Below are 72,089 nucleotides of genomic sequence, written 5' to 3' on the forward strand. Positions count from 1 at the left end.
ATTCAATGTGTTTTGACCTATCACCGCATTCGCACTTATCAACAAGCATTGGAATCACGTTGAATCGTGGTAAATAAAGGAAAAATAACATCCCGCACCTTGCCTTTTCCATAATTGGCAGTGGGAGGTTCAGTCTTTCGGCCCACACTCTCTGGAACTCCACCCCAGAGCCCTCCTGCCTCACTCCTTCTTTGCTTCCTACAAGCTCATCTAAAGACCTTTGTTTTCAACCATGCTTTTGGCCATATTCCCTCCCCTTGCCCTCTACCTCTCTGTAACCCCAAACCACAGTTTGTGTGCAAAACCCTCATTGTCCAGCGCCTTGCTGTCTGTCACTCAGGAGTGGAATGTAATAATTCTCACATCACATATTCTGTTCTTACTCATAATAATAATAATCCTTGTATTTGATATAGCACTGCTCATGTCTTCTAGACGTCTCACAGCACTTCACAGAATATGCTGTAGAATGAATTGACTACATTTTGTGGGCAAAGCGCGGCAGCCAATTGTGCACAGCAGTTTCCCACAAACAGTTGTGGATTGAAGTGACCAAATTATTATTTTTCTTTTTCTTGAGGGATTATTATCAGGTGTGTGGAGTAAGGAAACTTGCCCAGTGTTTCGCCCTGCTGGGAATCAAACCCAGGTCTCTTGCTTGTGAGGTGAGTGCTCTAACCATTGAGCTACGGACTCCTAAAAGACTCTACCCTGGTATAATTTTGATTCACACCTGGGCTGAAATTGTGTTCACAAAAAGAAGAAAATATTTATCTGGACTGCAGTGGAATTAGACAATGTTATATGCGCTGTGACACGATCATCCTAATTTTACTACGTTCTCAATGCAACAGGCATTAACGTTTTAATTCTGAATTCACAGACTTAACTGATTCGCCACAACAGTGCTGCATTGTTGGAGGTCATACACCCTAACAGGACTTTGGGCTCACAGTCTATGTTGATGCTCCAACAGAAAACTGGAGAAGACTTTCTTGCCAGAGATGTTAAACCAAGGTCCCCCTGTGTATTCAGGTGGATATTCAAAATCCCATGACAATATTCAAAAAGAGAAGGGAATTTCCCTTTGTATCCTGGCTACCGATTAATTGATCATGGACTTCATGGCTGTTTCTTGAATCACTCTGTACACAAATTCGCTAGCATGTTTACCTACAATTATTTAATCTTAAATGTGACAGAAGTTCTTTACAATATGTATTGTGACTGATACTTAAAATCAAACTGCTTCACAAGCAAAGGACCTGGGTTCAATTCCCGAGAAGGGTGAAACGTTAGGCAAGTTTCCTTACTCCACACACCTCTGTTTACCTAGCAGTGAGTAGGAACCCGGTTGTTTGTCAATTGACAGATCACTTTTCTTGGGGTAATAAGCCCCTAAAAAAAATATTACTTTGTTACTCAATCCACGAATGTTTGTGGGACTCTGCTGTACGCAATTGTCTGTCGCATTTTGCCCACAAAATATAGTCAATTAATTTTACAGTATATTCTGAGATGCAATTTGACACATCTCAAAGACGTGATAAGGCACTATATCAAATACAAAGAATATTATTATCAATACCCCTCCCCCCAAAAAATAATGCTGGCTATATACTGCAAGTGTAGTGTTGATTGGATGTGGTAACTGTGTCGAAATTCAATGCCAACTGTGCAGTATGAAACACTTCAAAGCAGTGTAGTGAAGTTTTTTAAATTTTAATTGAAAACTTCGAAAGTTCAGAGCGTATTTTTATGTACATACATGTTTATATGTGCGCTTTGTAAAGCCTTATATGTTGGGAAGATGTCTCAAAGTACTTTACAAAGCAGCAAATCCTTGTAAAGCAATTTGAAATGTTTCAACAAGATAGGCACTATATCAAATGTAACGATTAATATTAATTAAGGGACAAAGATTCTAGTCAATGGAAGCATTGACAGTGTGTTACGATTTGATGGTCCAAAAATCTGAAAATTGTAACATTGTAAAAACAGAATACATGTTCATGCACAGAGTTGAACTTAAAGTGTTGTGAATAAACAATGCAAACTTGACTGAATTATTTTGAAAATAGAGCTCAAACTATTGCCTCAATGTGGAATAATGTGAATTTACACAAATTAGATTTTTCTGCAAAATAACAGTTATTCTCTGGGATCACCTCAAGGAGGCAGTCTTACACTGCTTTGAGTTTGCACCAACTGCATTATCACTGCAGCCGTTCTGAACTTTAGAAACATATAATTTTTAAAACTTTCTGAGAAATGTACTAAACTGCTTTGATGTGTTTTACTGTTAGCACTGAATTTCAATGCAGTTTCTACATCCAATCAACACTACATGTGTAATATATATCCAGTATTTATTTTAGGGCAGAGGGCTATTGATTGGATTTTCATTCTAAAGCCACAAAATGACCTGCAGGAGGTGACTTTAGAATTTAATGAGCCTATCGGCTGCAGTTGAAAATGGGTTTGTAATCCTCGCATTGGATATGACTTCTTGCCATATGGATGTCACAAAGCAATTCACAAAATTAACTGTAAAGTGTAGTTTTTGAGCATTTTATAAATGCAGGGAACTTGCACATAGCAAAGTCTTACAAACAGTCATGAAGTGAATGACCAACTTTATCTGGAGGCTTGTGGAGCAAGACATCAGGTAAAACTACCTTTTTTTTTGAATAATTTCATGGCTGATATTAAAGATCCCATGGTCCTGGCCAACAAGCCGCCAAATAAAATCTCATGGCTGTTTGTGGGACATTGGTGTGGGTAAATTGACTGCTGCGTTCACCCGCTAAACACACAATCATTGCACTTTGCAGTATATCTTATAAAGTGCTTTGAAACTTCCTTCTGACAAGAAAGGTGCTATTATCAAATGTAAGGATTATTGTTATCCACAGTGCTCCTATTTGCTCAGTACAGAGCAGTGCTCGGTCTGGACAATTTGGTGCTCCCCAGTCACACCATTCTTCTGCAAGTGCTAAACGTCATAAGCAATTCACTGTATTGCGCTGAAGTGTTGTAGGCTCCTTTTAACACACAGTTAGGATTTAATTTAGCAAAAATAGCTGGAATACTTATTGTCTAATTCACAAAAGATATTTTTTTGATGACACTTCCTCTTTAAGGTTTGCTGTCAGTAGGGGGCGATATTGATCTACAGTTCAAGTCTTTTCTTGGCCTCATTTGGTTCAGTTTCAGTTCTTCCACTTGGTTGTTAAGTAGATTTGTTGCAATTAAAGTAATATTTAGAAGAAATCAAACCATAATGAGGTGTCTAAATCTATAATTTAACGAAAGTCTTCCCTAAAAGGCTACATTGTAATTTATCAAATGATACATCGCAAACATGAAACTTTATTTTCCATAGTTTTCAATTGGTTTCATAACATTTTTCAAGGTTATAAACCACATCTAACTACTTGACCAGGTTTCATTACTGAATGGTTATATTTTCAATTTTGCATGAACTTATTCAGCAAATAAAGTCAGAAGTAGAATACGATTGGAGCTATATACTAAAATGACATAGATATCTCTTTACAAGCAAATATAATAATAGTAATTTTTACATTTGATATAGTGCCTTATCACATCGTTGAGATATCTCAAAGCATTTACAGAATATATTGTAAAGTGGAGTGACTATGTATTTTGTGGGTGAAATACCAAGTGACTCAGTTATACTACAACTTCACCTGGATTCTGGTATTAACTGGCATCATCGCTCTGCCCACTGTCAAGCGCTCTGGGACAGATGCTGTCCTGCGTGAGGGGCACTTTATAAATAATAATATAATAATAATAATCCTTGCATTTGATATAGCGCTTTTCACGTCTTCCAGATGTCTCAAAGTGTTTCACAGAATAGACTGTAAAGTGAATTGACTGTATATTTGTGGGGGAAATGCAGCAGCCAATTGTGCACAACAGCGTCCCACAAACTGTCGTGGATTGAAATGACCAATTTATTATTAGGTTTTTTTGAAGGATTATTATCAGGCATGTGGAGTAAGGAAACTTGCCCAAGGTTTCACCCAGCTCAGAATCGAACCCAAGTCTCTTGCTTGCAAAGCGAATGCTCTAACCACTGAGCAAGTTGTTGTTGTTGTTAATCCCAATTCCATCTTTTGTACTGGTAAAGGTTTCAATTACCTCATGCATGAGAATCACTTGGGTGAGAACATTCGTGGTTGTGGCTGTTTTGGCAATGCTGCATTGCGATCTTTATGCAGAACTTATCTTCCTTTAAGTTACACTTTAGGATACAAACCAGTTTAAGCAGATCTTAGAAGACCGAAGAGCTCCTTGGTAATGTAAAATGAAGTTTTCCCTATCTGTCTGCTATTTTGCAACAGACTGGAAAACACTGCACAGTGTTCACACCACAGTGTGCACAAACGAGTTCATTGCTGATGGAACAATTTGATTCGCAATAAACACGATTAGAAACAGAATATTAGGTTTAAATGGTACACACGTCTGCTTCTGCTTGCAGTTAGCTGTGTGATGAGCATCGCCATTTATTAATCTGGAGCTCATTTTCTCTGTCAAAATCCCTTGAAATACGAGAGAGAGTGTGTGCAATGAGGCATCATGTCATAGACCCACTAAACTGATCGGAATTCTTACTAATGGGAGTTTGATTCATTTCACGAATTTGACATTTTGATCTTTCTGATCAAGTCACAAGAATCAATAATAATAGTAATAATAATAATAATAATAGTAATTGAATTATAGCGATTTCCTCCTGTGCCTTCATCTTGAGTCTGTGTTTGTTTTGCTTGTGTTTGTTTTTTTTGCTGGAGATGGTCGGGATGACTCTATTTTACTCTCCTGCCAAAAAGACAGGAAAAATGTGCCTTTGGTTTGCAGAAATGTGGACCTGGAAAGTAGCAAAAAGCTGTTGAACTTCCCGACCTATTCCTGCACGGATTCTCCACCCACACACCAGTGAGTCACTGTACCTGCAGGACAGACACACACACACACACACAGACACACACCGGGAGCTGTTGTGATCCAAGTGTCAGAGCCCTGAAAGATGTTCACAAAAGACGTCTCTGTCCCACTGGAGGGAAACCGACTCGTGTCGGATGCTTTATTGCAAAGTTGCGGCCGCTCTGCTGGGATTGCATCGTTAACGATGGAAGGAGAGGAAAGGAAAGGAAGGGAAGGGAAGGAGACACTCTGCAAAAGGAGTTAAGTGTTGGAGGGTGGAGCTCGCAGTCTCTCTCTCGCTCTCTCTCTCTCTCTGACGTTGGCAGATTACAACCATCTAAAGGGGGAAGGACTTCACAGCCGATTCACAAGTCAAGTCTCCCCGAGTGCAGCCCGTGACAGCCCAGAGCACTCAGAGCCAACGAGGAAGGCGAGCGTGGACTTGGGCTCTGGTGCCTGAACGCTGTTGCAGTTGATTGTTTTTTTTTCCCCCTTTTCTTTTATTAAAAGCGAAAGAGCCCCCAAGAGAAAAATGCATCCAAAGCCGAGATTTCCGAACACAGGCTTTTGATGCATAGATAGAGATCATCCTTTGCAGCCCAACTTGTACTCAGAAATACATATATATGTTTTTTTTAAAAAAAACAAGTCACTGCATGTTTTATTTTGCTTCGAGACGTCGCCAATGCAAATCCGGACCTGCTGAAAAAACTTGCAATCTTGATCAGATGCGACGTTTGATTTTGTTTCAGAGCAAAGTAGCAGGAACTTTACTTTCATCTGTCTGCGTTATTAATAAGGTGGGCATCAAACCGTGGGCTCTCTGCTGTGCAGGTGAGTAAGAAGGCTGGAGAGGGTATAAGATCAGGGAATGCAATTCTGTTTTCCAGACAGTGTGGAAGAGAATGTGTGTGGGTTTCAGTTTTCTTTTAACTACTGGTGTTTATTTTTGGATCGCAGGGCTGTCCCACTGGTGTTATACCTCTGCAGTCCAGCAAGCTGCACATCTGCCGTCTGTTGCCACATTAGTCAAGCTTTCATTTTAAAGCTGATTAATTTCCCAAAGCATTGCGTTTTTATCAGACCTGATTTTAAAAAAAAAACTTTTTTTTTAATCCTGCGAGATTGGGCATGTTATTCTAGAGCAAAGAGTTTTATTTAAAAAAACACAGATTATACGTTTGAAAGAAGTTGCATGGTTTTGAAAACAGTGTATCACCATCTTCTGTATAACTGTATATAACTGTATAACTGGGTTTCTTTATCCAACTCTTATTTAGTAATCTGAGTCCTCTTCAAGTCCCTTTAATTTTTAATGCAAAAACAATCGTAAAGCTCCTGCTGAAAAGAAACATAACCAACATCTCTGAAGGGGAAGATTAAACCAATACAGTATGTTTCATCCCAATGAACAATAAGTGAAATGCTGCGGTTCTCAGGGAGCGATGCAAAAGGATTCAGTTTAAGTATTAAATACTTGCAATCAACCTTATTTTGAAAAGTGTGTGTTTTGTGCGCGATGTTGACATACATTGTAGTTCCATGTTCAGTATGTTCCCCTTTACAACATCGTAAAACAAGTGTGAACAGTGCAGTTGGCAACGTGCCATGTGTGAGGTACTGCACCTTGTGCTCAGTGATGCAGCAAAGCGTATAGGCAAGATAGATTTTTAAAAGTGAACATGCCCAGGGTTGATATTTGTTTCTGAAGCACAGTCATGCGGTTCATTTTCAAGACACCGGTCATGTCCCAAATCTGGCGAGAATGTTTTGGCATTGTTGGTTGTGTGGGGAGGAAAGAGGTGGATTCAGGGTTGATACCAATTATCAACATTCAATGTTTGCAATTGGACACGGTGAGAGGGGTTGGAGAGGGTATAAGATCAATACAACGATCTGAGTCGTGTCCGAACCAGACTCAGGATCATACATGACCTGCTCATTATTTAACTAATGATGGATTAGAATGGCAAATTCATTCAGATAGTGATCTGATGCAAAGCTTTACCGTCCCCAAAGGCTCTGGCTGTTTCAATAGGAATTTTACAATTGTTTTTGCATGAAATGAATTTGAAGCGGCCTCTGGCTTAATCCCCTAAAGCCAGTGCAATTATCGTATTGAAAAGTCCGTATTGAAAGTCCGCATTCTTTGTTCATTCCAACCTTCGCCAGTGTTGGATAATGGAATACTGTGCAATACATCAGAATTGGCAACACAGTCTTTGCCTTTGCCTCTTGACAGCCTTTCATTCATCATGACAGCTGTACCATGGCTGATTCCAAAATATTCATTAGTCAAATCCATATATGAGCAATACCGATATATACCAATACACCAATACACATATATACTATATATTATATAATAATAATCCTTATTGCTCATATATGGATTTGGCTAATGAATATTTTGGGATCTTATTTTATGCCTTTCCTATAGTCATACAGACATACAATACGTACACATATATATGAATATCATTTTGGGAGCTCTCCAGCAAATTGGATCCCAATTCTGTTTAGATGGGGTCCATGTTACTCATTTATCAATCTTAATGAAGTAAGATGATTAAGACAGTTGGACCTTGGCCATTTGCTGCCTTCCCCCTCAACCACACTCTTATTGAACTTATATTTTGCCCATTTAGCTGTGGCTCAGCTGTATCTTCTCTGAAGATATATTTTCTCAAGTGGCCAAAGCTTACTCAGCCCCTGAGTTAACACCAAGCTCTCCGTGTCTTCTACTTAACTGGAGAAATCACCAACTAATCACAATCTGACTCTTTCAAAACAAAAGCCTTGCAAAGCAGATGAAAATGCACATATTTAAATAACATTTTCAGGCTCTTTCGATTTGGGGAAAAAGGGACTCATTGTGTAAAATGCCAAGAATCAGCATCATTTGGAATACCCTAACTTAATGGTGTTGCAGCTGTTGGTGTAGCACTAGGCCACACAGAATGACACAGGTTTTATTGCTAGGTCTATGGTAATTGCAGAAAGACTAGAAGTTGGGATGCTTTATCTGATTAGAGTAAGTTACACCTCCCAATCTCAGTCAGTCATCTCTGATGGGAAATGCTGGAGGTGATTGTTAGCTAAGGACAAGATTGAGCTCAGTCATAATTTCACTATCGTTAAATAACCCACTGTCTAGCCTAAACACATTCTTGAGATGAAACTTTAAGGCAAGGTCCCATCGGTCTGTTTAGATGGATGATAAAATCCCAATGATACTATCCAGAAAGAGAAGGGAGTTTCCTCTGGTGTCCTGACAAAAAGTCCTCCAGATGTAATTGATCATTCACTTCATGGCTGTTTGTAAAATATTACTGTGTGCAAAGTGTGTATCACATGCAGCCACAACTATATAATCACTTATGATCCATTGAAGGTTTGACATGAAAAGCTTCAATATTAAGTGCAAGGATTATTTATTTATGAAGAATGGTTACTTGAGTGAGCTATCAGAAGGTTCTTAGCAACTCTAGAAATACATCCCGACAAAGAGGCGTGAAATCAGCAAGCGTCTAAAATTACACATATTACTGAAAAATAGGGTGTGTTACTGTAACACGAGGAGCATCCTGTATTAATTTATGAATCTTTCAACTTGAGTGTAAAGCTAACTCCATGTTAAAACATTGGGTTATGATTGCAGTCGCCACCCAAACCACCTCCTCACCAAAGAAGAGCCATGCCATTACATCCTAGAAGCCAGTCGCTGGTGTGTGGCAAATGTTAAAGCGAAAGCAATGTTGTTAGCACCAATGTTAAATAAATCCTTAATATTCTTCAAAGCTATAAGCATATTAATGCTTCCATCAAAATACATTTTTTTCTGGATGAATTCAAATATTCTGCAGTATCAGAAAAGCAACAGGTTTTCAGTGGGTTTATCAGCCGGGTGAAATCAAAGACAAAAGTGAAAAAGAGAAGTCACTGGGGACACACAGCAGGTCAGGCAGCATCCAAGGAGAGAGAAAATGAGTTAAGATTTCAGGACTGAAACGTTAAGAAAACCTAAAATATGCACTAATTTGCCTGACCTGCTGCATGTCCCCAGTGACTTCTGTGTTTATACCAGATTTTCAGTATCTGCAGTACTTTGCCTTTAGTGAAAAAGAGAAGCATATCAATAAAAGAATGTTAAACTTATTGTTGAGCATTTATCTCAGTCATAGGTTAGCAAGATAACTAATTTAGGAAGGCGATGCCTGTTTAAGGAGTATTCCACTACCCACATGTGGTGCATATAATCTTGTTGATCATTTCACAATGCCCAAGTGTAAGGCAGAAATAAATGAGTATTGAATTTCTTTACAAATTTATGTAGTAAATACTAAAGTTCATACAAAACTGCTTGACTGTTTTCAAAGGCTGACGTTATGATTTAATGATTCAGTTTGAAGCCTGCAGTCTATGAAGACTCAATCGATTTGGGCAGGAATTGGGAAATAATCTTTTGTTCTTTTATCTATGGAGCTGGGTACTTAAACACAAGGTGATGTGGTTTGAGAACATGGAAACAAAATGATCCAGGTTCAGGCTAGATTCTAATGTTTAAATTGTGTGATAATTTTGAATAAAATTAAGTAAAGCTTGCTGACAAGGTATTACCTGGCTCAAATTGGTGCACTTTCACCTCTGAGTCAGACAGATGTGATTCTGGGGAGGACAAGTTTGCAGGGCTGTGGGGAGAGAGCGAGGGAGTGGGATTGAATTGGATAGCTCTTTTAAAAGAGCCGCCACAGAAACGATGGGACGAATGGCTCCTTCTGTGGTGTATAATTCTATGATTCTATGATTCAAGCCCCCTGGACTTCGAACTCCTAGTCTCAGCTAACTCTCCAATGCTGTGCTGGGTGAGCACTTCATTGTCAGAGTTGATCTGTAAGAGAAAGGAGAATAAAGAAAAGATTCTATGGCATTTAAATAAATAAATAATAATAATCCTTGCATTTGATATAAGATCTCATCATGGCGGCAAGGCATCACAAAGTGCTTCACAGGATTTTACTGTAAAGTATAGTGACTGTATTTCTAGGTGAATGCGGCAGCCAATTTATGGATCGCAATACGCAACAGATATGGAGTAAAGCTTGCTGAACATACCCAGTCTAGCTAGTTCAGTCTAGAGAAGTACGGACATATAGCTATGTATTATTTTTTAATGTGGTTGTTTTCTGGGAGACATTACATGTCAATTTTTCCAGTCTTTTTTGGAATGTTATATGTTGAAGAGAATAAAGCTGATTTATGCAAACGTAACCCATACAAATCGCATCTGGAAAATAATTTTGGAATGTGACTCTTATTGTAAGTATTGCTGCAGAAACTAGTTTCAAACCATTTTAACCAAACTTAAAGGACATTGTTCCAGCTTCAGGCTAAAATGGTAATTTGTGCAGCAAAAAACATTATTAATAATAATTTATAACTTTCAATACATTTAACAGCAACCATAGTTTAAATTTATTTGGATCAAAACAGAGAGCAACAATTCTAATTATTTGGGAGTTCATAAAAAATAAATTGCAATATTTATTTCCTGTATATAATTGCATAAAGATATCATATATTCTGTTTATTCTAGTGGCCAAATTACAGGAGAAAGAAATGATGATGAGGAAATCAGCTGCAAACTTATTCCTGATTGTTTCCAACTGACCTTGGCTAAAAATTATATGTGTGTGGAAATCAGCTGAGGACCGTCGAGGGATTAGCTGTGATGCCCCAAGTTCAAGTAGCCTACTGACGCTTTCTGTGTGAGCTCACACATGAATAATTGTGTATGGCAAAGTACCAGAGGCCTGTTAGTGGCCATAGTACCTTACCCCAGCAAGTGTCATTGGTTTGAAAAAACAGAAGGGAAGAAAATTGGCAAACATCTTTTTTTCTTTTATATTAACTTTGTCTCTGGAGATGGCATTGACAAAGTTCAATTGGATAATTGCACATGGAAAACACCAATAGTATCAATGCAATCTGAGCCTCCAATTTTAAGCCTCATTTTGCACATTATTATTTATAGAGGTGCCAATAAAACATAGTTGTCTTTAGCTTTAGCAGCTGAAGCTCCATCTACCCTTTATATGGGTACCAAAACAACCGTTGAGGAGAATGCTGGTCCCAAAGAAATGGTCTCATACAGTAATCTTGTGTGTGTGATGTTTTCTGAATTTAATCTGTTAACAGAATATTCTTTGGAATGTAATTAGATGGTTTCTAAATCAAGGGTACTGGTAGTTAGCATTAGAGAATTGCTTCAGGATGTGATTCTACAATATTAATGCTCTTTTTAAATATGTAATGTAAAACCAAGGTTTGATCCTTAGTCTGTAAGGAGTTAGCTGGAATCAACCAAAGTGGTAATAGAACCACCACAATTAGCCTCAGTGTTCTGGGTTGTTGAGAGGAAACTGTTCCTCATTATAATCCGATGGATTGTATAGAAATGCTTGTGTTTGGATGTTAGTGGGTGGGATCAGACTCACCTTCGTTCATGTCAAATAGCTGGCCGATATTTCTTGGAGGACATGTGCATAATGATCATTTGGATGAAGTAAAATATGAGGGGAATGCTTCTAGTAGAAGCACAAAAGGAGAATATTAGCCTGCATTGTTAATAATAATACTACTCATCCTTGCATTTGATATACCGCCTTATCACTTATTTGAGATGTCTCAAAGCGCTTCACAGAATATACTATAAAGTGAATTGACTGTATATTTGTGGGCGAAACACGGCAGCTAATTGTGCACAGCAGCGTCCCACAAACAGTTATGGATTGAGTGACAAAATTATCATTATTGATTTTTTGAAGGGATTATAACCCCCAGAAAAGCGATCCACCAATCGAGTAACAGGTTCCTACTTACTGCTAGGTAAACAGAGGCATGTGGAACAGCAAAAGTTGGCCAATGTTTGTGTTAGAAATGTAAATATAATGTCATAATCAAGAGTGATCAATATTTCCACAAAGAAATTAACGATCATGAATGAGTTTTGATATCCAGGAGTTTAGAGAGTTATCAATGTTGACCGTAGGGTGATAAACATCAAGTCAAGCTACTGTATTAGTTAATGATGCACTGTAGCTGACCTTAAACACTTGCCTTGAAAAGATATAGTTCGAAGATTTTCTTTATTTCGTAAAGGAAAAGGAAAATATTTACCATGGCTATATAAATCCACTGGAATGTTAGCTTTCAAATAAGTTTTCAGTAGGTGCCTTATTATTGACAATTCTGTAACCAAATAGTCATGCTTTGAATTAGTCATTGTTATTTAATTGCAGGAAACCATTCAATTCAAAATTGTAATATGTGTGGAATATGATGATTCCATTATATTTCAGTATCTTCTTTACCACAGAGTAATATTTATCTGGAACAGGAAAATGTGCAATGTGAAAAATCACTGTCTACATTTCACAGCAAATTAATATGCATTGTTTCTCCACTGGTCAGTTAGCCAGGCACAGATCACATTGAAATTTTTTAAATGCTTTCTATGCATGCTTTGACACACTGCAAACGTCTGATACCAGTGAGAATGATACAATAATATACTATCTTGTATAATGGTTTTGTGATCATCCTTGAAAATTGCTTGTACACCTACACAATTGCATGAGTCATTGAAGGAGGGTTAAAAATAAAAATTACTGGGGCAGAGAGGAGGAAGATGTAGTGAGAAGGAGGACAGGTTTGAATAATGGTGATACAGGGATGAATAATAATAATAATAATCCTTGCATTTGATATAGCGCCTTATCATGTCTCAAAGTGCTTCACAGAATATACTGTAAAGTGAATTGACTCTATATTTTGTGGATGAATATTCTGAACGTTTTGTTCAAATATATTCTGGAATTAATTGAGATTCTATCCCTTTATCTCTCTTTATGCAACAATAGGATGAACAATAGTAATTTACAGCACTGAAGGGATCATTCGGCCTATAGTACTTGTGTTAGCTCTCTGCAAGAGTTATTCATTGTTATCCTTCTGGTTTGTCTCCATAACATATATATATATATATTCTCCTGCTGCTAAATGTAGTGATTTTGATGATGTGTGCTTCAAACAGAAAAAAAATTCATAAGCGCATTTTGGGATTGGATAACAGTGGTTTACAAAGTGATTATTACTTCAACTCATTCATTAATGGATACTCCACACGACCAAATATTCATACTTTGAATTAGTCATTAGCTGACACACGAGAAATGTGTGTACTTCCATCGTTTTGGAAGACGGATTCCATAAGTCAGCAAGATCCGGATGGCATTGTAAGTGTCATGAGATGAAAGCTCAAACAGTTAATTAAACTATTGGCTGGTGTTAAAATTGTTACATCTTTAAATCTCCATCTTGGGTGCTTACATTTTTATATAATGCTGTATTGTGCTTTTCTTTTAAATTTATGGGAGGCAGATGTACCTGGTTTTAACCTGGATTGCTTATTGAATTAAAGTACATTTTATTTAATAGTATCTATGGATTTAATGTTGACAATGACACGTAAATTCAGATTAGTTTGATTGCATGATTTAATAAATAATTCTGGATGGCATAGTCAGCATTGGCACAGCAGTACACGGCATTGGATTGATGTAAGCTTGTGTTCACAGTTCTCAGTAGTGTTGTTCTCCCTATCTGCTGTGCTGAATGAGAGCCATCCATTCCCCACAAAGAAAGGAGTAAAATAATGAATGGAATATAATTTGCAATAAGAATAATAGTTATGTTTGGTATAGAGCATTGTGGCTATCGTTTTTGGTCAGCCAACAACGTACATTTTCTTCATTGAATATTTCTTGATTTATGCTATAGTTTTCAATCAAGAAAAACCTGGAAACAGACTGCTGATTGAATACGGATTTGACTAGACGAGTGCGAATATTCAGGGGACTGCTTCTTCACAGATCCGAGGGCCACTTGGATTGGCCAGCATTGGTATAGAGTCTTTCAATTCAGGAGGATATACCAAAGTGCTTCACAGGATATATAGCAAAGTGCAGTGATTGTGTTTACGTCTAAGAGGTGGTTTGGAAGGCTTGGAACAGGTTAAATGTTCACTTTCCTCGACACTGCAAAGCACAAAATAAGAGGATAAAGCAGGTGAGAAAATATCTTAAATCTGGGTGTCTTACATTTTTCACCATTTCACTATAATTTTTGTAATTACCACAGCACTCAGTCACATTAGAGATCTGCATGAAATCTGGTAACATTTCATGTCTTTTCACTTCATTCACGTGTGTGCTGCTCAACATTACTAAGGCAGATTAAACTTGTAATTCTTTGGATTGAGTGGAAACATAGGCTTTTGCTGCTTAACCTTCACCTACTAATGACGGACAGGATTAGAAAAACACTATTACATACGGACTGTTCAGTGAGATGAGATTCATTGCAGGAGACACATTCTGGAGGAAGAGTTATTAGGCAGTTTAAATTCTATAAATTTGTCAGAAACTCATAAAGGTGCTGATGAATTTATGGAATTTAATGCAGCTCAAGCAGTAACTGAGCACTGTCTGGTGCCAAGATTGAGTAATATGTTTCATCTCCACCCTGGCTGCTTATTCTTTTTATGATACTATTTATAATATTGTATGTTTTAAAAAAAAGTGATAAGATCATCACTACTAATTTACTGGACCAGATGCATTATGCCGCATTATGTATTGTAAGGGTATTTATGACAAGTATTGAGGGTTATCAATGACAAACAGAGGAGTGTTAGATTATTTCTATGTATAAGTGAACACAGCAGGAATTATTCTGTGAGAAGTGCTTCTGTGTATTTGGTTTGATTGGAAATCTGGAAGCTGCAGCATTCTGTTCAATTCAGCTTTTCACTGTAATTGTTGCTTTTATTTCCATGAATATTTTACAAAAATAGATATGTGCAAAAAATCAGTTCCTTGGCTTGGTACAGAATAAGAAACTCATCATTGTTGTATCAACTGGCATTTGAGAAAGAATTAGACCTGGAGCACTGGATCCCTGTTTTGATGGTCTATATATATTACATACATATAAAAAGGGCAGTGAGCATCTGGGAGTTGTTTCATCTGCATCTCACTGTACCTGACTGATCTTTCTATTTTCATACCTGATTGGAAAGACAAGTTATCTTACTCCACATGCCTCTGTTTAACTAGCAGTAAGTAGGAACCTGGTTGTTATTCGACTGGCGGATCGCTGTCTGGGGATAATAATCCATCCAAAATAATAGTAATTTGGTCACTCAATCCACAACTGTTTGTGGGACATTGCTTTGCGCAATTGGCTGTATTTCAACCACAAAATACACAATTACTACACTTTACAGTATATTCTGTGAAGCACTTTGAGATGTCTCGATGACACGATAAGGCACTATATCAATTGCAAGGATTATTATTATAAGACGCTTTATCAAATACAAAAATTACTAATATCTTATGAAAAGATAAAAGTATCTGAGGTTTTATAAATTTCAGAATGCTATGCCAGATGTCAACTGACAATTCACATGTGTTTTATTTTTTCCTTGATGTAAACAATCACTTGACTGAGCAGCACAACTACCGCTTATTGTTATAGAATAAAACCTGTAGATTATGCTTGTTCAAATATAGATTTCTGTCCAAAAATATACATCTCTGTGTAAATGTGTACAAAAGTTAAAATAAAATGTGCTATCATTTGTGACAATGAATATAGCTGAAGTAAAGCTCAAAGTAATATAAACTAAAGCAAAAACAATTTACATTTCTAATAGCACCTTCTAAGAAGACATCTCAAAGCACTTCACAAAGCTAATTGAGAACCTAAGCTTGGAGGAGAGAGCATACAAATGAAACAATCTTGCTACAGAATACATGTAATAAGTGTCATTTTTTTAACCTTGATTCCATGAAATCAAGTAGCTAGCAGGATTTTTTATACCGGTTGAGGAGATCTAATGATAATTCTACACATTATTTAGTTTGCTAAAGCAAAGGCACTTTGGACAGTTAGCCTACAGTTGTTGGTCTGATTCCCACCCTGCTAGGACTGTTTCATGCTGCAATTCACAGCATAATTATTAACTACCAGCAGTAAGTTAACATATCCAATCAGCAGTTAATTGAAATTATTCAGATGTACAGCCTCATCAAGCGGAAATAAATTACTTGACCTGTGCTCGTGAAAGTAATATTGTAAAGTGACACTTAAGTCAGAAACTAAATTGTTTATTTTGATGAGACAATTCCACAGCAATAAAAATGCTATTTTTCTGCAACATCTGTTTTCTGAACCACAGAAAAACACAAGAAGGCCTGAACTATGGTTACATGTAACATCAACGAGGTTTCAAACAGTACACAGGAAGATTTGAAATCAGAACAGGCTGTTTAACCCTTTCCACAGTCTATGCAAAATTGTATGTCCCATTCATGAACCTTTGCATTTCAGTGTCCAACACATTCTCCCAAAAGCCTTAAAGGTGATAAAGAAGAACTCAGACATTCTATCCATCTTCAACTCTGTTCAACTGCCTTTCACCAGTCCCAGCAGTATGAATCATTACACTGATGGAATATGTCTATTAATATTTCTATAACTATAACCTATATTCCTAGAAACTTTAATTCCTTACCTCATCAGATATTTTATTCAGTGATCAAAATTATAATGTTTCTTTACAGATTATTTTTAAGGGAAATAACGTACATTCAAGCCTGGCTCAGTCGGTAGCTCTCTCGCCTCCAAGTCAGAATGTTTTGGGTCCTTGCCCACATTGGCAGTGTTGGAGGTGCTATCCTTCAGATGAGACATTAAGCCAAGGTCACATCTGCCTGTGCACATTAAAAATCCCATGGCAATATATGAAGAGAGAGTGGAGTATCCCTAGATTTCCTGGCCAACAATCTCCAAGTTAGAAGTGATCATTCACGTCATAGATGTATGTGGGATATTGCTTTGTGCAAATTAGCTGCTGCATTCACATACAATATACACAGTCACTATGTATTACAGCAAACATCCTGTGTCGGTTTTGAGATATTCTCTGGATGTGAAAGGCATAATATCAAATGCAAGTATTATTAAAATATTAACTGCTTTACCCAGGAATTGATTCCATATATCCAGGAGAGAAAATGGTTCTTTTCATATCACCGGATCACTAGATAACCAAATGAAATAGTCTGCTTGCATTTCCTTTATCTGTACCTCAATATATTAAACATCTATATCATTGTCCATCTATGGTGGGAAATGATACAGGTGTTTAATATGCTGATCCTATGTTGGATGAATGAGCTAAGAGAAATGCCCAGATAACCTACAGCTGGAATGAATTACCAGGGAGAGTGAAAGAAGCTGGGACGCTGGAACCATTTAAGAAATGGATTGAGCCTACAATGGTAAGATAGGTATTCTGGAAGTATAAAATCAAATGGACTGTAAGTTTATGAACTGAAAAATTGCATTCATGATGTGGCCTCACCATACAATGCCAGAGTAACAAAGTGAATAGAGTGAACACAATGAAGCCTGATTGCAACAATGTTATGGATCATAAATAAAGAGCTGCAAATTATCAATATAGAAATTTTGTTGGCATGAGTTCTTAAACACTTAGAATCTTTGGAGAAAGAAGACACCACCTCCTCAGAATAGAAATGCCTGGTAAGTTTTAACTAAAATCTTTTTGTAATTATCCAACAGAGAAATGTTTTCAAGCAGTAATTCTACATTTGCTTGCCGGTGTGAGTTTGTATTCATAAAAGCAAGTCTTGTGTCTTAACTCTTGTGCTAAACTTGAATTCTGCAGTCTCTGAATTTGAAAAAAAATGATGGACCCTTCTTGTCTTCACAGATAAGTCAGGAGAGGAACAAAGATCAATCTCCAAAGATGTACCATCCAGAAAAGCAGAGTCCACACTATAACCCTTCATTTGTTGCTACAGTTGCCCACAAGTTATAGTTGTACACAAATTGGAGGGATTGCAACATCTTGAATAGCTCAGTTGGTTCAGCTGTTGCTCTCCCCTTTATGCTATCAGGGTCTATAGGGTCTTCAGGGTCACCCGGAGGTGTAGATATGTCTGAGAGCTAAATTTGTAATGCAGAAGGTGTCCTCAACAGAACAGGTATCATGCCTGGATACACATATTCTGCAAAAACATGGAACATGTCAGTGAAGTGCTGGCCCTGGACAGCTCTAGCACCATCCTGTCCTGTGGCTGACACTCCAGTTCAGTGCTGGGGAAGCTCTGCATCATTGGAGTTATTGTCCTCTGTTAAACTAAGACCCTAGCTACTTGTTTAAGAGAACGCTAAGGATCCTATGGCACTTTTGAAAAAGAGAAGGAAGTTTCTCATTGTGTCCTGGCCAACAATTGCCCAGCTAAAATAATTTGTTAATTTCATGACTGTTTGTAGGATATTGCAGTGTGTAAATTGGCTGTCTCGTTCACCAACAAATACACAGTCAATACACTTTACTGTATATCGTATGAAGCGTTTTGAGAACTCCTCCCTACCTGAAAGGTGCAAAACGAAATATCAGGATTATAATATCCCCTGGCAGTCTCCGGAATAGTTTGCAGTTAGGCTGGGCAAGTTGATGGAGCAGATTCTCCAAAAGACATTTCTTGTAGAGCTGAGATAGCTTCTGGGTTTGAGAACCACCTTAATTGAAATCCTTCAAGTAACTGGTCCTACTAAAACTTGGCAGGTCATACTTTGTAATTCTGTAAATAGAACAGTCTGAATTATTTTAAGAACCCAGATCATGGTAAAATATCAGACACTGTTGGAAAAAATGGAACAATGTCTTTCAGGACTATTTTGCTGTGGCAGATATTGTTTTAGTAGTGACCCAAGCTAATATATATATATAGAAAGGAAAAAGTGTATTTTCTTTTCAGTGAATTTTATATTCAAAATTAATATGCAAGGTTGTAATAAAGCCAAATACCCCAAAGATATATTTTCAATTATTGTGTAATTGAAAATGTACTTGACCTTTATTTTTGTCTCCAGTGTGTTCTATTTCCCTTCTTGGTGTGGTTTTTGAATTCTATTTCATGGGGAAGGGGAGCGGGAATATTGTTCCTCCACAGTGATGAAATAATATATCATTTAACTAGTGGAAATATGTAAGATTACTTAATTTAGATTGATCTGCTCCCCCACACATGGGCTCACTTTTCTTGTGTCAATTGGCATAAAATATATGGAAAAATAGGGAAACTGGATTAGACAGATAAAGAGAACTGATAAAAAAAACATTACAGCATGGAATCAGGCCATTCCGCCCAACAAGTCCAGCCCTTTGGGATGTTAACCCGATGTGAAAGCTTCCAAACAAATGTAATTTGTTGTTGTGTTTGTATTCTACATAAGCTTCCATTCCGCTTAATTCCCATTTTCTACAACAACAACAAGATTGCATTTATAGAGCGCCTTTCACGTCTGGAGGATGTCCCAATGCGCTGGACAGTTGGGTCGGGACCTGAGCAGGGGGGAAATGGTCAGGGTGAGGGGAGGGAAGGAGCGAGGAGGGGGTAGAGAGTCGAGAGGAGAGCTGAAGGCACGGTCAAAGAGAAAGGTCTTGAGACCGGCCTTGAAGGAGGAAAGGGAGGAAGCAAGGCGAAGGCACTGGGGGATAGAGCTCCAGAGCCTAGGGGCTGAGAGGCTGAAAGCCCGGCCACTGATGGTAGGGCAGTTGGGGCGGGGGATGTGGAGCAGACTGGAGCCAGAGGAACGGAGGAAATGGGCAGGTAGGTGGGGGGATAGTAGGTCGGAGAGGTAGGAGGGTGCAAGGCCGTGAATGGCCTTGTAGGTGAGGATGAGGATGTTGAATTCGATCCTCTGGGGGATGGGGAGCCAGTGGAGGCGAGCGAGGGTGGGAGTGATGTGGTCGCGAAGCCTGGTGCGGGACAGTACACGAGCTGCAGAGTACTGAATGACCTGCAGCTTGTGGAGGGAGCTGCCGGGAAGGCCGACGAGGAGAGAGTTCCCGTAGTCCAGCCTTGAGGTGATAACGGCGTGGACCAGTGTTTCAGCAGCGTGAGGGGTGAGGTAGTGCCGTAGTCTGGCGATGTTCCGGAGGTGGTGGAAGGCAGTGCCAGCTGTGGCGCGGATGTGGGGAAAAAAGGACAGCTCAGGGTCTAACAGAACACCGAGGTTCCTGACTGGCTTTGTGAGATGGAGAGTGCAGCCTTGGATGCTGATGGTGTCAGCGCCTGAGGTGCGGAGGCACTGACGTGAGCCAATCAGGAGGGCCTCAGTTTTGCACACATTGAGCTGAAGAAAGTTGTCTCTAGTCCAGGACTCGATGTCGGACAGGCAGGCTGTCAGGACATCGGTGGTCGTGGAGTTGAGGGTACAAGAGGAAAGGTAGAGTTGGGTGTAATCCGCATACATGTGGAAGTTAACCCCATGTCTGCGGATAATGTCACCAAGTGGGAGCATATAGAGGGTGAAGAGGAGGGGACCAAGGACATAGCCCTGAGGGACACCGAACGAGACAGTGTGGGGGCTGGAGGAAAAGCCGTTTGCAGAGACAAAGTGAAGACAGTGGGAGAGGTAGGACCTAAACCACTCAAGGACAGGGCCTTGAAGGTTTAAATCAATAATAAAATTGGTCATTTTCAATCTACGACTGTTTGTGGGACATTGCTGTGCGCAATTGGCTGCCGCGTTCGCCCACAAATATACAGTCAATTCACATCACAGTGTGTTCCGTGAAGCGCTTTGGGACGTCCTCCCGACGTGAAAAGCGCTATATCAAGTGCAAGGATTATTATTATTATTAATGTTATTATTGAGGTAGGAGGACAGGCGGTGGAGGAGGATAGGATGGTCGACCGTATCGAATGCGGCCGATAGGTCGAGGAGTACGAGGAGGCAGAGGGAGCCTTGGTCCAGATGGTCAAGGTGTCATTGGTGACCTTGACTAGGGCGGTTTCCGTGCTATGGGCAGAACGGAAACCTGACTGGAGGGGTTCCAAAAGTGAGTGGGTGGAGAGGAAAGCGCGCAGCTGGGAGGCGACGACTCTTTCGAGAACCTTGGACAGGAAGGGGAGTTTGGAGATGGGCCGATAACTTGATAGCTGCGACGCATCAAGGGAGGGTTTTTTCAATGTGGGAGTGATGGTGGCAGTTTTGAGGGGAATGGGAACAGAACCAGAGAGGGACAGATTAATAGTGTCTGTGAGAAGTGGGGCAAGGAGGTGGAGTTGGGAGATAAGCAGTGGAGTGGGGATGGGGTCCAGGGGAGCAGGTGGTGGGTTTCAAGGACAGGATGAGTTTGGTGACAGAGGGTGGGGAAACGGGTACGAAGGTGTGTAGGGGATTATGGGTAAGAGTCGGAGTGTGGGAGGGAAGGGGTGGGGGGTGGGTGGAAGTTGGAGGGGCAGTGACCGCGGAGCGGATTCCCTTGATTTTGGATTCAAGGAAACCCAGCATCTCCTCGCAGTGAAGGTTGGAGGAGATGACCTGCGCGGGATGGTGGGGGGGGACAGAGGAGTCGGGATGTCGTGGAGAACAGAAGCCTGGGGTTGTTCTTCGCCTCCATTATTATTCTGGGGTAGAAGGACGAAATCGCCGAGGCTAGAGTGGAGCAGTAAATTTTGAGGATGTCCAGCCAGATTTGCTGGTGGACCGTTAGGCCAGATTTGAGGCAGGTGCGTTCAGCGGCCCGCACCTGGTTCTTCAGTGAGCGGAGGTGATTGGTGAACCAGGGGGAGGAGCGAGAGTAAGAGACAGTACGGGAGGTGATGGGGGCAAGCGTGTCGAGTGTGGAGGAGAGGGTGTTGTGGAGGAGGATGAGAGCAGAAGAGGGGTCAGTGAGGGATGAAGGCCAGAGGGAGAGGAGTTCAGAGGACTCCAAGGCAACGGTTAGGGATTGTGGGGGTAACTTCTTCCAAGGGCAGTAGAAGATGGTGGTGGGTCTGGTGAAGGTAGGGAGGGGGGTGGACGTAGTGAAGGAGATGAAGTGTTGATCAGAGATGGCCTTGTCGGTAATGGTGACCTCTGAGACACTGAGGCCCCGGGTGATCACCAAATTGAATGGGTGGCCGTGAATGTGAGTGGCGGAGTTGATGTGGAGGGAGAAGTTGAGCGAGGAGTGGAGGGAGGAGAAGTCCGAGGAGATGGAGCAGGAGGGGATTACATTGCTTGAAGTTACATTACAAGTTACATTGCTTGACAAAACGGTTCTCTGGAAAATGGCAAAGTTGCCCCAATTAACCAAAGGAATGACTCCAATTCCTGACGTCCTTATCCCTTAGTCCTTGTTGCTTTAAATCTATATAAGAATTTACTAACTGGAACAAATGTGGAGTCCTGTAGTTCAGTGGTTAGAGCACTTGTCTCGCAAACGAGAGACCTGGGTTTGATTCCCGGCAGGGTGAAGCTTTGGGCAAATTTCCTTACTCCATATGCCTGATAATAATCTCTCAAAAGAAAAAGGCAATAATATATTGATCGCTTCAATCCAGACTTTGTGGGACACTGCTGTGTGCAATTGGCTGCACATTTCGCCCCAAAATGTGCAGTCAATTCACTTTACAGTATATTCTGTGAACCACTTTGAGACATCTAGAAGACATGAAAAGCGCTATAACAAATGAAAGGATTATTATTATATATTATTACTGCTGTCAAATGTAGCCATATTTCTTTGACTTCCATTTACAAGACAAAATATTATTGAAAAATACTGGTGGAAGAATTATTGAAAACCTCTTTCTTAAAACAGCCAGCAGGTGTGAGAAGATGTTTGAATTACCAATATGCAGTTATAAAAAAATCTGGAATGGATACAAATAGGATTAACAAAGTTTGCATTTAAACAAAACACAATAGTAAACCTTCTTACAATTGATATAGTGGGTGCCTTATGCCAGCAAAACAGCACAAAGTGCTTCACAGGATTTACTGTAAAATGTAATGACTGGATATTTTTGGACCAACACAGCGATGAATTAATGCACTGCAATCTAATTGGTTTCTTATAGATTTTTTAAAAAGATAGATAGAGATTAAAGAATTTCTAGTGCAGGAGCTCCAGGATGAGTGCAAAATTTTGTATTACGTAGCATTTTTTTAAATGCGTTTTTAGTTCCATTTAATTTCAAGTAATTTTATTTTTAGTAAGCTTCCAAAGACTTGTTATACCTTGCCTTTGTATATGTGTCTCTTATCAGTTTGTAAACATGGAGCCTCCATGGATATTCCCTACATGAATAGTATTCAGTGACATTAAATCAAAATCAATAATAATTCCGTTACAATTCAGACAATTAAATTTCAGATTCATTGATCCTCAAAATTAAAGAAATACTGAAAATCTACAGCAGATAGGTCAGCCACTGAATGAGAAAATAAGTTAACTTTTTAGATATAACCTAATATTTGTTTTTATTTCAGGTTTACAGCATTTGCAGGTTTTTCTTTCTATTCATTGTTATGGATATTAAACTTCAACATTTGTGCTATGAGCATCCAATGAATTTTAGTTAAGTGCAATGTAACTAGTGGAACACAGCAGGCAATCTTAAAAGGGAGTTAAATTACCAGCATAGAATAGCTAAATACTGGTTTCATCAATTAACATGTGCCTTGTTACGGGCTTGTCTAAGGCACATTTATATTTTGTAGTCATTATTTTTGATCTCATCAAAGTGAGGGATGTCAGTGCTGGACAATTTGCATTTCTACATCAAACACTCCCAGCTTATGAACAGTATTGAAGAGATTGACAATAAAGCAACTTGTACTTTTCAGTAATAAATAATAGAGAGAAAGCAATCTTTCAACCTAACAGTCTTTGGTGGATATACAGTAAATACAAAAATGAAAGGACTATTGTTCCACCCTGTTCCCCTCGCTGGATTATCTTGTTTTAAATTTGAGAAGTATGTATCCTATACATGAGAGCCTTATTTATTTTCTGATTTACCAGATGTTTGTGTCCATGTTAATCTACTGTTGAACTATCAATGATTTTTATAAAGTTAAAGTTGAAACATATGTAACCTTTAATAAGAAAGATCTATTCAGCTTTGTACCTTATTATTGCATTTGTCTTACTGATAATTCCTTTCTAGCCAGGTAGGAATATATGGATAATTAATATATTAGACTCATGATTTCAATGAATATCCAAAAGATGTCGAAACAAATTTAAACTTAACCTTTTACAAATTAAGGTCAGGTAGAGAGCTCAGATTTTGCTATTGACACGATTGGACTTCACCCCAGCAGACTGAACCATCACTCAGATGTACTAGATGGCAAAGTCAAAGGCCACAAGTTCAGTACTGGCTTTGGGCTCAAATATTTTGACAAAATTGGACATTGATGTGATACTAATCACCAATGGTAATTATCACATTGCATGTTGCATTGTTCATGCCATTGTTGCTAACAGTCATGAACCTTTGTTACAGTACGGCTCCACGTGTGGTTACTTGGATCACTGCTATTAAATGAGATAATGGAAGAGAGCTGGGGTAAAGAATCTATTTAATTATTAGTGTAAAACGATAGGATGTGATAGATAGAGATTCTCTTATGTTGATGTTTAAGACACATTTATCCAGCAAGATGAATGTACATAGGATAAAAAAAAGAGGATTATTCATGATTGAGGCTGCAAATTTGTCACAGCCTTTTTTATCAAATACCACGAAGCAAACATGGTAAATTTAGCCAAAGTCATGGATTTAGGGAGAAATGTTGTTCAAAGTCATGCATAGGTGGCAGAAGTGGGGGAGACAACCAATAGGAAAATGTAATACTTCCTACGCTAGCCAATAAACTTTTTCTTTGGTGGCAGAGTGGGGAGGAACTGCCTCTTACATGGTTGACAACTTCAGGAGTGCAAAGGACAAGCAATGCCCTTGATGAAATATACACCAGATGAAGTTGCATCCCCAAGCTGCCCAACTATTAGCAGCATGGGAGACCAGCATGGAAGACTGAGTTTCTCTATTGGTCATCAACCCGTCAATGATCTCTCTCCTCTGGCTTCAGATTTTCAATGCATTTTTATTAAATTCATGGTACACAAAAAAAAGTCAAGGACAAACAAACATATTCTAGTGTCTGTGACATATTTTACCACTGTGACAAACCTGCAGCCCTGTTCATGATCAATTACTTTGCTTCACTCTTTTGAAGCGTGTTATTGATAATGTGCAACAACATGTAAAAAGTTTCAAGACACCCTGACATCAATGCATTGAATATTTCTCAAATTTCATTCCATAGGTAATGTTAATAACTACCAGAAAGCAATATCTTAGAAATCATATGTTCTAGATTGGTAGAATAATAACAAACATCCATAAAACAGCAATTGAATATGACACAGAATATAATGGCTCGAGTGCAGTGATCTGTGATGGAGTGACCACAGTACATTCTTTTTACACTGGAAGCATAATGTATTGCGTCTATTTCTATCATTTTGTTACTTCAACAAACAAGAACTATGCTCTAATACATTCTATTCCTGGAGCAGTTATATAGGTCAATAGGTATGCTGACACAATTCTTTATTAAGGGATGTCGTAAAGAAATATTGCAAATAAGATTACATTGGGCTGGAAACAATTGAATCAATAGATCAATGTCTTATAGATTTTATTTATGAGGTTGAAGCAAAGAACAGAACTACAAGGAGATATTTTTTCTCAGGTATCAATTTTTAGAAGATAGATTTGCCGTAGGCTAATTCAAGCTTCGGAAATGTGGAGGCAATTTGACCAAGTCATCTGGGAACAGAACAATGAAGTGGTTGATTTTACAGACAAAATAGAGAAGATACTGATTTTGCAGAAAGACGTGGATCATTAATTTGGACACACTTGATTGGTTGCTTTTAATAAATACATGAACAGACAAACACACATAAAAAAACATTCCAATGTACCATTCCTATTTACAACCATCAAATGAATACTCCAGCCAATAATAATCGCAATCCAAGCATTGGATTTCTCAGTAAGCTTGTTGGACAATTATGAATTGAAACAAAAATGAAATCAGAGCAAAGTTGGAACAACTATGCAATTGCACACAATTAATTTGGTTACATCACCTACCCCAGTTCAACAACTCACTCATCATTCACCTTGTACACCCACACAACATAACAATTAGTTCTGAATATACGAGCAGCACCAGAGGAACACACAAATAGCTTTTATTTTTCCCTTCACTTTTTCCCCACTGTATGTTATATGCAATATATGTTTGCACGAGATTTTTCAAGAGACTTGTTCAAATGTTAGGAACAAGTTGTCTCAGTCACTTATACCCCCCCACCCCACCCACAATTAAAGTATTCATTGATGAATACGAGCCTTGCTATTGAAATTTACTGCTAATGCAAAATCTGGCACCAACACAAATGGCACTTGAGAAAGAGATTGGAAAATCACAGTTTGCAAGGAAAGAGTACTTGCACTGCTCTGCCAAGGGGAAAATCTAACGAGTAGCTTCTTCGGTTCTTTCATTGCTCCCTACAATCTCAGTCTCCTTTTCTTTCTATCTGATTTGGTTTTAAGCAGTACTGCTGAAAAAGTATTTTCATTGCCAGGCCTCCACGGAAACATTGAAAGCATTGAATAGCGTGGGCTTGTTAGTTTTCAGATACCTACATGTGACTGCAGTACAGATCAGATGCTTGTGGTTTCATATATTTTCGTTACCTTTTTCAGGCTGAAGATGGTGAATTTTCAATTGGAATGTTTATATAAAATAAATGTTTAACAAGCCAAATCCTAAATAAGCCAAAGCTCCCTGAAATATTTTTTGCCCTTAAATAATATAAATTGGATGAATTTGAACAAATTCAGAATTTAAATTAAGTTCAGTATTACAAGTTAATCACCATTTAGCAGTCTTTGATGCATGATGCAGTCCAGAAATAATTTGAGAGTACATTTAACATGGAGTATTGTGAGAGTTCTTTCACTTGTGCATAAAATTGCCACAGCACGTTACTCGTACCATAGGGATGTCAAATTTACTGGACAATTTGCATCAATAAAAGAACATTTACAATACACCAATAGTGGTACAGTATTCTGTATGTGTCATATACAACAACAACAACAACAACAAGATTCCATTTATAAAGCGCCTTTCACGTCAGGAGGACGTCCCAAGGCGCTGCACAGTTGGGTCATGACCCGAGCAGGGGGGAAATGGTCAGGGTGAGGGAAGGGAGGGAGCGAGGAGGGGGAAGAGAGTCGAGAGGGGAGCTGAAGGCTCGGTCAAAGAGAAAGGTTTTGAGACCGGCCTTGAAGGAGGAAAGGGAGGAGGCAAGGCGAAGGCACTGGGGGATAGAGTTCCAGAGCCTGGGGGCTGAGAGGCTGAAGGCCCGACCACCGATGGTAGGGCGGTTGGGGCGGGGGACGTGGAGCAGACCGGAGCCAGAGGAACAGAGGGTACGGGCAGGTAAGTAGGGGGATAGTAGGTCGGAGAGGTAGGAGGGAGCAAGGCCGTGAATGGCCTTGTAGGTGAGGATGAGGATCTTGAAATCAATCCTCTGGGGGATGGGGAGCCAGTGGAGGCGAGCGAGGGTGGGAGTGATGTGGTCCGAAGCCTGGTGCGGGACAGTACACGAGCTGCAGAGTTCTGAATGACCTGCAGCTTGTGGAGGGAGGTGGCGGGAAGGCCGGCGAGGAGAGAGTTCCCATAGTCCAGCCTTGAGGTGACAAAGGCGTGGACCAGAGTTTCAGCAGCGTGAGGGGTGAGGTAATGGCGTAGTCTGGCGATGTTCCGGAGGTGATGGAAGGCGGTGCCAGTTGTGGTGCGGATGTGAGGGAGAAAGGACAGCTCAGGGTCGAACAAAACGCCGAGGTTCCTGACTGGCTTTGCGAGGTGGAGAGTGCAGCCTTGGATGCTGATGCTGTCAGCGCCTGAGGTGCGGAGGCGCTGACGTGAGCCAATCAGGAGGGCCTCGGTTTTTCGCACGTTGAGCTGAAGAAAGTTGTCTCTCGTCCAGGACTCAATGTCGGACAGGCAGGCTGTCAGGACATCGGTGGTCGTGGAGTTGAGTTATAACTAATTAGTATTAAACTATTAGTAGTAAACTAACGTATTAGTTATAACTAATAATGTAATTCATATTGAAGTGTATAATTTGCATGCAGGAGTATGCAATCAATCTTTAATTCTGTGATATTTAGTATATAATTATTACACAACAACAACTTGGATTTATATAGCGCCTTCCACGCTGGATGGCGTCTCAGAGGACTTTTCTTATTAAGAAGAATAAGAAATAAGAAAAGAAAAGAAATAGGCTTTCATGCAGTGCTGTGGAGTCCTTAGCTCAGTGGCATTCACCTCGCAAGCGAAAGGACCTGGGTTTGATTCCCGGCCGGGCAAAACATTGGGCAAGTTTTCTTACTCACATGCCTCTTTTTACCTAGCAGTAAGTGGGAACCTGGTTGTTAATCAATTGGCAGATCACTTTTCTTATTAAGATTGAAGTTTGACAATAATGAAAATTACGCCCACAGAATTGTCAAACAATGAAATATGTTCAGGAAGCTATTAATATGGCTTGGTTTAGTAAATAAGTCATTAAAACGTTAGACTTACAGCATATGCCCAACTTGTTTGAATTATATAGGGATGCTTACTGATGGCTGAATATTTCTTGAACCACAAAATTCTATCACATGTCTTGTTTATGTCAGGACATTTTGGAAAAAAGAATATGCAGCTAATGGTCAGCACATTTGTTAAATATTTAAAACAATTACTTCCTGATAGAAAATAAAAATTCTTGTGTTTGATAGATGAGAAACAAGGTCATTTGCACTGCTGCCCACAGTGTTGCTTCAGCCTTTGGGACAGTTGGAAACAATTGAGAGGAAGATGGGAGGCAAAAGATAGTGGAGAAAAGAAGGGCACAGTGAGCATGGTTGGTAGTCTTAGAGAAAGTAAGCATGAAGAAGAAGGCTGGCAGAAGACAGTTATCAAATTTAGAGCTAGAAGCTATACAGTGATCTAATGTACCGAGGCTACATTTTTGTTTAGTGGATAATTTTTTAAAAAACTGAATGAAATTAAGGCATTCTTATGCACTTATCTCTACATTGACGCTTGCACAACATCAACCACAATAGATAAACTACTGCTTGCCCCTTATATCTGAACTAAAATGTTTTATTAAGATGCTAGTCTTAAACAGATTACTATAATACTAAGACTAAAGGTGGACTGACTTTTTAAAATTAAAATGATTGATGTTAGACTTGAAGATTTGCAGTTTTGTTTTATAGCGGTTATAAATGTCAAAATGTGAAGTTATGCAGTTTAACATTTAACATATTTTCTTTTGTATTAAATAATAATATAAATAATAATATAATATTCCTTGCATTTGATATAGTGCCTCATCACGTCTTGGAGACATCTTAAAACATTTCTCAGAATATGTTGTAAAGTGAATTGACCGTATATTCTGTGGGTGAAATGCTGCAGCCACTTGCACACAGCAATAAACAGTTGTGACCAAATAATTTTTATTTATTTTGAAGGAATTACTGCCCACGGAAAAGCAATCCGCCAATTGACTAACAACCAGGTTCCTACTTACTGCTAGGTAAACAGAGGCGTGTGGAGCAAGGAAGCTTGCCCAATGTTTTACTCTGCTGGGAATCAAACCTAGGTCCTTTCGCTTGCGAGGTGAATGCCACTGAGCTATAGGACTCCATAGGACTACATGAAAGCCTATTTCTTTTCTTTTTTCACAAAACATCATTATAAATCTTTTGCATTGTTTTCCTTTTTCACAGATCACAGTCAGTGAACTTTAACCTATCTACGCTTTTCTGCGAAGATGTTGACCTGGATACTTCTAAGTGCATTGCTGGTTACAGCCAACTCCCAGCACCTGGATACTCCAAAGACTTCAGACAAAGAAGTATGTGAGAATCTATGCTCCTGTGAAGAAAGAGATGGTTTGCTTCACATAAACTGTCAAGAGAAGGAAATTACTGAAATCTCTCAAATAAAACCTCCAAGACTGCGTACTTACAATCTTAACCTGCAAAAAAATTTTGTGAGCATATTATATCATAATGACTTCATTAACTTCAATAAAGCAATGTCACTACATTTGGGCAAGAATAACCTGCAAGACTTGGAAGCCGGGATTTTCACTGGCCTCAGCTCTCTGAGACGGCTGCATATAAATGGAAATTATTTGGAAGTGCTTAGAGAGGGTACATTTCGAGGACTAGATAATTTGGAATTCCTCCAAGCAAACAATAACTTAATCCACATTATTGAGCCTGGGGCATTTAGCAAGCTCCATAGGCTCAAAGTACTCATTCTTAATGACAATGCAATCCCATTGCTTCCCACAAACATCTTCCGTTTTGTACCGTTGACCCATCTGGACCTTCGAGGAAATCACTTGGAATCCCTTCCATACGTTGGTCTGTTGGAGCACATTGGAAGAATAATGGAACTTCAGCTAGAGGATAACCCTTGGAGATGTGACTGTGATTTATTGGCATTGAGATCCTGGTTGGAAAACATGCCTCCCCAGTCAGATATTGGAAATGTTATATGTCTGCACCCATTTAAACTGAAAGGCAAAATTTTAACCAAAATACCAATGAATTATGTTTGCCCCACTGGGTCTGGCACTATTTTCGAAGATAGCCAGGAATCAAAGCACTTGGTGGTAACCCCAGGTAATGATGAGGGACGTATTGAAATCTCTAATTCTAATAAATCAGTTAAAGAACCTGAACATGATGATGAATTCATACTGCTACCTGATGGACAGGATGATGGCAAAATTACTGCATCACCTATACCACGTCCAGAATCTCCCTGCCAAACAACTTGCCACTGCATTAACCATGCAAACGCAGGACTTCTGATGAATTGTCAGGAAAAAAACATTAAAAGTTTGTCAGATCTTGTGCCCAGTCCACCAAATCCATTAAAGCTTTATTTGACTGGTAACTTTATCCAATCTGTGTTGAGATCTGAACTTCTAGATTATGGCAGCTTGGAGCTGCTACATTTGGGGAACAATCGAATATCACAAATTGAAGAGAACGCATTTATGAACCTCACCAATCTCCACAAAATGTATTTGAATGGGAACAGCATTGTACAATTGTCAAAAGAAATGTTCTTTGGGCTCCACCGTCTTGAGTACTTATATCTTGAGTACAATATAATCAAGGAAATATTATCAGGAACATTCAGTGTGATGCCACAGCTCAAGGTCTTGTATTTGAATAATAACTTGCTGCATAATCTGCCTCCACAGATATTTTTTGGAGTCCCCCTCCTAAGGTTAAATATTAAAAACAATCATTTCATGCATCTCCCTGTGAGTAATGTTGTGGATCAACTCGAGTTCTTGGTACAGATTGATTTGGAAGACAATCCATGGGATTGCACTTGTGACTTGGTGAGTTTAAGGCAATGGGTGGAGAAGCTTAATAAAAACATAACTGTAAGTGAGATTATGTGCGAATCCCCAGAAAAGTTTGCCAAGAAAGATCTGAAAATGTTAAAAAATGAACTTCTGTGTCCTGGCTTGCTAAACATCCCCATCCACCCAACTCCATTTAGTCACATGAGTTTGACTACCACGCCCACCAGCACAGCCTCCAGCCTGCTGAGTTCCATCACAGACACAGTTCCCTTTCAGTTTTGATCCTCAGTATGTTAGTTGTGTTTATATTGATTGTGTTCAGTGCAGCTGGACTGGTGGTCCTGGTGCTCCATCGTCGGAGGAGATCCAAGAAAAAACAAAAAAATGCTCAAGTCCAGGACTGCAGTCCATTGCATGTTCAATACAGCATGTATGGGCACAAGATGACTCACCATACTGAAGAAAGACCAGACATGAATATATATGAGCAGCACAGGATTAGCCCATTGGGTCCGGTGTGTAGGAGCCGGCCTTACAACATTAGAAATGTGGAACTGGACATCGAAAGCAAAGATGACCCAAAAATGACCCGTAGAAGTATCATGGAGAGAGAAAGTGACTCAATGCTCAGGGGTTCCAACATCAAATTCAGTGTAATAGAGCAGAATCCAGATTTTTNACCCCTCGCTGACCCCAGTTCCTTGTACAAAAATATTCTCGAACGAGAAAGAGAACTTCAACATATTGGAATTACTGAATATCTGAGGAAAAATATTCCACAACTGCAGCCAGATGTTGATGTTCGTTATCCATCAAGACACGAAGAGCTGAAACTAATGGAAGCCATCATGTATTCAAGACCCAAAAAGGTTATGGTTGAAGAGATGAAAAACGAATACTTTGAGCTGAAAGCAAATCTACACACTGAACCGGATTATCTGGAGGTACTGGAACAACAGTCAGCATTGAACTAACCATGAGTTGTTCAAGGACACAATATTTTTATCTTGCCCATCATATATTGTGATAAATTAGCTCACTTGCTGTACTAAGACTTAGTGCCTTTACAAGTGATTCCCTTTTCCACAGAACTGCATTTAAATAGAGCAGTAATCCTTATTAAACTCAGGGAACAATAGAAAAAAATGAACTGCCATTGAGAAAGCCGATACAGGTACAGTAATTCACAACAGAATTTGTTTCAACGCACAAGCTAAAACTGTGCAACAGTCCAAGCTTTGAAAGGCAATAGTTGGATCATTTTTAACTTGTAAAGACGATGTAATTAATGTAGGGTAAATATGTTGAAATATGAATCAATGGTGGTTGAATGGAATACCAGAAGGTGTGATCACTGCTTGTGTGCACGGTTTACTCAAAGGCCTTATCTTAATTTTAATTATCATGGTTTCACTCACGGTCTCATGATACGATTTCCCCTATCTGATATAGGAGAGTATTATATGACTTTTGACAATCCAATCTTCTGATGCTGCTGTACTTTTATTTTAAATTATAAACTATGGAGTCTGTACTCACAGATCTGCGAATTTCAAACAACTACTGTAAAAAGCGGACATAGACTTGACCGCGCACTGTATATTTATACTGTGTCATGTTCTCTTGTACCACTTTGTGATGTTTCTCTTGTATTGGCTGTATTATTAAGCATTCCCCAATTACTAAGTTTGGGAACACTTTCACTGCTATTTTTAATATAAAATAAACAAACTTCTTGTAAATCTTTAAATAACTAATCTAAAAAGTTTCATCACTTGCAGAAAAAAAGCACATAAAACCAAAAAGTTGAAAGGTATGGTTTGTTTAAAATAGAATATGGGGCTCTGCAACTTATTTTTTCAATAAGTAAACAAAAGAAAGTGTACAATTACTGTTAGCTATTTATTCTGTACAGTTTTGCAAATAAAATCGGGGTGCCTTTCTTGTTAAAAAAGAAAATGTGCACTGAACTTTTGGCTGAAATAAAGACAAGGTAAAAGAGCTACAGTCTCTCTATTCACAATTTCTTTCCCACTTTGCATCTTTACACTCAATGAGGAGACAGAATGTTTGCTCAATGCAATCGTTCTCTCTATTGTGTTTCAAGACATTTCGGAGAGAAATGAATCAAGAGAAGAAAATCGTAATCTTCAGATTAAAATTGAATTAAATATGTAGAGATATTTGAACACCCTTCAACTACCAATCTCTGATATTTGTGTGATTCTGTAAATCACCTCTGAACAGAGTGGACAAAACCCAAGCAAACCATGTGCTTCAGTTTCCTTACTCGAATGCTGATTTTCTGGGTTCTGTAGCAGATCTCCCCGTCCCTACCCATTATGAAGAATTTATATAGGGACAGACAATGAAAACATAAGGCAGTAGATTGTGTTCATTGAGAATGTTCCTTCCAATGACTTCTCAGTATAATAGTAAAAAAAACTGTGTTTAATGCTGCAAAACTGACTTGCTAAACCTGAAGTGTTAAATATTCAAATGCACGTTAAGCACTTGACCTTTCAGTTTTCCAAGACATAATAATAATAATAATAATCCTTGCATTTGATATAGTGCTTTTCACGTCAGGAGGACGTCCCAAAGCGCTTCACAGAACACACTGTAAAGTGAATTGACTGTATATTTGTGAGCGAACGCCGCAGCCAATTGCGCACAGCAATGTCCCACAAACAGTCGTAGATTGAAAATGACCAATTTAATTATTGTTTTTGGTTTTTTGGAGGGATTTCGCCCTCTGCCTGGAATTGAACTCAGGTCTCTCACTTGCAAAGCGAGTGCTCTAACCACTGAGCTACAGGACTCCACATAGATAAAGTTGGAATCATTGGAAGAGAGAGAGGGATGTGTGAAATATATTTTATATATTCCATTATTGGGGGAAGATGTTAAGAGTACTGTTCCTTCTTAAAACTGCTTGAGACATTGATGATCTTAATGCCTTTTGGCATCAGATTGGGCAATTATGTTTAAAGTATTTTTTAAATGTTATTTGGGTTAAATTTGCAATATTTGCAAATGGAGTTTGTTGAAAAAACTGACCTTTCTTGCTAGCTATTCACTATTTCTTATTCATGAGTTTAGCTACGCATTTCACAGTCACCCACTGGAAGTTGCAATTAGCAGAACAAATATGGTGTGCTAATATTACAAATTAAACCACATTACCACAATATACTGATTTCCTTCTTCATGCTTAATTTTTCAAGTGTCACATCCCCTTCACGTTTTATTATGCAGAACTCTCAAGGATCCACAGTGTCCTGAGATTCTCAAGGTCTGAGATTCCACCAGATCTTAACTTTGAGATCATTGGCTTAAATTTAAAATTGTACCAGTATTTTGGAAAAATCTTAAACTCAGCCATATTTTTCTTTTTTTTAAAGAATATTGGAATCAAATCAACTCTCTGTGTCGGGCTCGGCAATCTGGCTCCTGAACCAGGCACGTATGCAGTTCTCCAGGGCACTGCTGATGACAGACCAGCCAGCCTGGCTCATCGGCAGGACTTAGAGGGACAGACTGGAGTTCTTCCTACTCAGCTCCTCTTAACTGCAAGCAAAGGCTATAATGATTAGGATGGTCCTCAATGAGCAGCAGAAAGCTCGCCACACAGTGCTGTCAATTGCAAAGTGATGTGGCTTTATATGATTAAACTCACAGAACTCCAGCACACTCTCTGTGATCCTTGACTCTCATTTACGTGGACCTGAAGCTTGCCGCAATTAAATAAGCAGGGTATATCCCTCCAAGGAAACAATGTGTATTCCATTCCAGAAACAGGGAAATATCCTTGTGCAGTTGGCATACATGTGGAACTCTCAATCTGGTTTCGGTACTTTTAAGCATGATGATAGATTTCCATGTATCAGGCTCTGAACTGGCCTAAAAAGAAATTGATCTTATGGCTAAGGCTTGGTAGCATTTAGGGTCTCCCATAAATTTCTTCAGGACAGCTTTGTATCAAATAGAACTTAAATTTGTAAAGATGAGCCAATTTACACTAGGGGACAAAGCCTGTAGCATTCCCAAGCATGTTGTATTCCCTAATTAACACCAATGTAAAGTTTAAGAACAATATGAATTTTGTGGTGAATATTTGCACCAGCTTAATGTTGTTCTAATTCAAATACATTGAAAGGCCCCTGTATCTGAACCTTGATTATAAACAAGAATAAATAAAGTAGTTTTTATTCAAAAATTAAAACCCTGAGTATTTCTGGTAACTTTTTCCCCACATCACACCCACCAGCTTTTGAAAAAGGCTGTACCGAATAGCAGATAACGTGTGGTATCAGTGGCAGGGTTCACTCAGGTGTTGGGAGGGTAGACATTTTTAACACAATTTTTGAAAGCTTGTTGGGAGGGTAGACATTTTTAACACAATTTTTAAAACTTGTTGGGAGGGTAGACATTTTTAACACAATTTTTAAAAACAAGTACTGTATAGCAGTCAGACAACCAACCATAGCAGTCAGACAACCAACATATAATTGGAATGGAGATAAAGTGAATAGATTACTCGAATGTCTGGCAACAAAACATATCCACTAGTCAGCATTGAATTTTGAACAGCTTATATGTTTACAGACCAATTGGCAACTAGCCCTTTGCAAAATCAAAGAAAAAAAACAAGATTAAAAAGTGATAGGTTCCAACTGGTCTGTAAGACCTATTGTGTTGAGATAAAGTCACATAGCAGATGTACACTACAAGAATCTACTTACCTGACATTAATGGAGTTCACATGTGTATGCTCTGGGTCCTGTAGCCAAGCTTTCCCACAAAGGATTTCTGTGAAAAAAGAACACTGAAAAGGGAAAGATTACGAAAGAACATTGAAAATGTAAGGGCAGAAATACTTTACATTGAATTCACTGGTTCATAAAACAAAGAGAAGATAGATTGCATCTGTGGGGGAAAGAGGAGAAGAATGTGATTTGAATTATCACTAGTGATATAATATGTTATTAAAAAATGTCCTTAGTTCCAGTGACTTTAGGGGAATGGTTTCACTGACATGCTTTGAAGAATCAATAGACACATTTTTATAATAATACTAATCCTTGCATTTAATAGAACACCATATCAACCCATCAAGATGTCTCAAAGTGTTTCAAGGATATACTGTAAACTGGATTAAATTGGCAACCATAACCTGGGTGTCAGCTTCGATCTCTAGCTGTCCTTCCTACTCCACATCCAGTACCTAACCACCTCCGTCACATTGCCCGCCTCTGAATGTACTTTACAATCAATGTAGCCAAGATCCTTGGCCATGCTTTTGCCACCTCCCACATTGATTATTCCAATGCCCTCCTCGCTAGTCTCCCCAGCTCCATTGTCCACAAATCCACTTTATTCAGAACTTCACTGCTCTAAACTCCACTCCCCCGTCACACCAATCCTCACCAGACTCCACCAGTTCCCCATCACACAACTGATCAATATCAAGATCCTCACACTCATCTACAAATCCTTTCACTCCCTGGCACCTCCCAAACTCTCCGGCATGCTTACTCCCCACTTTACCACCATCCGCCTCCACTTGGCTGGCTCTGGCCTCCTGCTTATCCCTCAACCCCTCCACTCCACCATTGTCAGCCTTGCTTTCAGTCCTGAAACTTTGGAACTCTCTCGCTCAATCATTCCCCCTTGCCCTCCTCCTTCCCCTTTTTCAGATCACACTTGAAGACCTTCCTCTTCAACCGTGCTTATGGTCACCTCCTTCCACCCCCCTTTGGCTAAGCATCAGACTCTGCCACTGTTAAGTGCTCCGAGTTGCTACCCTGCGTGATGGACGCTATCTAAATGCAAGTTGTTGTTATTTTGACATGGTCAGTACTGAGCCATTTCAATTCCATAACACTACTTAATCATTATCCTTGGGGCTGGGAATAATGCAAGCCACACTCTTCATTTGATAAAATGAAACCATGTCTCCAATAATCTTTCTGAGGCTTTGCGCAAAACTATGCTGAAGTTTGAGGTTGGAGGTTGCTCCCACATCTGCAACACATATGAAAAATGTTTTAAGCGTATCCTAACAAAGATATTTATAGCACTTAAATACGTATACAAATGAAGGGAAATGCTATGGAACAGGTCACATACTTGTGGATTTGTCGTTCCCCTCACTGCTTCCTCAGTTACTGAACCTCTGATGATTTTCTGGTTCGGTAGCACCCGAAAGGAAAAACATCTGTCATTAAATGATTTTAACAAATGTTGAATGTAGAGATAAGATTCTTACAATGTAATTATTTATCACCATGGTTAAAAATTCTGTATGGTAGTTTTCTTATCAAATTTTATGTAGTTATCCACCAGAACTGAGGCTGAATGGAAATTTAAATAAATATTCTGTGTAATTTAATGATTTAGCTGGTTAAGATGCCTCAATGGTGTTGCAAGACTTTTAAATTGACACTTTTTAAAAAATCCTACTTGGATTGGGACTTTGCTTACAGCAACCTTTGACACTAGCACTTTGGGCCATCCTCCTGATGTAAAGGTGCACTATCAATATGATTTTTTTGCAAATTAGTTTTGTTCAGCGGGGATTCTGATAGATTCAGAAAGCTATACGTTTAAGTGGTGACATCAATATCTGTGCACATGACTAATGGAGTCTATATCAAGATGCTCACTGATGTCTGCGCTCGTAAGAACACAAGGCATTGGTGTGGTTTCTGAGGCCTCTCATTATAATTGACTGTAACCATCCTACAAGAAGCCAAATCAATTTACAACATAGAGTTTGATGCCATAACTAAAATGGAGTGTCCCCAAGAGGCCCTTCAGCTCTGTCTATAACTTATGTTATTGAGGTCTACAGTACAAATGTCATCCGTGTTACTGTATGTTCAATTAATAGTTAAAATTCATTAATTGCCAACATTCAACCATTGGGGAAGCATCTTCAATAACCTTGATTACCTGATCAACATGTTACCATGGTCACGACACAAAGTCAGCTGTGTGGCGATTCAGCAAGAAACAGGGCAATCCCCAAGATCTAAGAGAGAGAGAGAGCTTGCAGAACACAGAAATCCCATTGGGATTAAAAACAAAGCAGTTCTGAGTTATAGTACAGTTCTTAGAAGAATTAGAATTTTTTAAATAAGAAATAATTTTATTTAGCTTCCGATGATTAGTTGCTGGGCATATTGGATTTGTCTCCTATTTGATGTGTAAGTTTTTCTACATATCTTTTCAAAACATTGCAACAGCATTAACTCTCCAGTTGCTGACTATCCTCTACAGGTCAAACGTTAGGTTATGAGCATCTGCTGCAAGCTAAAGATTTGGTTCAGAGTAAAATTGCACCATCTGATGAGTTAACACTGATGTTAATAAAGAACTTGTTAAGAATGAAGACAGTTAATGTCTTTAATTTATTGACTCATATGTGGGTGTGCCCCTCCCCCACCCTCAATAATCTCACTATTTGCACAGTTAATGAAAAGCTTCACTGCCTTAACTGTGACCTCATTGTGTTAAGACAGTAGCCATGGGCCACCCTATGTGGCTTCGAGCCTAACCACTAAGGATAGAGCCTGATTATGCATTTCATATTTGCATCAACTCCATCAGGGAATAATCTTGCATAACCTATTTCCAGAAAACATGAATTTCATATGGATTTATATAATGAAGATATGAGCTGTGATCCTGTGTCCTTTTGTACATGCTTTCAAAGCTGCTGCTATTTGACTTCAGAGAGCAGTGCAGGAGGCACTGGTCACACTACCAGCTGAAATTTAAACTGGACTATTCACCTCTTTATAATGAGCAATTGAAACCCTTCCAAAACAGCTTGCCATTTCTCTGTAGTACACACCACATGGGCACAGAGGCAGCCCATTTATTTGGTTTAGTTGCAGGTAAATGGAAATAAATAACTCCATAATTGTTTTGTAATTATGTCTCTTTCAAGTCGTCTGACATTTGCTACCAGGTTGATGCTCTTGTGTTACCAAAGAAGTTGCAGAATACTGTTCAGAACTGCAGTCACGCCAGAAATTCATTTTTCCAAACTTATCTTTCCTCCAAATCGTGGTACACTTAAACGTTGCAAAGACATCATTGCTTGAAACTTTATTTGTACCCGGACACCAATTGCATAAGTGCAATTATGGTCTTTTATTTGCAGAATCCTTCCGCTAAATTACATGAATAGTTGCAATAGTGAGAGTCTACTACAGTAACCACACCAGGAATATGGCAGAAACCCAAATGAATGTAGTCCCCAACACATCAGATGTGTATCAGGGAATAGCTTTGAAACATGAAATCTAAGATAGGGAAAGCATTGACAGCATTTCAGAGATTTTAATGTTAAAAAATGCTCTTCTCTGGAGGTAAAATAATTACTTTAAGGCAATCTTTTAATCTGACTACCTATTGTTTCTGAACTGTATTGTATAGTTATTTTTGAAATGATACTTTTTTTATTCAACACATAAGCTTAGCAATATTAGAAAAAAGGGAAATGCTAAGAGCTGTGACTCGAAGAACTCCAAGCTATGATAACTACATAGTCCATATGTTCATGTGGACGTAAATAATCCTGGAGTTTCTCACGATGCCCTGGCCAATAATTCCCCAAATAAAATTGTGTAAGATAGCGACAAGGGGATTTAAAGCAGAATTTAGGAGGAAGTACTTAATATAGAAGTAATGATTGTGGAACTCGCTGGCTGAAGTAATGGTTGAATCAGATAGTATAGATGCAATCAAGAGGAAGCTAGACCTTTACATGAGGAAAAGGGTAAAAGAGGCTGTGAGAGGGAGTAAGGAGTGAATGGAGACTCACATGGAGTATTAACAATACCATGGACTGATTGGGCCGAGTAGCCTGTTTTTTTGCTATACATTGTAAAATTGGTCATTCATTTCATAGCTGTTTGTGGGACATTGTTGTGTGCAAATTAACTGCTGTGCTCGTCTACAAAACATACAATCATTTCACTTTAAAATATATCCTGTGAAGATCTTTGCGACCTGCACCTGACTATATCAAATATAAGGATTATTATTAATAACATATCGTATTATTAATAATAAGGTGTGTGCTATAGAGAGGATGGACAGAGAGAATGGATATTTGTGGGTTACTGTTCAAGAAGTGCCCCTAATGCTGATAAATACATAACGTGTGTAGTCCAGAGAGGATGAATATTTTTGGATTACTGACCATCAAGGTACAAAGTATTTTTAGTTTTCAAAGTTTAATTAATATCTGATAGTCATCTTTCAGTCGTGTTTCCATCTCCCATTATCAGTCCAGTAATAAATATCATAAATCAATGAAGCTGTGTGAAATAAATTATTTGTATTTCATGGTACTGAAAACAGAATTTATACAGTTTATGATATGCAGCAATACCTTAATAATAATAACTGCTGAATATTTAATATTTAAATAAATTTCCATACATTTTCCCAAACTAACCAAATTTTCTGCTCCCATACTCAGCAAAGTTGCAAACAATTGTACATGACAGGATATGATACCTTAAGATTTTATACCACAGCTTCAATGCCTAGAATCATAACATGTTTAATCTAATTAATCACACATAATGGATCAGAGAATAATTAAACTTGAAAGTAGCCTGGGGGAGGGAGTTGAAAACGTGCATTCGTGATAAAATTGAAGGTTTTATTTCTTCCGAGTGTTTCTTTAAAAATAGATTCATGTGCACTCATTGGAACTGAGGCCGTGTATACGTTTAGGGTAGTTTTTAGCAATTCAGTCCTTGCAGTTCTGATCCGATATGAGATATATCAAGCTTGACACATGTGAAGTGTTAAACGTGAGACTGTGTGACCCTTGTTTTGGGATCATTTCATTTCATGAAGTCAAGACAGGTAAGACTATCAAACGCCAGTAATATGTATTTGTGAGTAATTTGAGGGTCAGCCAGGTGTCCCACACATGCAAAAAAAATCAACATGCTTAAGTATATTAAAACCAGACTAATTTCCAAATATGTTTGTCAACTACGCTTCGAAATTTCGCTGTGTCCAGAATAGAGTATGGGTTATGGGTTTAAGCCCAACATTGGGATTTGGAATCACATTGTCTAAGCTGACACTCCAGTGCAGTGCTGGGTGTGTGTTTCATTGTCGGAAGTGCCATCCTTCAGTTGAAACATTAAACCAAAGTCTAGTCTGCCAATTTAGGTGGATATTAATGATCCTACTGAAAAGAGAGGAAAATTTCTCCCAATGTCCTGGCCAACAAGCCCCCAAATAAAATTGAGTAAAATTGGTCATTTAGTTCAACTGGCGGCCCACAAAATACACAGTTTACAGAATTTCCTGTGAACACTTTAAGATGTCTCAGCGATGTGCTAAGCGATGTGCTAAGCTATATCAAAAGTAAGAAATATTAACTCATCACTCTGGAATTTCAGTATATTGTATATTTTATTTGTTAATAAAAGAAGAATTAATATAATCTGATCCAAATAGGATTGTCCCGTTAAAACACAATTCGAAGAAGAGCAATACAATTGTTTTTGCTTTCTGGTACAGGTAGAGAGAAGCAAAGGGATTAGAAAAACAAGAGTACTCAGCGCAATTTGAAAATGTTGAGTGATCTTAAACTGATTCCCTAAACAGAAAGCATACTTTAAACTCTAAGAACTAATTGGATCCCTTGGGTTGTATGAGTTACATTAATTGGCTGTCTTATATAAAATGCTACCAGAAATGTTGAATAGCTAGTTTTAACTTGATGAACACTTTTTTTTCCAAATAAGAATAAAAATGTACAAAGTAAGTGAGCACAGTCTGATCCATTAATATCATCAGAATGCAGTGTGATTTTACAAATAATACGACAAGGGTTAGGATCATGGCTGAAAAGCAGTGAGATAGATTTTTGAATGGTTTTCAGAATAAAATACTATGTCATTCTCCGCCAACATGATTTCTCTTTCAGACACTCAGCCAGCAAAATTTGAAGGTGCACTGGGGCAGGAATTCTTTCTACCCAGAGACCTGGTTTGATTCCCGGCAGGGTGAAATGTTGGGCAAGTTTCCATACTCCACACACCTCTGTTTACCTAGCATTAAGTAGCAACCTGGTCGTTAGTCAATTGGTGAATCGCTTTTCCAGCAGTAATAATTCCTTTGAAAAAAATAATAAATTGGTCACTCAATCCATGACTGTTTGTAGGACACTGCGGTACACAATTGGCTGCAGCATTTCACACACAAATTATACAGTAAATTTAACTTTACAGTATATTCTGTGAAGTGCTTTGAGACGTCTCGAAAACATGATAAGGCGTTTTATCAAATGCAAGTATTATTATTATTATTACTCAGCTTCTGTCAACCCTACAAACCAAAGCCCCAATGGGAAAGGTGGTTCTGGATGGACAAGCATCAGGAAGTGTACCAGACATTGCTTTCAATGACAAGCTATGCGGTATTAGCTTTTAAACCAAAACTGTCGATACTGTTGTCAACTTTATCCTCATCCACCGCCTCTCCTCTCACCTCAACCTTCATGGTTCTGTCCTTGAATGGTTCAGATCATACCTCTCACACTGTGTCCACTTCATCACCACAAACATTTTCTCCTCTATCCCCCACACCGTCTCATGTGGCGTTTCGCATGGCTCTGTCATTGGTCCCCTCTCTTCAATATCTATCGGCTCCTTCTTGGTGACATTATCTGCAGGCATGGGGTCAATTTCCATATGTGTGCGAATGACACCCAACTCTACTACTCAGCTTCCACCCTTGACTCCAGGAACACTGCTGTCCTGACTGAATATCTCTCAGACATCAAGTCCTAGATGAGAGCTAACTTTCTTCAGTTGAATGTCAACAAGACCAAGGCCCTCCTGATTGGCTACCGTCAGCACCTCCACACTTCAGGCGCTGCCAGCATCACCATCCAAGGATGCACACTTCACCTTACTAAGACAGTCCGGAATCTTGGGGTCTTGTTTGACCATCAACTATTCTTTCAACTCCACATCTCTGCTTTAACTCCCTGTTTGTCAGCCTCCTCAACTCCTCCCTCCATAGGCTGCAAATTATCCATAACTCTGCAGCCCGTGACTCTATCATCCCCATCCTTGCCCAACTCCACTGGCTTCCCATCACACAGAGGATACAGTTCAAGATGCTGGTCCTCACCTTCAAAGCCCTCCATGGCCATTCTCCACACCCCTCCTCCAACTCGCGACCTCCTAACCCCTACCAACCTGCCTGTTCCTTCTGTTCAGTGGGCTCTGGCATCCTTCATGCCCCCCGCCTCGCCCATCCCACCATTGGTGGACGGGCCTTCAGCTACTGAGCCCCCACCCTCTGGAACTCCATCCTCAGTCCCTCCGCCTCGCCCCATCCCTTGCCTTTTTCAAGACTCATCGCAAGACCCTTCTCTTCGACTGTGCTTTCAATCACCTGCCTTCCCCCCCTGTCCTCCACCCTCTCCAATCCCGCCCCCCAACTCAGGTCCAAAACACAGACAGTCCAGCACTTTAGGACGTCCTCCCGATATGAAAGGGGGTATACAAATATAATTTTGTTGTTGTTGCTAAAACTCCCAAGTTATACCGCAAAAAATACTTTGGGGTTCCCAAGACTTGGCACTTGCTAACCTGAGTTTACAAATTGCACTCCGACGTGCACTCCAATCCAGTCAATAGAAATTTACACTTTGCATGCTATTAAGCATGGTGATGGCTTTCTGTGCATCAGGTAGACAGTGCTCCCAGATGAGGTATCGGCCTGACCCACTTGCAGCATCCTTACCTCTAAGTCAAAATGTTAGGCCTTGAACTTCCAGTCTAGGTTGACATTGCAATGCAGTGCTGAGGATGTACTAATTTTTAGAGTAGCCGTCTTTCATGTGAGATATTAAAACAAAGGTCCCATCTGCCTATTCAGGTGAACGTTAAAGATTCCATTGCACTATTCAAAAGTGAAGGTGTTTATCCCGGTGTCCTGGCCATAGAACTGGCCATGGCTGTTTTGGGGTCATTGCTGTTTGCAAGTTGGGGTCTGCGTTCACTACAAGATACAGTTATCACACTTTGCATTGAATTATGAGAATCAGTTTGAGATATCCTCCTGCCATCAAAGGCAAATAGAAAGGTTAATATTATTATATTATTATTAATTGTTTAATATTATGCTGAAATAGTTCATTCAAATGTTTTGTTTTTGCACATTTACCACATAAATTCATCAAAAAAGTTGTTGCATTGTTGCCAGAATATTCAGAAAAATTGGAAGAAGAACATACAAAGTTTTGTAGGAAGAGCATGAACGACTTATATTGGATGTTCAGCGAAAACAAACGAATTAAACAACATGATATCTAGTCAAAATCCAGATATAGTAAGGATAAAACATGAATGTGTACTGAACTGAGGATCATTCATATCTTCCATGTTTGGAACATTGTGTCAAATTATTAGTTCTGGGATGTTTCTTATATTACTTTAAGAAACTCCCCATAAAACTACATATCTGACACTCCGATAATACCAAAACATACAGGAATATATATTGCAATTATGCATGAATTGAACTATTAAAGCATAATCAATTTGATTTTCATAATTCTCATCTGGCATGCTACATTTTTGACATGCTTTCTATATTTTTGCTACATTTTTGATTTGGCTGTCAGTATACAGTACAGAAGCTTAACTGTGATCTTTCATTGAATTAAGCCAGTATTCCATGAACTGGGAGTCAAAGCCGTGATCGACACCAACACGTACAATGGAATTGAAACTGGCATAGGCCAACCATTTTTGCCCAAAGTAGGGGGTGGCATTGCACCAGTGACTTATCCACTGGCCTCAATGACTGCATTTATCAATATTTTGATACTTATTCACTCACAAAATACACAATGACTTCACTTTACATCCCTTGAAGCTCTTTTAGATGGCCCCATGATGTAAGAGGTGCTCTATCAAGTGCAAGGATTTTACTATTATAATAATAAACATTGATAAATTACACTATCACAAGTCGCAATTTTTCACTTTATTAGGTAATGATTACAAATTAAAATAATATAAACAAAATAACAGGAGAGAAGATTAAAACAGAAATAAACCATTACAATTATTAACAAATTCAAAATTACAATTATTAACAAATTCAAAATTGTAATGGTTTATTTCAGCTTTAAACTTTTCTGCTATCATTTTATTCTATTTTATTTCAAATCAACTCATTTGGGTCACGTGATTAGCATTTTAAACAACACTGAAAATATCCATACAAAGTTCCTACGTAAATTAAGGTATAATCTGAGATCTTTCAGAATTTTAAAGGAGTTAACCCAATTTGATCCGTATTGATCCTGTTTACACTGGATGGATGTGAGCCTAGAGGAAATTAAGCCTTGAGGCATCTCCTTCAGGTGATGTCAGGAGCAGAGCTCCAGGGATTAGAACATTGTATGTGTGCACATTATACATTTATACAGCTTGTCTAGTAGAGAAACCCTGTCAAATATTCATTGTAAACCCAGCATTAAACACTTATGAATTCCACTGGTTATTCCTTTCATTCACATCACAGTGTAATGATGGCTCACAGTGGCTCACTTGTATTGCCCAATGGAACCAATTAATTGGCAGAATTTAAATACAATAAATACGTCTTTCTGCTTGGAGAAGCACTTTAAAGTCAATTAACATTCTTCAAAAGTGTGAGAATATGTACGTTCTTAATGCCTTTGCAGTTTTACTGTATACAGCAAAAACAGTACTATCTGAAATTGTAAGTATGTTCCTTTTTTATTAAGTTCATGATAGTTTACAATGTCATCAAACAGGATCCACTTTCTTTCTAAAAGTATATTTAAAAGAGCTCATCATTAATAATAATTTATTATACAGGAAAAGGGTAAATATATTAAACATAACTTTGTTTGAACTATTTTAATTAGAAATTGCCTAACTCTGGACTGTTTTAAGCCCCAACAATTTTAAGTTACTTATTTTTTTAGAATGCTGTCAATGTTCCCCTTAATATTTTCTCTTCAAGCATTTGTAATTTTGAATAGTAATTACTATTAATTTTCTTTTTCTGACTATTAATTGCTTGTGAAGCACTATTTTACTGTTCTTGCCCAAAGGTCCATCTTAACTGTTGGCCTTTGGTATGGAGGATGTGTCTGCACAAGTCTAATTGATGAAATGGACGGGTTGGTGAACTATCAACAATGCCCACAAAATATACAGTCCCTACACTTTACAGTATATTCTGTGAAGTGCTTTGAGACAACTCAAAAATGTGGTAAGGTGCAAGGATTATTATTTATTTTATTTGTTTTGATTACTGCAGACCTACTTGACTTAACTCTTTTGATCCACCAGATTCCTTGGATAACTCTAATCTTAACTTTCCCAGATGAAGAAGGGTATAGAAGAGGGGAAAAGGAGAAGTGTGGACTTGTGTGGCGTATTTGGGTTGAGTGGCCTGTTTCCATATTGTAACATGCTATGTATGCCAGTTTTATTTTACAGTATCTATGCGGCCACTTATCTAAACACTAACCCAGATATATTTAGTTGCGCACATCAGTGTAACATGTAAATACATTGCTTATGCAAAGGTGGGAGGATAAGCTTCAGTCACATACAAGCTAAACTAAGAATAAAGGGTAATGTGACATCAAAACAATAATAACATGCAACAAATTAGTAGTATTCTACGTCTTGCTCACCCACATTGATATAAGAGGGCTTATGTAACACAAACAGGAAACATGGGGGAGGCAAAGTGCTTCGAGATGCTATCTTGCATGAAGGGCACTATGTAAATACAAGTTGTTGTACATTAATAGACCACCTAATGCACCACTTCCATTATATTATAAAATGTGAGTAGCATTTGGAAAACAAATTCTATTGAAGATTGCTGTTCACATACTGCACGAATATGAGCCAGTGATGTTATCTGAAATACAAATATCCAAGCAGCAGTTTCCATTAATAGTTTTAGTTTATTTGTTTTTCAAATTAATTGTCCGTTGTTCCTTACCACAAAAGTTGCAATCCCCTAAAGAACAAAAATTGTATTCAGTAAAATTTGAACCAAACTATGTTAATATGGTATTAAGAATTGTAATTTGTACCAGGAGTATTTTTTTCAATGAACTTGAGAGCTTGATTTGAATCTAGTTGAATGCAATTTAAGGAAAGTTGACCTAAATTCAGTTAGGACAGTAAATTTACAAAAATGTAATTATTTGAACAATAAGATATTGTTCAAATTATCTTGAATACTAAGTGTGGAATATCATGAAAGGAAGAATACAATCAACCTAACTAGGGAACATCAGCTAAGAAAACCTTGTGAAGAAACTATTAAAAACAGTCGAACTTCACTATAATGAACCCTGCTTATAACAAACCCCAGGTTTAATGAGCCCAATGGCAAAACCCAATTTTTTTCAGTGGAAATGAACTCTACTACAACAAACACTTAAGCAGGATCATCGTGGACTGACCTGGATTCAACTATGGAATTCTGCACATAAACTGCAAGCCAGACATGGGATTGGTCCTTCGAACCGTTAGCATTGATTTTAATCACCTCGCCCTTGATTGGTCTTTTAGAGGTGAGTATATTGTATATATAACTTATTGGTGCTGTGGCTGCGGAGCGGGGACGGGCAGCTGTCATCTGAAGGTGAAGCGGGGACGATGGCAGCTGAACGGTATGTGCCCCTGAAGGGCTGGCGCACGCATGGCAAGTCTAGCAGGGTCCTTGGTCCCCTTGGTGAATTATTAAGAAGCGGAAGGTCAGCGGGGTTCTGCACCTCTTTGGCTATAGTGAACACCATTATATTTTCTGCCAGTCCCAAGAGGGTTCATTATAGTGAGGTTCAACTGTAAATATTTAAGGAAAAGGCGATTGAAACTTACCAGTTGAGTACTCAGGCTGTTGCAATGAACAGCTTAATAACCTTCAAGTAAGAGACTGACAACTTTACTATGGTGGTTGGAGTATCATGGTGAATTTGTGGTTGTTGGGCTGGTGTTGTTCTCGCTTAGCTACCTGTAGTGAATTTTCTTTAGTATAAATTTAATATAATATTTAAGCGTATACACTATATAACATACTACAAGTGTAAAATGAAATTATATATTTTTTTAAAATTGCATTAGTTGTTTACAAGTACCGGTTTGGACTAAATTTGTTATACTTACCAAAGAAAACTGTTCGATAGTCCAAATACATAGAATAGTACCCTGTCGATTGTCAAGAATGACACATCTAATCAATTGTTAATGTAAAGAGATGGATTGTTTCTTGACTGTGCAACACAACATATTTAAGCACCAAGTAGTGTGGCACAACACTACCAATGTTTATCACATGTCTAGTCAGTATTGTCACTATTAAATGATTGCAAGTAGCATTCATTGCTAATTAAAACATTGTTGATAATGATAATTAGCACATTGTTGAAGATTATAATATAACTACACATTTATTGTAAAAGTATTGTGGGTTATATTGTAAAGATATGTTGGATGAAAAATAGGTATCTGCATTATTTATGAAATGTCCCTCAAGGGTTTATTATTCAGAATGATAATTATTTAAGGGTTGTGGGAATGGTCCTCATACTGTTAACAAGTGGTTACGTGCCTACCATTGATTAGCTTGGAAAATGCAGCTGCTGCAAGCATTTAAACTGACTGATAATGGCTCTACTGGCAGGAACTCCACCTGGGACTAGTTTTAATCTATAACATTTCATCGTATTTAGAATTTGGCAGCTAGTTGAATTGAGTCTTAATTTTGAAGTCGGTTTTATATAGTTCTTAAAAGAACATAAAGAAAATAGACTTTAAAATCAATTCTGTAATTAAAAGAATTATCTGAAATGTTACATTAATTGAGTAAATTTAGAACACTGGTAAAATTATCAGTTCTACTAGTTTCAATAGGTTTATTTCCAGAGTATTTTTAAAAGAATGTTTTTAAAGTCTAACAATAATAATAACTTTTTTTTGGTCAGACGGGTATATGACACATGCGAAAACTCATCACCATGCTTACAAATATACAAAACAAACTGAGAATTCCATCCATCTCACCTACACATAGAAATTCCAGAGATGTTTATTGGATTGGAAAGCACACTCTCTCCCTGGAGGGACACATACTGCATACCTATTATCGAGGAGGGGGGGGAGTGGGAAAGTTGGGATCATTGAAGGTGGAGGCCAGAGAGGGTAGGAGGTGACTGAAGGCCACCTAGATATATATTATTCACTCTCAGATATACCAATGCTATCTAATTAAGCAGCATGTATTACATTTAGTCCTGTAGCTTAATGGTTAGTGGCTACAGCATTTGCTTTGCAAATCATGGAACCTTGGTTCAATTCCCAGGCAGAGCAAAACATTGGGCAAGTTTCCTTACCTCACACGCCTCTGTTTTCTAAACAGTAAGTAGGAACCCGATTGTTAAGTCAATAGGCGAATCGCTTTTCCAAGGGCAATAATCCCTTCAAAATAAATAATAAAAATAATAATAATAATTTGGTCACTCAATCCATGATTGTTTGTGGGACACTGCTATGCGCAGTTGGCTGCTCGTATTTTGCCCACAAAATATACAGTAAATTGAACTTTACCGTATATTCTGTGAAGCGCTCCGAGACATCTTGAAGTCCTGATAAGGTGCTATATCAAATGTAAGAATTATTATTATTATATAGAGATGAATTTAACATTTTCTAACATTTGATGTACTAATTATCACATGGAACCCCGTGAAATTTCACAAATTTATCCCATATTCCCAACGATATACAAGATATTCTTACCACAGTGGCTTCCTAAAATACACCATTGTTTGTGTTGTTTTTGTGGTTCGGAGAAACAATTAGCTAGGAGTAATGTATGTTTTTAAGAGCTCAAGCATTGTATTTTTGATCTCTAATTTCTCTGCACTAAATGAGGATGTTCAGTTTCTTCTGCTATCTTGGTTTACCTTGAACATTTAAAAATTGTTAGCTGCATTCAAACAGTACAGGCCGACACTTTTTCCCCCTTGCATGCTCAAGGTGGTATTTAGTTGGGAGCCGCCACAGGACTGCTTAACACGGCAGAGCAGGCTCAATGGGGTGATGGCCTACTCCTGTTCCTAGATTCCCATCCTTAATTGATTTCCTCTGAGTATGGATGAGCAGCAATTGAATGATCAGAAGTTTCAGTCATTCAAAAGGAACAAATTGGACAATAGTGAGAAATTCCATCTGGGTCTAGATTCACTCTGTTAATGTAGCAATTTTTAAGCCAGTTTTCAGTAAGTTCTTTTAAGAATTCAGTACATACGCATTTCTCAGTGTGGCTCAGTCATTAGCACACTCACATCTGAGTTGGAAGGTTGTGGGATGAAGCCCCATGTCATGATTATAAACCCATGGTATAAGATGGCACTCCAATGTAATGCTGGGGGTGTGCTGCATTATTGGAGGTGTCATCCTTCAGATAAGATGTTAAACTGAGCTCCCATCTGCCTATTCATTTGGACGTTAAAGATCCCATGTCACTATTCAAAAAGAGAAGGGAGTTTCTCCTTGTGTCCTGGCTAACAATTCCCCATACAACAAATTCACTTAATGGCTAATGTGGGCACATATTAGCTGCCGCATTCACCTACATATACAACATTTTGTAATTATTTCATAACATAACATAACATGTAGGAGCAGGAGTAGGCCATTCTCGCCCTTCGAGCCTGCACCGCCATTCAATCATGGCTGATCTTCCAATCTAACTCCAGCTAATACCATAACCTTGCCTTATCCCCATATCCCTTAATCCCTTTTGCAATAAGAAACATATCTATCTCAGTCTTGAATATGTTCAAGGACTGAGCATCAACAGCCCTTTGGGACAGCGAGTTCCATACATTCACCATCCTTTGAGTGAAGAAGCTCTTCCTCAACTCAGTGTGAAAGGGCTGGCCTCTGATTTTAAGGTTGTATCCCCTGGTTTTAGTTTCTCCAACCAGGGGAAACAATCTCCCACTATCTACTCTATCATGCCCTTTGATGATCTTATAGGTTTCTATAAGATCCCCTCTAATTCTTATATATTCAAGAGCATATAGGCCCAAATTGGTCAGCCCATCCTCGTAACTCATCCCCTTCATCCCTGGCACTAACCAAGTAAAGCTGTACCCCCTCCAAGGCAAGTACATCCTTCCTTAAATGAGGAGACCAAAACTGGACACAGTATTCCAGGTGTGGTCTCACCAGGGCCCTATACAGTTGCAGCAAGACTTCCCTACTCTTATACTCTAATCCTTTCATAATGAATGCTAACATACCGTTCGCCTTCCTAATTGTTTGCTGCACCTGCAGACTAACTTTCTGTGATTGGTGTACAAGGACACCCAAGTCCCTCTGGACGCTAACACATTCCAATCTCTCCCCTTCTAAAAAATAACCCGCTCTACTCTTTTTGCTTCCTAGGTGGATGACTTTGCACTTCCCTACATTATACTTCATCTGCCACCTACCTGCCCAATCACTTAACCTATCTATGTCTCCCTGCACTTTTTTAATGTCATCCTCGTGTTGACACTTCCTCCTAGTTTTGTGTCATCCGCGAGGTTAGATATATTAACTTCGATGTCCTCATCGAGGTCGTTGATGTCAGTGAAATCATGTGAAGTGCTTCGAGCAGTCTTAACATCATAAAGGGCTATATCAAGTTCAAGGATTATTATAAATTCATAAAAATTGCAGTACAGAAGGCAGAAATTTGGTGCATTACACCTAGGTTGATACTAGCTTCTCCAGTGCTCGAATATTTCTATTTACCCAGACTTTTCCCACATCAGACTTTATATGGGTATGTAATAACTAGTCCTCTCCTTAATAAAGATACCACAAATAGGTTTCACTGACCCTTGGGGACTAGGGTCTGATAGATTTACCCACAAAATATACAGTCAATTCACTTTACAGTATATTCTTTTTACATCTTGGGTAGCACTTTTTGGGACATCATGAAGACATGATAAGGCCATGTAAGTCAGAGAGATTCGGTGGAGACTACCAAAAGGTGGTGCAATAGCAAGCAATTTTATTTGGCCAACAAGTACAAAGTTAACCTATATAAAGTTAAAAGCAATAATTTTACAGAGAAAATGGTATTACCTGGTTTCTCTGGGAAGCAAGTTGACTTTGTTCACTCCTTTACTTGCCTCGCTTCAACTCTCTTGTGCTAAGCACAGAGGTCTTATATCTCAATTCTCAATCCGTTTTACCCATATATAGTTAAGGCATGAATGCACAAAGTTCAAATGCCAGACATTTTGTCATCAGCAATTCCTCCTTGCCTATTTGTAACTAGATTCTAACCAACTCTGACTAATTGCATTTGATGTTTTCTTACCATGATTGTTTTCGCACAATGCCTCTGCTTAGCTTAAACACTTCCTTTCAACCCCTTAATTGCTGCTAGCTTCTTTAATAATAATCCTTGCATTTGATAATCTAATGTTATCCAAATATCTGCAGAATTAAACAAAACCACAGCTCAGCATAAAAAAGAAACCAGAGATTGGGGTTGACAAGGAATCCATATTGTTGGGAAACTGGAATTGACCATGTCAGACTGGTGTAAGGGAGCAATGAAGGATTTATGTCTTACAGCACTATATCAAATGCAAAGATATTATTTATTGTTATCTACATTTGATATGGAATTCCCATGAATCAAAGTGATAATCATAACATGTTTCCAGATACAAGACAGAGCATTCATTTGGTTCCCTTATTAAGAACAGTAATTTAATTAGACATTGTTGTACAGTGCACACCATTGTTTCTTTAAAAAAGTTTTCCCTGTTTCATATGCATTGATGGTCTTAGCTTCAATAGCTTTTTGTGGCAAAAGCATTCATGTTCTTACAGCCTCTGTATTATACTTTATATTCTCCATTGAACTATTTTTGTGACAATCTTGACCTTAAACTTATAACATTGGAAAAATGGACACTTCGGCTGATTCTGGTAATTGGAATATTTCAGTTATTGAAGATCAGGATAACTGAAATGCCATCACACAACGTGTTTGACAAATTCTTACCTGAAAATCATGTTATCAGAAAATTACCATAGAATACCTATTTCTAATAATCTGCAGTCTTTATGATCAATCTGAAACTTTTCCATGCATTTGCATGGAAAATGAGCTGCATACTCAAATGGACAGAGGCAAACTGGAAAAATGGGCAGACACATGAAGGATGAGATTTAATGTGGAGAAATGATGATTATCTGTGTGTGGGGGGAGGTGGGAAGAGAAGGGACGTAACAACATTATATAGAATTATTTTACTTCTAGATGATTATCCGATCCTTTTATTATGTTATTAAATTTAGCATCCATTTTGTGATTCAAATGGACATAAAGGGACTCTCCTGCTGTTGTTATTTCAAAGATACACAGAGCCTTCCTCTTGGCTAACCTATTAAAATTAAAACTAATCCAAATTCACCTCTAAAGTTTCATATTAACTGGCTATTCACATCATTATGAGCATAATTTCAGTACTGTTACGTGCTGTGGGATATTCTTTCTATGTGGAAGGTGTTATATAAATGTAAATTTATATAAATGTAAATTTATATAAATAAATACAAATATAAATATTTTTAAATAAAAATAAATAATAATAATTTGGTCACTCAATCCATGTGACTGTTTGTAGGACACTGCTGTATGCAATTCATGCCATGTTTCACCCACAAAATACAGAGTAAATTCACTTTACAGTATATTGTGTGAAGCTCCTTGATACGTCTCGAAGATTTGATAAGGCTCTATATCAAGTGCAAGTATTATTATTATTACATTTATATTGCATTATTTGTTATGGGAAGTTGCTGCCATGTTGACCGATAGAACATTGACTTTATTTGCTTTTACGCAAAATCCTCTATATAAATGCAAGTTATTATTGTGAGATATGCTCCTATAAGGTATTCTTATTTGTAACAACTCATGTGTTTTAGATAGTTTATTATCTCTTTCCAGTCCTCTGTGTCACTCAATACTTATGAAACATTATTGCTTTTCTTGACTACTTTGGCAAGGTCTTTGATGTCTCTATTTTTAGGCATTTTGATATTAAATAAAATGAAAAATTTCTTTCAGATGTTTTCTACAGTTTTAATAAAAGGAAAGATGCAATTTCTAAAGGGTTAACTTATTTTTCTCTTTCAGGTGCTTATTTACTTGTTGCGGGTATTTATAATCTGAAGAACATCTCAAAGCACTACACAACATTTCTGTAAAGTGTAATGACTATTTACTTGTAGGCAAACTCAGCATTGAATATACACAGATAAATGTTTCACAAACATTTAACATGGTTAAATTTTATACAGAGGAACTGTTGGTCAGGACCCTGGGTAAAACTCCCTTTATTTTATTTTCACGGGATCTTTAACGTTAACCTGAAAAGACTGACGAGATCTTGGTTTATGTCTTATGGAAAGGATGGTACTGGAGTTTCAGCCTCGACTGTGAACTTAAAATTATACCTTAAAACTCTTAACTTTCTGAGGTTGTTACATCAGAGTGCATCAATGTGCTATATACTACATTCATTTGCACAGGTCAGGTGATTTCCTTCCATTAGATTAGGTTGGAAATATTCATATTGAAATATTTTTAACTGATTTGCCTTAGGATTGTTCAACGTAGAAAGTTAAGAATCTTTGAATCTGAAATTGACAAGTTACATTTATAAAGCACCCTTCACACGGAGTAGGGTCCCGGAGTGACACACTGATAGCTTAATGGTAACTGAGTGCAGAAAAACACCTCTACATCGCTACGTCTAAATAAAGTAGACATTTGATCTTTTTATCTATTCCTGCTCAACCTAATTTTTGTGCTTTAACAGTGGGTACTGATGACAGTTAGGGGAATGAGCAAGAAGCAGCTACAGAACCAAACAGTTAGAGAGCTGAATTAACATACACTCTTTGAAGTGACAGGAATGCTGAAACAGCACGAGTTAATGACTGTATCTACTGAATTCACTCCTTGCAGACTGTCAGACATCCTCATTATTCTGTGACAGTTAGCCTAATTATGTCAACAGCATTCAGTGTTTAACCAAAAACATTTTAAATATCTTAGAGAAATAAGTGGAAAAAAAACAGCAGTATTTCAATCAGTTGAAAAATGTTGTGCGGTGATACTTCTACATAAACTATATAAATTACATATGATTTCTCTTAATTGAGGGAAACATTGAAGCCATTTTGGCCACGCTGTTGTTTTTGTTTATTTCATAAATTGTTTCTTGTGATAATTATAAGAAGGAATGTGACATATTTCACTGCTAAAAAATAATATTGAAAATAACTCTTGGATACAGTTATCATTACAATTTCAGTGTGGGTCAGGATTGCCCCATTGCCCAGTGTTAAATATATTACTACCGAAAGGAAATGATAAAATTAATTCAAATTCATTACAATGAATTGTGTAAATTTTACTTTTAATTACAGTCAATATAGATTTAATGGAAATCGATTTAAATCTTTCTATTTATAAACCAACTCAACTTTTGAACAGCGTTGCTAAATAGTTGTTGTGATCTTTAATCCATTTAACAATAAGTTTCATTCCTGGGCAGGGCGAAACCTTCCAGCTACTTACTGCTACTTACCTAGCAATAAGTAGGAACTCGGTTGTTAGTCGATTCGCGGATCGCTTTTCCAGGGGTAATAATCCCTTCTACATTTTTTAAAAAATAATAGTTTGGTCACTCAATCCACAATCGCACCAGGCTTCGGGACCACATCACTCCCACCCTCGCTCGCCTCCACTGGCTCCCCATCCCCCAGAGGATCGAATTCAAGATCCTCATCCTCACCTATAAGGCCATTCACGGCCTTGCTCCCTCCTACCTCTCCGACCTACTTTCCCCCTACCTACTTGCCCGTAACCTCCGTTCCTCCGGCTCCGGTCTGCTCCACGTCCCCCGCCCCAACCGCCCTACCATCGGTGGCCGTGCCTTCAGCCTCTCAGCCCCTAGGCTCTGGAACTCTATCCCATAGTGCCTTCGCCTTGCCTCCTCCCTTTCCTCCTTCAAGGCCGGTCTCAAGACCTATCTCTTTGACCGTGCCTTCAGCTCCCCTCTCGACTCTCTACCCCCTCCTCGCTCCCTCCCTTCCCTCCCCTCACCCTGACCATTTCTCCCCTGCTCGGGTCCTGATCCAACTGTACAGCGCCTTGGGACATCCTCCCGACGTGAAAGGCGCTCTATAAATGGAATCTTGTTGTTGTTGTTTGTGTGACACTGCTGTGCGCAATTTATGCCAGGCATGACCCACAAAATATACGGTTAATTCACTTTTACAGTATATTGTGTGAAGCGTTTTGAGAGGTCTCGAAGACATAAGGCGCTATATCGAATGCAAGGATTATTATTAGTATTGTTCAGTGGTTATTGCAACTGAACATTTAAGGTTCAATCTGTTTGAGATGTTGACTGAAGTTTTATCTATTTTTTCTGGTGTACCTTAAAGAACCCATGGCACTATTTGAAAAGAAAAAAGACATTCCCGCGGTGATTGGCCAACAATTCCCCAAATAAAAATTAAAATGTTTCACATGATGAACCATAAAAACATGCTTTCATGCTATGCTATAACTACGCAACAATAATTGATGTTTTCCTTATGGAGTAACAACAAAATTGCAGACGACACCAAATTGTGGGGAATAGTTAATAAAGAGGAGGACTGCAACAAATTACAACAAGACATCAATAAACTTGTTGAATGGCCATTTAAATGGCAAATGCATTTCAATATAGAAAAGTGTGAAGTGGTACATTTTGGTGGAAAGAATAAGGAAGTCATATACATCCTGGAAAATAAAAACCTAAATGGGGTAGAGGAGCAAAGGGATCTAGGGGTACACATATACAATTCACTAAAAGTAGCAACGCAGCAACAACAACAACAACTTGGATTTATATAGCACCCTCCATGCCAGACGGCGTCTCAGAGCGTTTTACAGTAACGGATCCCGGGACCGAGCCAGGGGGAGCGGGAGGGGGAGTAAGGTGACCAAAGGTGCGGTCGAAAAGAAAGGTCTTCAGCAGAGACCTGAAAATGGGAAGGGAGGGAGCGAGACGAAGGGAGTGAGGAGTGAGGAAGGCAGTTCCATAGCCTCAGGGCATAGTTGCTGAAGGCACGGCCACCAAGGGTGGAGCGGAGGACTCGGGGGACGAGCAGGATGCCAGACCCGAAGGAACGGAGACAACGGGCACTGTTTTAAGGAGAGAGGAGGTCAGAGAGGTAGGTGGGTACAGAGGAGTGCAGGGACTTGAATACAAGGGTGAGGATCTTGAAATCAATCCTCTCTGGGATAGGCAGCCGGCGAAGTCTGGCAAGGACTGGGGTGATTGGGGAGCGAAGTTTCATGCGGGTGAGCATGCGGGTGGCAGAGTTTTGGATGATCCTGCCTTATTAACGCAGGTTAATAAGGCCTTAAAAAAAAGGCAAACAAGGCATTGGGATTCATTTTTAGAGGGATAGAAATGAAAAGCAGGGAAGTTATGGTAAACTTCTATAGATCATTGGTTAGACCACACTTAGATTACTGTGTGCAGTTCTGGTCCCCACATTATAGAAGGTATGTAGAGCACTGGAGAGGGTGCAAAAGCGATTCACAAGGATGATCCCAGAACTGAGAGGTTATACCTCTCAGGAAAAGTTGAGCATACTTGGACTCTTTTCTCTTGAAAAGAGGAGGGTAAGTGGTGACCTGATAGAGGTCTTTAAAATTATGAAAGATTTTGTTAGGGTAGACATAGGCAGGATGTTTCCACTTGTGGGGAGACCAAAACCAAGGGCTATCATTATAAAATAGTCACAAATAAATCAAACAGAGAATTTAGAAGAAATTTCTTCACACAGAGAGTAGTGGGAATGTGGAACATGCTACCACAAGCAGTTGTTGAGGCAAATAATAATAATAATAATAATAATCCTTGCATTTGATATAGCGCTTTTCACGTCAGGAGGACGTCCCAAAGCGCTTATTGCATAGATGTATTTAAGGAGAAGCTAGATAGGTAAATGAGGGAGAAAGGAATAGAAGGTTATGCTTGAAGGCTTAGATAAGGAAGGGCAGGAGGAGGCTCATAAACACCAGTTTCGACCAGTTCGGCCAAATGGCCTATTTCTGTGCTGTATATTCTAATCTATTCTAATGAAAAATGTTTTTGATTTTGACCCCTACTTTTAAGCAGACTTTTTCCAGAGCTATAAATAAATAATGATAACATAGCAGGACAAGAACAAGAGTTTTGATATTGGGTAGGGGGAGGAGGAGGGAGAGGTGGAGAGAAGTTTGTGCCTGTCTGTGTATAACTAATATTCTGTATATTTTGTAGGTAAAATGACAGCAATTTTGTGCACACCAATTACCCACAAACAGTCATGAGGTGAATGATCAGTTTATTCATTCAGAACTCTGCAGCTCGTGTACTGTCCCGCACCAGGCTTCGGGACCACATCACTCCCACCCTCGCTCGCCTCCACTGGCTCCCCATCCCCCAGAGGATTGATTTCAAGATCCTCATCCTCACCTACAAGGCCATTCACGGCCTTGCTCCCTCCTACCTCTCCAACCTACTATCCCCCTACCTACCTGCCCGTACCCTCCGTTCCTCTGGCTCCGGTCTGCTCCACGTTCCCCGCCCCAACCGCCCTACCATCGGTGGTCGGGCCTTCAGCCTCTCAGCCCCCAGGCTCTGGAACTCCATCCCCCAGTGCCTTCGCCTTGCTTCTTTCCTTTCCTCCTTCAAGGCCGGTCTCAAAACCTTTCTCTTTGACCGTGCCTTCAGCTCCCCTCTCGACTCTCTTCCCCCTCCTCGCTCCCTCCCTTCCCTCCCCTCACCCTGACCATTTCCCCCCTGCTCGGGTCATGACCCAACTGTGCAGCGCCTTGGGACGTCCTCCTGACGTGAAAGGCGCTTTATAAATGGAATCTTGTTGTTGTTGTTTATTTTTATGGGTGATTGTTGGCCAGGACATTGGAAAAAACTCCATTCTCTTTTCAAATAGAACCATGGGATCTTTATATCCACCTAAACATGATAGATATAAAGGGAAGAACCCTCCACCCCCCCCCCCCCCCCTCCGACTCCCATCACCTTATTGGAGTATTGGCTTATATATGAGTTCAAAGTCCTGAAGTTAGTCGTGAGAGTAATACCAACTGAGACAGTGAATATAATTCTAAAAAGCCTCAAAATTATGGCGTAACTCAGGATCAACAAAATTTAAAAAGAATCAACTGATTAGGCCATTTCATTTTGTTATACATTAAGTTTTAGGAAAATGCAACTGTATAAAGAGTATTTTTAATCCAAAGCTTCTCACCTGAAGACCATGAATTCTGTGACCTTGCTCTTGAGAAAAAATACTTGTAGATTCACAAATGTGCCTTGGATGTTTTGGGGGTAACCGGGGAGGTCAACCTAGTCAAAAACGATAACTTAACATTGTTGAAAAAATATAATTACTTTAGGGAATGTTAATTGAATGCATGAACCAAGAAAGCTCTTCTTCTGACAGCATGAGGTGAATCAAGCATGACTAGATCTGAAAGGAAATCTCTGGGAGCTACGAGTACAGCATGGACTTTATTATTAAAACATTTCAATGCAAGAGCTTCACAGTGAGCACTCATTAGCAGCCAATTCAGCACCAAATCATTCCTACACAAATCCTTTTCCGCACTAAACCATTTCTTATAGGCTGCTCCACATTGGCTTCACATTTGTTTTCATTTACTAGCCAAATTTGAATGAAAATGCTTTTTACCAGAGCAAACTTTAGAATCAACAACAACAACAATAAGATTGCATTTATAGAGCGCCTTTCACGTCGGGAGGACATCCTAAGGCGCTGGACAGTTGGGTCGGGATCGGAGCGGGGGGAAATGGTCAGGGTGAGGGGAGGGAAGGGAGGGAGCGAGGAGGGGGTAGAGAGTCAAAAGGGGAGCTGAAGGCACCGTTGAAGAGAAAGGTCTTGAGACCTGCTTTGAAGGAGGAAAGGGAGGAAGCAAGGCGAAGGCACTGGGGGATGGAGTTCCAGACCCTAGGGGCTGAGAGGTTGAAAGCCTGGCCACCGATGGTAGGGCGGTTAGGACAGGGGTGTGGAGCAGACTGGAGCCAGAGGAACGGAGGGTACGGGCAGGTACGTGAGAGGATAGTAGGTCGGAGAGATAGGAGGGAGCAAGGCCGTGAATGGCCTTGTAGGTGAGGATGAGGATCTTGAATTCGATCCACTGGGGGATGGGGAGCCAGTGGAGGCGAGCGAGGGTGGGAGTGATGTGGTCGCGAAGCCTGGTGCGGGACAGTACACGAGCTGCAGAGTACTGAATGACCTGCAGCTTGTGGAGGAAGGTGCCGGGAAGGCCGACGAGGAGAGAGTTCCCATAGTCCAGCCTTGAGGTGATAAAGACGTGGGCCACTGTTTCAGCAGCATGAGGGGTGAGGTAGTGCCGTAGTCTGGCGATGTTCCGGAGGTGGTGGAAGGCAGTGCCAGCTGTGGCGTGGATGTGGGGAAGAAAGGACAGCTCAGGGTCGAACAGAACACCGAGGTTGCTGACTGGCTTTGAGAGATGGAGAGTGCAGCCTTGGATGCTGATGCTGTCAGCGCCTGAGGTGCGGAGGCGCTGACGTGAGCCAATCAGGAGGGCCTCAGTTTTGCGCACATTGAGCTGAAGAAAGCTATCTCTCATCCAGGACTCGATGTCAGACAGGCAGGCTGTCAGGACATCGGTGGTCGTGCAATTGAGGAAAGAAGAGGAAAGGTAGAGTTGGGTGTCATCCGCATACATGTGGAAGTTAACGCCATGTCTGCGGATGATGTCACCAAAGGGGAGCATATAGAGGGAGAAGGGGAGGGGACTGAGGACAGAGCCCTGAGGGACACCACACGAGACAGTGCGGGGGCTGGAGGAAAAGCCATTTGCAGAGACAAAATGAAGATGGTGGGAGAGGTACGACCTAAACCACTCAAGGTCAGGGCCTTGAAGGTTGAGGTGGGAGGACAAGCGGTGGAGGACGATAGAGTGGTCGACCGCATCGAATGCGGCCGATAGGTTGAAGAGGACAAGGAGGCAGAGGGAGCCCTGGTCGCAGATGGTCCAGATGTCATTGGTGTTCTTGACCAGGGTGGTTTCCGTACTATGGGCAGCATGGAAACCCGACTGGAGGGATTCGAAAAGTGTGTGGGTGGAGAGGAAATAGCGCAGCTGGGAGGCGACGACTCTTTCGAGAACCTTGGACAGGAAGGGGAGGTTGGAGATGGGCCGGTAGCTTGATAGCTGCGACGCATCAATGGAGGGTTTTTTCAAAGTGGGAGTGATGATGGCAGTTTTGAGAGGAATGGGAACAGAGCCAGAGGAGAGGGACAGGTTAATTGTGTCTGTGAGAAGTGGGGCAAGAAGGTGGAGCTGAGAGATAAGGAGTGGAGTGGGGATGGGGTCCAGGGAGCAGGTGGTGGGTTTCAAGGACAGGCTGAGTTTGGTGACAGAGGGTGGGAAAACGGGTTCGAAGGTATGTAGGGGAGGATGGGTAAGTGTCGGAGTGTGGGAGGGAAGGGGTGGGGGTTGGGTGGAAGTTGGAGGGGCAGTGACCGCGGAGCGGATTCCCTTGATTTTGGATTCAAGGAAACCCAGCATCTCCTCGCAGTGAAGGTTGGAGGAGATGACCTGCGCGGGATGGTGGGGGGGACAGAGGAGTCGGGATGTGATAGAAAACAGAAGCCTGGGGTTGTTCTTCGCCTCCAGGATTATCCTGGAGTAGAAGGACGACTTGGCCGAGGCTAGAGTGGAGTGGTAGATTTTCAGGAGGTCCAGCCAGATTTGCCGGTGCACCGTTAGGCCAGATTTGAAGAATGTGCATTCAGCGGCCTGCACCTGGCTCTTCAGTGAGCGGAGGTGGGTGGTGAACCAGGGGGAGGAGCGAGAGAGCGAGAGTAAGAGGCAGTACGGGAGGTGATGGGGGCAAGTGTGTCGACTGTGGAGGAGAGGGGGTTGTGGAGGAGGGTGAGAGCAGAAGAGGGGTCAGTGAGGGATGAATGCCAGAGGGAGAGGAGTTCAGAGGACTCCAAGGCAGCGGTTAGGGATTGTGGGGTAACTTCTTCCAAGGGCGGTAGAAGATGGTGATGGGTCTGGTGGAGGTAGGGAGGTGGGTGTACGTGGTGATGGAGATAAAATGGTGATCAGCGACGGCCTTGTCGGTAATGGTGACATCCGAGACACTGAGGCCCCAGGTGATCACCAAATTGAGTGGGTGGCCGTGAACGTGAGTGGCGGAGTTGATGTGGAGGGAGAGGTTGAGCGAGGAGAGAAGGGAGAAGTCTGAGGAGATGGAGCAGGAGGGGATGAAGTGCAGGTTGAAGTTGCCCAGGATTCTGAGGCGATCAGAGCAGAGGCAGAGAGATTTTAGGAGTGTAAAAATATCGGAGATGAAGGTGGGAGAGGTTTTAGGGTGCCGGTAGAGGAGGAGAATCTTGAATGAGAGATGGGAGGGGTGGGAGAGGGTGAGGTGCTCAAAAGAGGGGAAAGATCCAGAGGAGTAGTGGGATAGGCCAACTTGTGTCCTTGAGATAAGGGCTACACCACCGCCACTGCGGTTGGGGCGAGGGATGTGGTGGGAAGTGTAGCCGGGTGGTGTGGCCTCTGTAAGGGGGAAGGTGTCACCTGGGGTGAGCCAGGTTTCCGTTAAGGCCATGATGTCAACGCTCTCATCAAGGATGACCAGTACCTTGTTACAGAGGGATGACCAGTGCCTTGTTACAGAGGGAGTGGACATTTTGTAGTCCGATGTGGAGGGAGCGGTTGACAGAAGGGTGTGTGGGGAGGGAGGGGTGTCCAGGTGTAGGCAGGGGTGGGGGGAATGGGGATGAGGGAGGAGAGGTTGGCTCCCCAGGTCTGTGTCCGGGGTGGCTGGCGAGTGTGGTGGGGAATGGGGCAGTCAGTGTGGCTGCTGCTGGACAGCCAACGCCGAGTTCCACGGTGAGCCCGGCGGAGAATTCCCAGGCTGGAACAGAGGGAGGTTGTGGGAGCGGTAAGCGGGGATAGAAGGCAAGGGGGACGGAGAAAGAGGAGGACAGAGAGGGAGAGATGCAGAGGGGGGAGGGTTTGGGGGAGAGAGGAGGGGGGGAGGGGGGGAGGGGGGAAGGGGGCTCGGGTCAGAGCGGCAGCCATAGTGCTCGCGCGGGGACCAAGAGCGAGCGGTCAGGTGGGCGACATTAGCCCATAGGCTGGGGCTGGGGCAGCCAACCCAACAGGAATCAATAGTTTTAGATTCTTTCTTTGGTTAATACAGTATCCTCACTCACTTTCACACAATATAATTGCAAGGCCAAAGATTTTTAAACTTTTAATTATCAAAACTATGACAAGGAACACTTAAGTGTATTATCCACTTGGGCAATGTTATACACTCATGTGCTGAGAACCATCCTAACAACAGTACAGAAATGATGCAAGCATTGAGAAGCTCTTTGCATCTCTGAAACTGTTGGTTTGAGTCATGGTGGCTTCAAAGAAAGGGTTAGACCTCAATCTGAGCTCTCAGACAAAGCAGTTTTATTATAAAACCACCAGTTTCAGACTTCAATGACTGAACCATGAAAACTTCTGGTAACTGTTTCTTATTATAAAAAAACTGAGCAAACTGAGCTAAGTTAAACTATTTCCAATGGTCATATTTTCAATTGTCTTATATTACTAAGCAGATGAAATGAAAAATCACTCAACACAGACAATGGACCCATGTGGACCCATGGTTAAAAAGCATTATGTTGCCAAATGGGTTAACGGAATCTGAGCTTGTATTTAAACCAGATATTCTTCCATTTTAGCAAGGAACATTCATAATTGCCACAATCCCTGCAAGAATTTTCTGGAACATTCAGCAAAACAAAGAATAACAAAATTCTTCACATTTCTTAATTATTGGCAATATTAGTCTCCTGTCAATCATCCTTCTTCCCACATTGCTCCCAATATTGCCACTGTCTTAACTTTTCAAGTGCCGGTGATCTGCTCTAATCTGCTGTCTTAAAAAAATAGAAGAAAGGAATTGTCCTGTTGCGTGGTGTGGAAATGCTACTGGTGGAGTCAGAATTGATAGAGTCCAAACTTCAGAGTGCCTTGGGCTCTATAATTGGGCCAAAGGACGTAATGGAAGGAGATGGGAGGAACTTTTAAGATCTTCTTCAGGTACTGGTTAAAATTAAGATCAAAATCTTTGGTTGAACAGGGATGAATCCCAGAAATTATTTCAGGCCCCCAACTCCCTGCTGGCCGAAAATACATGGCGGAATCTGCAGTTGCAACGAACACAATGACAGAGGTATGTGAGCCTTGTGCTAACTAATCGAGCTAGAGGTGCAGCTAAAAGGAAATTATTTCAGCAAGGTGTGTAGCTCTTACATTATCCACAACATACAGCACCTCAATTATCTCCAATCTGATGAATTGTACAATAAACACAATAACCTTCTATTACAAGGTAATCTTGGAGGCCAAGGACAACCCAAGTTTCTGTTCTCCACTACCAACCGGCTCCTCCATCCATCCTTTCATGCCTCGCCCATCCTCTCCTTCAATTCCACCTGCGAGGAGATGCTGGATTTCCTCAAGATCAAAATCGAGGCGATCCATTAAGCCGCCTCGACCCTCCCAACTGCTACCCTCTCCCCACCTTTTTCTCACACTCCAAACCCTACCCATCACTCTCTCTTCTTCAAACCTGTCTCCCCCTCCTCACTCACCTCCACTATAATCCGCATGAGACCCAATATCTGCTCACTTGACCCCATCCCTACCCTTTTCCTTAACCCCAGCTACACCTCCTTGCCCCTTTACTCTCAGACCTCGTCAACATCTCCCTGTCAAATGGCAAAGTTCCCATCCCTCTAAAAACAGCTATTATCACCCATATCCTAAAATAAACCTTCCCTGCACCCATCCCTTCTCAATAACTACCACCCCATCTCCAATCTCCTTTTCCTTTCCAAGGTTCTTCAAAGAGTTGTTCCTTCCCAGCTTCACTCCTTCCTCTCTTGCCACTCCCTTTACATACCTTTCCAATTGGGTTTCTGTGCTGCCAGCTGCCTCACCCCTCAGGCCACCTAAACCCTCATAAATGCCTTCATTACATTCCACACACAACTACGCCAACACCTTGCTTGTCAGCCTTCCCAACTTTTCCCTCCACAAGCTGCAGATCATCCAGAACTCTGCAGCTTGTGTCTTCTCCAGCACCAGACTCCATCACACCCAACCTTGCCCAGCTTCACTGGCTCCCTATCCCTCAGAGGATCGAGTTCAAAACTCTCGTCCTCACTTTCAAGGCCCTCCATGGTTTTGCCCCCTCCTAACCCCTTATCAACCTGTCCGTTACCTCCGCTCAGCATACTCCATCCTGCTCCATGTCCCCTGTCCGGCCCGCCCAACCATCAGTGGTCAGGCCTTTAACCTTTCTGCCCCACCCTCTGGAACTCCATCCCACATTCTTTTTGCCTCGCTCCCTCAAGGCAGCCTCAAGACCCTTCTCTTCGACTGTGCTTCGGCCACCCTCCTAGACAATAATAATAGAATTTGTATTCTATAACCTTTAGCAGAAACTTTGCAAGACAATTCGGAAGAGGGTAGAAGGAATTTCTTCAATCAGAGATTTGTTAGGATGTCGAATTGATTACTACAAGTGTCTGTTGAACCTGAGTCAAGAGAATCATCTAGCTAAGCACCTGAGTGCTCGACGTTAAAAAATCAAGAGACATTGGCCAAGAGCTGAAAGATTAATAAAGGTAATTGTAATAGAAAAGCTAGTTTCAACAGCACAGATACAAGAGGCTGATTGAATTCCTTCTGTACTGAAGATTTCTATGTTTCTATGGAAGTGAGAAATGCAAATCCAACGATTATTAATTTTAAAGAATGGGAATTTTAATTTGGGGAATTTAAAAATTCTTCATATTGACAACTATATAGGTAATGAGGAAAGCAAGTATAGGCTGATAATTGTGAAATGCAATGCATTCATTTTTATATTTGTTGATAGAGACAAGGCCAGTTGAATATGTGTGACATTCCTTTCTCCCCACTAAAAAAAACAGATTTTGGTTGAGTAAAACTGGTATCTCACAAGAAACATTCCAACGTCATGTGCAATGACTGAATAAGTGGATTCACTAAGGGATACATTGTATTCAAGTTGCATGGCTGTTCAAGACAATAATAATTACTTGAATATTCTTTCCACTTCAATCCTCAAAAAAGAAAAGTGCTTTGAAATCTCAGAGCAGTTAATATAGTTAAACAATTGGTAACATGTGTGGATGTTAGTACGGCTTTTGATATATAGAATCATGAAAGAAGAACCAGAGGACTGGATTATATCAGAGGAATGGAGGAAGCCAAATGTGGTTAATTTTCAAAACATGAAGAAATCCAAAACCTGGAAGATACAGGCCTATCAGTCCAACATCCACAATGGGATATTGCTTGAAAACATTCAAGATATAATTAACTGAAGAGTAATAATATAACAATAAGTCAGCTTGGTGTTAGAAGAATTAAGTCATGGCCACTCAAATATTGAAATTCTAAGAGATGAATTGAAAGGAAACAGTGAACAAAGGGCTACTGGCGTATTAAGAACACTTGTCCATCTCCACACAACCACCACCCCCTCCCCCTCCCCACTTCCTTTCCAGGTTCACACACAGTATTCATGTACACATCTTTCATAGTAATGAGCGCTTGTTACCCCCTAGGGACGGCAAAAAATGCAGAGAAAAACAAGAGGAAAAAAGGCCAATTCAGGGAAAGAAAACATTTACCTGGAAATTTTGTTCAGCTCCCAAAGGCAATCAAATGGGCTCCAGATGGGAGTTAAGGCACCGCCAACATGAAAGTGTTTCTTAAAATCCTCTTGCATCCCCATGCTATTGACATAACATGACAGATTAGGCTCCCAATCTCACTGCTGATCCTCTCTTCTCTTAAACATGTATCTAGATTTCTTTTTAAGGATTTAACAATTTTTGCACAAATGGTACCATGTGGCAGCCTTTCCCACATGTACACTACTTTATGCGTGAAGAAATGTTTCCTTATGTATAGCTAAGTAATTTTTCTCCAGTTTGACAGGGGTACGTTGACATGTTAGTCATCTGTCATTGCATCAATTCTATGCAGGATTACGTGTACATCAACAACATCATCATTTAATCTCCACTGCTTCTGCGTGAGCTGTTCCAGTTTCCTATGGCTTTCACGATGGGGATACAATACATATTTATATTTATATAATGTCTTTCACATCAGAAGGACAACTCAAGGCATCCCAAAATATCCAAAAGATACTCTCAAAAGGATGAATCAGCCTCAAGTCTCACACCTTCTCCGATGCCTCTATATCTTTAGCCAGATAGGTATCCAGAACTAGACACAGTTCTCAAGGTGGAGCCAAATAGATTGTAGTACAGGATCAGAATAAACTCTTTATATTTGTAATCTATTGAGTGATATAGTTTACTTGGATTTCAGAAAGTGCTTGACAAAATTCCACATGTAAAGTTTGTAAGTAAAGTTATGGCTTTTGAAATAGACAGCAGATGGATTATTACTGGGTTTGGAATAGGCGACAAGAGCAATAATAAATAGCAAATGGTCTGCCTGGAAAGCAATAACCACAGGAGTTCCACAGTGACTATTCCTGGTACCAAGCTGTTCGCAGCATTTCCATCACTAGGAATACTCATGTCAGCTTCCAGCACTCATTGTACCTACACTAGAAGTCACTTGAAGGTAATCTAGTGACCCAGAAATGGAACGAGTGGCCTGTTTGTTGTAGATCAGTTAAATTACAGTGTCCCAATGTTATGGACCCAAAACAGGCACTCATCTGTCGATGACAGACAGATTTAAATATGATGAAATGTATGGTAATATATTCAGGAAAAGAAGATAATAGATGCAGTACTTTTATACTATAAAAGGGTGTCGATTAGCAGTTGTAGATAAGATAAATTGGTTGTGATCATGGCTATTACTCTGAAAATATCTAGTGAATGTTTTATTATTGTGCTGTTGTCCACAAGCCAAACCAAGTACTATGAAGCATTTAGAGCACACTAAATTACAAGAATGAACCGCTCATATTAAAAGGGGGCTAAAACATATTCAAACAAGATTCCTTAACGAAACAATCTAAATTGGGACTTCTGATAACTGGTATACACAATACACAACAATGCTAACTGCCAGGAACACTGTTCAGGTCGAAGTGAATTGCCACAAGTTGCCACAAAAAAAAATCCTCTGCGCCCCCACCCCCCCCCCAGGGCTCACATCAGAGCCCACCATGGTCCTGCTAGGTTGGCTGCCCATGGGATAATGTGTCCGTCCACCTGACCGCTTGCTCACGGTCCCCGCGTGCGCAATATGGCTGCCGCTATGACCCGAGCCCCCTCACCCCCTCCCTCCTCCCTCCTCTCTACCCCCAAACCCTCCCCCCTCTGCATCTCTCCCGCTCTCTCCTCCTCTCTCTCCGTCCCTCTCGCCTTCTATCCCCACTTGACCCTCCCACAACCTTCCTCTGCTCCAGCCTGGGAATCCTCCGCCGGGCTCACCGTGGCACTCGGCGTTGGCTGTCCAGCAGCAGCCACACCGACTGCCCCATTCCCCACCACACTCACCAGCCACCCCGGACACAGACCCAGGGAGCCAACCTCTCCTCCCTTATCCCCATTTCCCCCACCCCTGCCTCACAACCTGGACCCCCCTCCCTCCCACACACCCTTCTGTCAACCGCTCCATCCACATCGGACTACAAAACGTCCGCTCCCTCTGTAACAAGGCCCTGGTCATCAACGATCTCATCCTTGATGAGAATGTTGATATCATGGCCTTAACGGAAACCTGGCTCACCCCAGGTGACACCTTCCCCCTCACGGAGGCCACACCACCCGGCTACACCTCCCACCACATCCCTCGCCCCAACCGCCGTGGCGGTGGTGTTGCCCTTATCTCAAGGACACCACTTGCACTATCCCCTTACTCCTCTGGCTCTTCCCCCTCTTTTGAGCACCTCACCCTCTCCCACCCCTCTTTCCTTTCACCTAAAATCCTCCTCCTCTACCGGCCCCCTAAAACCTCTCCCACCTTTATCTCTGATATCTCAACACTTCTCACATCTCTCTGCCTCTGCTCTGATCGCCTCATCATCCTGGGCGACTTTAACCTGCACTTCACCCCCTCCTGCTCAATCTCCTCAGATTTCTCTTCCCTGCTCTCCTCGCTCAACCTCTCCCTCCACATCAACTCCCCCACTCACAGTCACGGCCACCCACTCGACTTGGTGATCACCCGGGGCCTCAGTGTCTCGGATGTCACCATCACCGACAACGCCGACTCCGACCACCACTTCATCTCCTTCACCACCTCCACCCCCCTCCCCACCTCCACCAGACCTACCACCATCTTCTACCGCCCCTGGAAGAAGTTACCCCCTCAATCCCTAACCTCTGCCTTGGAGTTCTCTGAACTCCTCTCCTGCTGGCCCTCAACCCTCACCGACCCCTCTTCTGCTCTCACCCTCCTCCAAAACACCCTCGCCTCCACACTTGACACTCTTGCCCCTATCACCTCCCGTACTGTCTCCTACTCTCGCTCCTCCCCCTGGTTCACCACCCACCTCCGCTCACTGAAGAGCCAGGTGCGGACCGCTGAATGCACCTGGGTCAAATCTGGCCTAACGGTCCACCGACAAATCTGGCTGGACCTCCTCAAAATCTACCGCTCCACTCTAGCCTCGGCCAAATCATCATTCTACTCCAGGATAATCCTGGAGGCGAAGGACAACCCCGGGCTACTGTTCTCTACCACATCCCAACTCCTCCGTCCCCCCTGCCACCCAGCGCAGGTCATCTCCTGCAACCTTCACTGCGAGGACATGCTGGATTTCCTTGAATCCAAGATCAAGGGAATTCGCTCCGCGGTCACTTCCCCTCCAACATCCACCCACCACCCACCCCTTCCCTTCCACACCTACCCATCCTCCCCTACACACCTTGGTACCCGTTTCCCCACTCTCTGTCACCAAACTCATCCTGTCCCTGAAACCCACCACCTGCTCCCTTGACCCCATCCCCACTCCACTCCTTATCTCCCAGCTCCACCTCCTTGCCCCACATATCACAGACATCGTCAACCTGTCCCTCTCCTCTGGCTCTGTTCCCATTCCCTTAAAAACTGCCACCATCACTCCCACCTTGAAAAACCCTCCCATGATGCGTCGCAGCTATCAAGCTACCAGCCCACCTCCAACCTCCCCTTCCTGTCCAAGATCCTGGAATGAGTTGTCGCCTCCCAGCTGCGCTCTTTCCTCTCCACCCATGCATTATTCGAACCCCTTCAGTCGGGTTTCCGTGCTGCCCATAGCACAGAAACTGACCTGGTCAAGGTCACCAATGCCATCGTGACCATCTGTGACCAGGGCTCCCTCTGCCTCCTTGTCCTCCTCGACCTATCAGCAGCATTCGATATGGTCGACCACGCTATCCTCCTCCACCGCTTGTCCTCCCACCTCAACCTTCAAGGCCCTGTCCTTGAGTGGTTTAGGTCATACCTCTCCCACCGTCTTCATTTTGTTTCCACGAATGGCTTTTTCTCCAGCCCCCACACTGTCTCGTGCGGTGTCCCTCAGGGCTCTGTCCTCGGTCCCCTCCTCTTCACCCTCTATATGCTCCCCCTTGGTGACATCATCCGCAGACATGGGGTTAACTTCCACATGTATGCGGATGACACCCAACTCTACCTTTCCTCTTCTACCCTCAACTCCACGACCACCGATGTCCTGACAGCTGCCTGTCTGACATTGAGTCCTGGACAAGAGAAAACTTTCTTCAGCTCAATGTGTGCAAAACCGAGGCCCTCCTGATTGCCTCACGTCAGAACCTCCGCACCTCAGGCGCTGACAGCATCAGCATCCAAGGCTGCACTCTCCACCTCTCAAAGCCAGTCAGGAACCTCGGGGTTCTGTTCGACCCTGAGCTGTCCTTTCTCCCTCATATCCGCGCCACAACTGGCACCGCCTTCTATCACCTCCGGAATATCGCCAGACTACGGCACTACCTAACACCTCATGCTGCTGAAACTCTGGTCCACGCCTTTATCACCTCAAGGCTGGACTATGGGAACTCTCTCCTCGTCGGCCTTCCCGGCACCTCCCTCCACAAGCTGCAGGTCATTCAGAACTCTGCAGCTCGTGTACAGTCCCTCACCAGGCTTCGCGACCACATCACTCCCACCCTCGCTCGCCTCCACTGGCTCCCCATCCCTACTTACCTGCCCGTACCCTCCGTTCCTCTGGTTCCGGTCTGCTCCACATCCCCCGCCCCAACCGTCCTGCCATCAGTGGCCGGACCTTCACCCTCTCAGCCCCGAGGCTCTGGAACTCTATCCCCCAGTGCCTTCGCCTTGCCTCCTCCCTTTCCTCCTTCAAGGCCGGTCTCAAGACCTTTCTCTTTGACAGTGCCTTCAGCTCCCCTCTCAACTCTCTACCCCCTCCTCACTC

The 72,089-nt window shown here is 40.7% G+C and overlaps 1 protein-coding gene across 1 annotated transcript; it reads left to right on the plus strand.

The window, feature by feature from the left end:
* Positions 1-5,772: 5,772 nt before the first annotated feature.
* LOC103184519 (SLIT and NTRK-like family, member 6) lies at positions 5,773-33,384 on the plus strand. Its single transcript, XM_007902561.2, is given in 3 exon segments — positions 5,773-5,793; positions 29,784-31,658; positions 31,661-33,384. Coding segments are annotated over 2 exon segments (2,535 nt in total). The 5' UTR covers positions 5,773-5,793; positions 29,784-29,827; the 3' UTR covers positions 32,365-33,384.
* The last annotated feature ends 38,705 nt before the right edge of the window (positions 33,385-72,089 follow it).

The sequence above is a fragment of the Callorhinchus milii genome, unplaced genomic scaffold, assembly GCF_018977255.1.
Source record: "Callorhinchus milii isolate IMCB2004 unplaced genomic scaffold, IMCB_Cmil_1.0 Scaffold4, whole genome shotgun sequence".
Lineage (NCBI taxonomy): Eukaryota > Metazoa > Chordata > Chondrichthyes > Chimaeriformes > Callorhinchidae > Callorhinchus > Callorhinchus milii.